Consider the following 72,089-nt stretch of genomic DNA (forward strand, 5'->3'; position numbering starts at 1 on the left):
CACTTCAGCTATCAAGTAACAGGCTCAAATCTCTCTAGCATGAAGGCTAATAGAGTCACAACAAGGTATTCTTATAGTTAGTGCTATTTCTTCCACATTTTTTATTATTTCTACAATTTATACTACTATTTCTACTATTTCTACTATTGTTAATACTATGGCAAGTGCAATGAAAGTTGGTGTTAAGCCTAAATTGAGCACTGATGTATTGAGTAAAGAAAATAAAATTGTTCCTTCCATTTAGCAAGAAAAGGGTAAAGACATACAAGCCTCAAATAAAGATATTTATTTAGGGGAGGAAATTGTGACACCGAATTGGCATCTCTCCAATCCACCTCCTAATTAGATGGATACTCTTGGCAATCTTTGGAAAAAGAGGGCCAAATAGTAGAAGCTTAGAGAAGAGAAGAAGAAGAAAAACAAGGTACTTGAAGACATCAAAATCATATTTGTGTATGTTCTAAATATTGAGGTTTATGAGAAACAACCTATTTTGGATAAATTGGTTGAAATTGTTCCCAAGTATAACAAGGACATCAATGGTAAAGATAAACTTCTACATAGGGTAGAAAGAAAATTTGAGAATAATTTTTGGAGAAGGTAGCACAGAGAACAACCATTAACCAAGTAGATTTGTCTACTATTCTTGTTACATTTGAAGTATCTATAAATAATGTTGTTGTTTTGTTTTTAAAGTTAAGTGATATATATAAATTTAGAATGAAAAGAAAAGATAAACTAGCCAAGATAGATGTTGATTTGAAGGAAAGTTTACATCAATTATCACTTGACTCTAGTTGCAATTCTACACATTTTGTAAAGATCAAGTATTTGACAAATATTCTAGCTGAATTGTTAAGGGAATAAGCCAAGATAAGGGCCACACTTACAAAAATTTAGGGCATGATCCTTCCTAATATGGATGCAATGAAAAAGCATATTGCACATGCAAAAAAATTGAACCATGACAATAATTTCTCCATAGCTAATCATATGATGGGACTTTCAGTAGAAATATAGTTAGCCTTACATGCATCAAAAGATTTACAAGAGAATTGGGATAGGTCAATGACCATTATTTTGAAGGTTCACAATGATTTCTTGTGGTATTTTGTTAATACCTTGTAGTTTTCTTTTGGCATTTGTGTCAAAAATGGAGGAATGTAAGTTTATATCATATGTAAGGAGAACTATATATACAAAGAAGATATGTATATACAAAGAATAAAATATGTTTACAAAAGAAATTTAGAAAAATAGAAAAAATAGAGTCAGAGGTTATCAAGCCACAACAATAGATAGTAAGCAAAATTGAGTTGACCAAGATTTTTGATAGGGAGAGTTTTGAATTATATTCAGACTTTTTGGATATCATAAGTATTTTTGTCACTAATGCCAAAGGGAGGGATTTTTGAGCTAAAGTTTGACACCCTTTTTCTATTAGCAACTTAACACTTATTCAGTTGGTTATATTGCTACCAAGCTCTATAATTTCTAGTAAGCTTATCATACTAGTAGTAGTGTAATCTAAGAGTTTCAATTGCTACAAAGCCAGTTAGATAGATCAAAATTCATGTCAAGCTTCAAAGTATCTACTAAGCATCTAAGATAGAGTACAGTGTTAAGTTAGCTTTGTAGTGTCTACCAAGCTTTTAGTGTTAACAAAGTGAATGAATTTAGTGTTGACCAAGTCATGTAGTGAAAACCAAGTCTACCGAGTTCTTCAATTTTTGCTAAGTCATCCAATATTGACTAAGTTCATATTACACCAAATGATCAATATGGACTGAGCATATACATCAATTGAGTGCCAAAGTTTGTTAAGTGTTGAAAAGTCTTTCTAAGTGTTAGAACACCACCTAAGTGATCTTTAGAACCAAAGTTACAATAGTGAGCCAACTTTGTAAATATTGTTTGAATTTTGTATTATAGCCAACTTTGGAAGATAATTTATTAGATTGTTATATATATCAAATGTATCAATTCATATCCAATGTAATCAATGAGAACAAGAAAATCATGTAGATGAGTGTGAACTAAAGAAGGTTACAAGTAGAATAACAAAAAGAAGAAACTTATATATCATAGCTAGGTGATCATTGTGATTCAAAAGAATCTCATCCAACAAGCTAAGTTGAAGATTAGAGATTAGCTATTGATTCATCCTAAAATGTACATCAGTCAAATCCTTCAACAAGATGGACTTAATAGTCTCATTCCAATTCTCCTAATAGAGTGCATACTTCATTATATGTTGTAAATCCTTTCACACAGTGGACCTAACAATCCTTATTGGTCCTAACAAGCTAGATTATCAAAAGTGATCACTTATAAGCTTTAATAGATTAACTTTATACCACATTAATAAATCTTGTGGGTATCATCCCCACCCAAGTTCTACTTTCTATTTGAAAGGTTTATGGGTTACTAATACTATGTCAAAGTGTTATGAATGTTTCATTATTTTTAGTCTTTCATGCATGCAATTAGATTAGGTTACATGATGAATTTCTAATTGGTGAATTAAAGTATAAGTTTTATTGTTTCCTAATTCACCCTCCCATCCCTCCTTCTTAGTCACCAAGTCTATGTTACATTTCTAATAGGTAAGAGGTGGTGGGAAATCAAAGAAAAAGAGTAGAGGGGGAAGAGATGAGGTAGAAGGAAAAAACATGGAGGGCAGGAGAGATGACGTTGAAAAAAAAGACATAATTAGTGAATCAAATTGATGGAGTTATTGATGGGGGAAGGAGAGAGTGGGAGTGGGGGCATGGAAAGATGCATGAGGTAGAGATAGAGGGTAAACATGGGAAGGAATGGTGAGAAGATCGAGAAGATAGAGTAAAAGATTCTTATTAGAATTTGGGACATGTGTGTGTGTGTGTGTGTGTGTGTGTGTGTGTGTGTGTTCGCGCACACACGAGAGAGAGAGAGAGAGAGAGAGAGAGAGAGAGAGAGAGAGAGAGAGAGAGAGAGAGAGAGAGAGAGAGAGAGAGAGAGAGAGAGAGAGATTGGCTAGAGCTTTATAGTAATTAATGGTAAGAGATGGTAAGAGTTCAAGGGATATATGAGGCATAGGGAAGGTTAGAGGGGAGTGGAAAGAGATGAGGTAAATATAATAATTAGTACATAAATGGACATTGTAATGGATGAAGGATGAGGGGATATTAGAGGGAGTGGGAAAGTTAGAAGGGTGAAATAAGGGGAAGATATATTGAGAGGAGAGTGGGCAAATCTAGGGAAAGAAAGGAATTATGGGAGAGATATGTATCTATGCCAAGATTCATCTTTCTTGAGCTACACATTTTAATTCGAATCATATGTTGTGTTTATATCATCTAATACTTTAACCATATTCCTAATGCTAAATAAAACTATAACCCTATTTCTAACCAAGCACCCTTTCACTAAACATAATTTTGAACCTTACTAATTCTTTTAACTAGGAAACCTTTCCCTAAAGTTGCATCTAACTATAACACTGACTATATTCATAATGCTAAATCTATTTCCCTTCTAATTCTAACCAAATAACCTTTCATTAAACCTAAGTCTAACTCTAACCCTAACTATATTTGTAATGATAAATCTAACACTGAGCCTAATTTGAACTAGGCACCCTTTTGCTAAACCTAATTAAGTGTAGCTATAACTCTAACCATATTGTGAATGATAAATCCAAATATAACCCTATTTCTAACTAGTCACCCTTTCACTATATCAAAGTCAAACTATAACCCTACTTGTAATCCTAAGTCAAACCTTTACCTCAAATATAAATATAACTATAATCATTATATTTAACTTATTTTATGCCCCACTATAGTCCCATTTGTAACCAAATAGCATATTGGTAAACCTAAGTCTAACTGTAACCCTAACCATATCTCCCTAATGCTAAGTCTCAATATAACCCTACTTCTAACTAGGCACCCTTTCCCTAAGTCTACTTGTGTCCCTATCCATATCCTTATTCCCAACTATAAGCATGCAAATATAAATTAATAGTTACATCATTCAAAGTTAATTAAATAGCTAGCATTATACTAAATTGAAGCAAATTAATCATGTGTTCAAATTATGCAACTAAAGCACTATATATACAATATCATTTTAAAAATAAGTAAAAGAACAATTTGCTACTAACCTTTAAAAAATAGAACTAATAATTGTAAACTAAAACCCAAGCCTAACTACAGCCATATCAATACAATAATTTTTTTAAATTAGAAATTAAAAAATAAAATATAATTATTATCAAAAAATCTTCAAAAATATCTTCCATGGTGCACGATGACTATGTTAGCATGAATGTTAGTTGCATTCCTTTGGGAGATTATCCTAAGCATTGGATAGATGGATAACATGATTGACATGTTGCATTTACGACTATGATTATCATTTACATCAACATAGCATTGTTTTAGAGAAGAATGACATAGTAGAAAAAGAGAATGAGGTCATACATACTATGTATCAATAATCAAGTCAAGTGTAGTTAAGGATGTATTCTACATTGTGTATTGAGGAAGTGGAAAAGTTTGTGAGTAGAGTGTTGAAGACATTTGAAAGTTACTCATGAATTTTAGGAGATAGTAAGAAGATCAAGTTCCTATTAAATGGTTTTTAACAATTGGATTTTATCTCTTAATAGGCATAGAATCATGATGATTGTAGTTAGACAATGACAATAGAAAAACCTAAAGATGATTTCAAATAGTACATAAAGTTGAGGTTGTATGTGTGAGAACTTGTAAATATTTTAAGCTAGAAGTGTTCTGTAATTGTAAAATAATTGTAATATCTTAATGAGGTCCTATTATAATTAATTGGGAAAGCCTCAAGGCCAAATCAAGGAATTATTTTAAGGATATGATACAAAGGAAGGTTATTTTCCTTTTTGTGATGTATATTATTCAAGTATGAAGTCAAAATTACACAAGTGATACATGAAGTTGATAAAATTGTGTAAGTAATCCAAAGGATTATTTGGATGCAAAATTGGTGATCTAGTATTGGGATCAGAAGATATTTTGGTCTGATCAAGAGGATAGAGGAGTTTGGGTTGTTTCATTTCAATTATTTTGTAAGGAATAATATAGAGATCAGTTGGATAGTGAGTTCAATGATATTACCCCTAAAGTTGTTTCAACTGATGAGGCTAATTATTTCCTTTGTTTTATGATAATTTTAATACTCTATTTTAATGCCACCAATAAATTTGTGAAATTATGTTTACTTGAACTAATGATTAAAGCCCAAAATAGAACCACCAACCTATGGGTAGATAGTATGTCATATTTTACCAATATTATGTGTGTGTGTGTGTGTGTACTATTTCATATAACCATTAGAATGTGTGTTCTAATATTTGTATTTAATTTGATTATGCTTATTTGCAAGTATCTTTTCATTACAAAAAACTTGTTAGCGAAAGAAGCTAAAGATGATCAGAAACATTCAAGGGGGAATGTTGAAGATGGAAAACAACATTCAAAGAATAAACATTAACATTCAACCATGGTGGAAGAAGTCATAATGGTACCAAGTGACACATTCGCTAACAAGGAGGAGCTATGAAGAATTTCTATATTTCTCTACATTTACTATTGCGTCAAATTGGTTGTCCAGACTTTATTACTCATACCATGAATTGCTATCTTTTTTTTTTTTTTTTTCTCTAGCAGATTTGTAGTCAATCTTTTTGCTTTCCTATTTTAGAATAAGTGTCCATCCTCTATTTTTAGGGATTAGATCAATAGTGTTAGGGGGTCAGAAGAATGTTTATGAAAAGAAATTATTGACTCTTGTAGTGAGTTGTTTTTGCAATTTTACATATCATTCTCATGTAAGGAATTTTTGGAACATAATGAAATAGCTCTTGGTTTGCATTTTGTGTTAGTAGATTAGTAGAAGCCAACCAAGGGGACCTACTTGGGAGGTAGATTAAATTAGAGTTGTGTAGATTTGTTTTTAGTATTTCTAGTATTGTAGGTAGAAGTTATAAGTTCCTTCCTATAGCATCATACTTTGTGAGTGTTCCTGTAGCATTTATAAGAATAGTTACTGTAGATGAATTGAGTTGGAATATAAGTTAGTATCTAATTGTATTTATAAATTTCATTTTAGTGAAGAGTTTAGTGTGTTAGTTTACTACAACACTAGTGTAGGTTCTTTCCTTGGATTTTACTTTCCTATAGCATAAGCATAATGACTCATTGAGAAACCTAGTGCACATACCATGCTGACCATTTCAAGTATATGTCCATAGGTTGATAAATTAAATGCATTTCATGGTGGGGAAACTAGTCCTTAGATTGAATATACTATTCCTAAGTACAACCTTGGGCATGATTATTATACACCTTATATGAAGCAAATCATTTTTGGCACCATTGCTAGGAATGGTGTCAAGCTAGGATAATTCTTGGGTCATAGATCTTAGCTAAGTTTTCTAAGCAATTAGTAGTCCTAAAACTTTCTTTACTAGTGTGAAGAATACAATTGCATACATTGAAGAGGAAGACAACAAGATGAATAATGTAGATTTCTTCCATGGGAGTCTATTAATTTGAATAAATAAATTGAAGAAGAAGAAGCTAAGTTGGCTTTTGAGGATACAAGCCCTATTTTTCCTATAGAATCATCCTCAAGAGTAGAACCTATATATATGAGTAGTCTTCAACCTTTTGCTAAAATTGTGGCCAGTTTCCTTAATAGTATTGCTTCAAATCCACTAGTTGTTAACAATTTAGTACCTTATGTTTCTTTTTAGCAGCAACCTCATAATCCAATTCCTCTAGTAATGGTACAAGCTATTTTTCTATTTCCACTTTCAAGACTCATAAATAATGCTAATCTCAAGAATATACCTACAACTTCTCTTCCAAAGTTCTATGGCATTGCAGCTAAAGACCCTGATACTTTCTTTTTTGATTTTGACATACTTTGTTTTAGTTTTGGCTACAACATTGATGCCCATAAGCTCATGTTTTTTCCAGCAACACTAAAAGAATTATCTTTATGATGGTTCATGAGCTTAGGAGCCAATGCAGTAAGAACTTGGGATGAAATGAAAACTCTATTTTTGGATAACTACAAGGAGTATTGCAAAAGCATATGGTTCAAAAGGAGATGAAATCTTCAAGATATAATAGAAGGAGAAAGAAATATTGGAAGACTATATTTCACATTTCTTGTATACACTATAGAAAAACCCTTAGCATGTGTTGTCTAAGGATTCACAAAAGCTAATCTTTTTAAGAGATATGCATGATAATTGTCTAGAATCACTAGACCTAATGGTTGGTTGTGATGTATATCAATCTTCTTGGGATGACTTCAAGAAAATATATCAAAACTAGTGAAGGTCAACTATGAAGAAAGGCTAAGGACCTCATTCTAAATTCACTAAAGGAATTAGTCAAGGTATTTCAAAGCTTGAGATATATAACCTACTAATATATTACAAGTAGGAAATCATAAATGATCTCGCTACACATTTTGACACAATGACTACAAAGAAGAAGCATGCAAAAGCTAAATCACAATTGGTTGAGTATTGTTCTTATTGATGCAAATAGAAGCAAGAATATGGATGTAAACTGGTAGCTAACTTGGAGAACCAACATTTTCAAACTAAGTACATGAAGATAGATGGGGAGAATGAACATGTGTTCTTCATTGCTCAACATTGACCAAGGGCCTCAAGAAAATGTAGGCCTCAAAGTCCTCTACAATTTTCAAATCCTTATAATAATCAATGGAAAAACTAAAGCTATCAAGATCCCTCCCAGTACTCCCAACCTTCTTGCCCAAACTAGTATAATAAATAGTGGCAAAACTAGCAAAAAAACCAATGGCAAAACAAATAGAACAACTGGTAACCACCATAGGGAAATTGGTAGCCTAATAGTCAATGAAGGGGGCCTTCACATTGGCCTAACCATAATCCTAGTAACCTAAAACTACCACCTTCAGTTCAACAACCTACAATAATGCCACCTCCTACAAAAACTAATGTTAACCCTCAGTTAAATTAGTTTCCTACTCAAGCTCAGTCAAATTCAAACAACAAGCAACCACAACAATAAATATACACTACAGATACTTGGCAATTCCCTACATATTCCTTAGAAGTATCTGATATAGATTTAAGGTTCAGTAAAACTTTTCCTACACCAGAATACCCTATTATAACAGAAGTTGTAGATACTCCTACAACACCTATTCTAGAAGTGATACTATCAAATATCAACCTACCAACTAATGTATTTAGCAAGTCTACAAACCATATCATAGTGAATGCTCCTTTTCCACATAGGCTAGATAAAGAGAAATCTATACCCCAAAAGGAATAGACATTTGACATTATTGAGTAGCTAAAAAACATGCATGTTCAAATTCTTCTATTTTAAGGTATCGGGGATGTCCCTCTTTATGGAAAGGCTATTAAGGAAGCATGTCTTAAGAAGCTAGGGTGGAAGTAGAAAGACCTTCAAATAATTTGTTCTCGGGAACCTAGTAGATATCATGTTATGGAAGGTGGTAACACCAAAGTATTTAGACCCTCATAGTCTAGTAGTTAACTTGATCATAAATGGGCAGGCTATGAAAAATGCTTTAGTTAATCTTGAAGAAGAAATCAATGTAATGAGCAAAGATACAATGCACAAGTTATGCATGGAGGGCTTAAGGAAAACTCCCATAGTTTTACAAATTCCAAATAGTTCAACTATCACTCTAGATGGTCTCATAGAAGATGTGATAGTGACTTTAAATTCATGGGAGTAAATTGCTAATTTTCTTATCCTATCACCCAAAGTCAAACTTCCTATCTATCATATCATATTAGAAAGACCCTAGTTAGCCACTACTAATGTCAAAATTAGTTGTAGATCAGGCAATATGAGAATTCAAAATGGTCAAAGCATAAGGAAGCTAGAGCTACATCCACCTGCCGAACCCCAACCAAATTTAGGAGAGCCTATTTGGCTAGATTTATGAGATGAAGAGGAAGAACTAAATTCTATAGCTCAACTAATGATGTTACATAAATAATATTTTCTAAAAATATAGGAAGAAGATGATAGAATGCAAGTCATTCTCACTAATGAGTGTATTGTAGCCAAAGATATTGATGAAAGTTCTATCTTAAAACTATGTACCTATGAAAACTATGTTTACCCAACAACCCCTAAAATAATTGACTAGCTATTTCCAAGAGAAGTATATGCAAGACCAGTACTAGAAGTGTCAATGGTAGAATTAACAACTATTGTGGAACTTTCTCCTAATCATAATCTTCATGTAAACAATAAGTTGTCCATATCCTAATTGGAACTATTAACCAAGCTCCTCAATCAGCATAAAAAATCCTTTTCTTGGGATTATAAGGGTATGGTAGGATTGAGTCCTGAACTTTGCACCCATAGGATATACATCAATGAAGAAAGCTTGCCACTCTGATAGCTCAAAGGAGAATAAACCCAATATTGTGTGAAATAATTAAGACAGAGTTATAGAAATTGTTAGATGTTGGATATATCAATCCAATCTCTGATAGTAAATGGGTATCACCGTTAGTTATTGTACCTAAAAAAGGAGGGAAGTGGTAGATCTATATAGAATATAGAGAATTAAATAATGCCATAAAGAAGGATCACTTTCCTTTACCTTTTATTGATCAGGTTTTGGATACTTTGGCTAGAAAGAAATACTATTCATTTCTAGACAACCAAATAAGCATTGCTCAAGTAGATTATGAGAAGACCACGTTTACATGTCCTTGGGGTGCTTATGCTTATTTTGTATTACCATTTTTTTTATGTAATGCACCTACTACTTTCCATAGAGTTGTAATTAGCATCTTTGCTAATATATCACATGATTACACAGAGATATACATGGATGACTTCACTATGTTTGGTGTCACATTTGAGGAAGCTTTGAAGAACTTGTAGAAGGTACTCATCTGATGTGAAGAGCACAATCGATCTCTCAACAACAAGAAATTTTTCTTGATGATGTAGGAAGGAGTAGTATTAGGACATTTTATCTTTGAAGCTAGAATCCAAGTAGACCCTAAAAAAGTAGAGGCAATTCTCATACTCCCCACTCCTACAAAATAGAAAGAAGTTAGATTTTTTTAGGAGATGTTAGTTATTATAGAGGATTCATTAAGGATTTCATTTAGATAGCTAGTCCTCCTTATACCCTACTTATGAAAGAGGCTAAATTTACCTAGACAAAGGAACGTGACAACTCCCTCCAAAAGCTTAAATCATTGTTGACCGTTGCACCAGTAGTTAGGGGTCCTAATTAGATTTTTCCTTTTCACACACATATAGATGCTTTTGACTATGCCATAGGTTTAATTCTAGGACAAAAATCCCAACATATTGAAAATGCAATCTACTATATTTGCAAGAGCCTTCATGGACTAGAGTTAAACTACACAATGAGTAAAAAAGAACTATTAGTAGTAGTTTATTCTCTACACAAATTCTAGTGTTACATAAGTGGCTATCCCATATTTGTTCATACTGATCATGTAGCAATTAAATATCTCATGAAAAAACCTACTATTACAGTTAGGTTAGCAAGATGGCTACTGTTGTTGTGGGAATTTGATATGACCATCATTGATAAGCATGGGACAGCCAATGTGGTAGCTGATTATCTATCAAGAATCCACCATGATGAGAATGACACTACTCTAATAGGTGATGCATTTCCAAATGAACATTTATTTCATATTGCTGTCCAAACTCCATGGTATGTGTACATTGCTAACTACATTGTAGCTAATAAAATGCTAGCACATTTCTCTTACAAGGATAAGAAGCTACTTGCAGTGAAAAGTTTCCATTTCTCTTGGAGTGATAATATCTTATTTTACATTGGACTTGATCAAGTTATGAGGATATGTGTGAGAGAGGATGAGACATATGAAATTACACATGCAAATAATGAACCATGTGGAGGACGTTTTGTAACAAAAAGAATAGCATTGAAGATTTTAACAATTGGTTACTATTGGCCAACACTTCACAAAGATGCAACCAGCTATACACAGAAGTGTGATAAATATTAAAGGATGGGAAAACCAACATGAATAGATGAAATGCCTCTCAATCCAAAACTATTGCTAACACCATTTGAAAAATGGGTCATGGACTCCATTGGTTCAATTGATCCTCCATCAATGGGAAATCGTATATCCTTGTATGCATTGACTACCTAAAAAAATGGGTTGAAGTCAAAGCCATGAAGCATGCTTGTGATCACAAAGTTGTAGAACTTTCATATAAAGAAATCTTTACTCGCTATGGTGTACCCAAAGAACTTGTCACTAACCAAGGTGCTCAATTCACTTCTAATCTGATCACAAAACTTATGAAATAATATATTATCAGACACTAGAAATCAAGCCCCTATCACCCTCAAACTAATGGACAGGAAGAAGTCACAAATTAGGAGATAGAGACCATCTTAACAAAAAATAGTTAATTTTCACTAAAGGGATTGGAATAGCAAACTACCAAATGCTATTTGGGCCTATAGAAAAACATGGAAGATTACTACATGGTTATCACCATTTAAGCTACTGTATGGGAAAGTATCAATGCTCCCCATTGAATTTGAACATAAAACTTTAAGAACAACACTAGAGTTGAACATTGAACTTCCTATAGCATAGAGAGAATGTCTTCTACATCTTAATTCTTTCGATTAAATGCACAAGGCTACTCTAGAATGCACCAAAATCATATAGAAGAAAAGGAAACAATGGTATGACTCCTACATTAAAAATAAAAAATTTCAAATTGGTAAATGGGCATTTTTGTATGATTCTAGATTTAAAGACATGCCAGAAAAGCTACAGATACAATGGCTAGGTCCCTATGAAGTAAACCATGTATTTGCAAATGGAGCCATCTAGTTAACTACCATTGATCCAAGGCCTTTTAAGTTATTAGTCAATGGCCATAGACTCAAGTTATATAAATGGTCCCAAAAAAAAGAGGGATTCCTACAACAATTTCAACTATTAGATTCAAATGCACACCGAGTAACCCTTCCTACAACAGAAGGTGTTAACCGTCTGCGTATAGCTCTTCAATACTAATTTCTTCATGCATGTGCATAATAAAAAATTTATGTCCACACATAAAAAAATGCTAAATTCACTTTCTATTTTTTTCTTTTCCAAATCATCTCATTTTTTTACTTACCACCCACCCACCTTCCACGTTATCATTTTACAATGCTTTCAATAAACACTCCAAGTTTGCTAACATATGTTGTCACTGTTGATGTTTTTTCCACCACCTTTTGGTGTGTGCAATGATCAACTAATAGGTATAATTTTTTCAAATGTTTTTTCATTTACAGTACATAGATTTCATTTGTTATATCTAGTACTACATTATTTATATTATTGTGGTATTATGCTAGTTCCATACCCTATGCTAAGTATGACAACTGTGGGCACTAGTCTATGTTTCGTAGGGGGTTTGGGAAACAAGCTAAGCCAAAATTGTGGTCCCCACTCACAATGCAACCTCTAATGCTCATGTGACCCCTATATGATATTAATGCTAATAGACTTGACAAGCTATAGGATGACAATAGAAGGGAAGTTTGGTAGATAACACAAGGATTCTACTGCACCTTCAAAAGTAGTAGGAGAAGGAGGACTAAATTTGGAGAATTTAGATCACTTACCAGGAAATGCCATGCTTGAGGACAAGCATTAGTTTACAAGGGGGTAGATGATGAGGCTAATCATTGCCTCTATTTTATGATAATTTTAATACTTAGTTTTAATACCACCAAGACATTTGTGAACTTATGTTTACCTGAACTAATGATTAAAGTCTAGAATATAACCATTAACCTATGGGTTGATAGCATGCCATATTTTTCCAATATTATATCTATATATATATATATATATATATATATATATATATATATATATATATATATATGTATATATATATATATATATATATGTATATATATATATATATATATATATATATATATATATATATATATAATGCATTATTTCATATAACCATCAAAAATTCTGTTCTAATATTTGGATTTAATTTGATTATGCTTATTTGCAAATATCTTTGCATTATAATGAACTTGTTAGCAAAGGAAGCTGAAGATCGTTAGAAGAATTCAAGGGGGACAATTGAAGATGGTTGGCAACATCAAAGGAGAAAATTTTAAGGTCAAACCATGGTAGAAGAATTCATGATGGTACCAAGAGACACAACCACTACAAAGGAGGAGCTATGAAGAATTGCTATATTTTCTTTGCATTTACTATTGTCTCAAATTAGTTGTCTCGACTTTATTACTTGTATTGTGAACTATTGTCTTTCCTTCTTTTTTCTCTAGTGGATTTGTAGTTAGTTAGTTTGCTTTCCTATTTTAGAATAAGTGTCAATCGTCTATTTATAAGGATCAGATCAATAATGTTAGGGGGTTAGAAGAAAGTTTATGAAAACAAACTATTTACTCTTGCAATGAGTTATTTTTATAGTTTTACTTATTGTTCTCATGTAAGGAATTTTTGGAACATAATGAAATAGATCTTGGTTTAAATTTCATGTTAGTAGATTAGTAGAAGCCAACCAACGGGACCCACTTGGGAGGTGGATTAGATTAGAGTAGTATAGATTTATTTTTTGTATTTCTAGTATTAGAGGTAGAAGTTATAAGTTCATTCCTATAGCATCATGCTTTGTGAGTGTTTCTATAGCATTTGTGAGAATAGTAATAGCAGATGAATTGAGTTGGAATATAAGTTAATATTTAATTGTATCTCCATCATTCATTTTAGTGAAGAGTTAAGTATGTTAGTTTCCTACAACACTAGTGTAGATTCTTTCCTTGCATTTTACTTTCCTACAGCATAAACATGATGACTCACTAAGAAACCTAGTGCACATACCATGCCAACCATTTCAAGTATACATGCATAGGTTGACAAATTAAATGCACCTCATGCTAGGGAAAATAGTCCTTAGATTGAATATACTATTCCTATGTATGAACACGGACATGATTATTATACACCTATTGTGAGGCAGATCATGGACAATGGGTCCAGCTACTTTCTACAACTCCTAACAAGGTTAGAGCAACTTCTTGATAGGGTTGGAATATCCTAACAAGGATTCAAAGTCTCCTATATGGGTGTGATATGCACTAAATTTATTTAATTTTCTCCTCACAAAGTCCATTCTCTTACAAGGAACTTAAATTATATTATTACATCATTTTGTGGGTACCCTCCCCACTGTGGTTTTCCCTCTGATCAAGGGTTTCCTTAGTTAACATATCTAGTGTTATTGTGTATGTGTATTTTCTTATGGTTTTTAGATGGTTACAAATTAATAAGGATGATAAATGCTTTAATAGTAGGATAACTGATTTAGCACTCACCCCGCCCTCTTTGTTTTCTTGCTAGACTTTACTTTCTAACAATTGGTACTAGAGCATTAGGTGCTTTAAGGAAAAGACCAACTCAAGGAGATCAATGGTGAGTCACTTCAGATAAGAAAGTCTAAAGATTGATGAATTTAATTTTGATATTCAGAAGATGGAGTGCCTTGGCAAGATATTAGAATTGTGTACAAAACAAAATATTAAGTTTCTAGATCTTGAATCATCTTGTTGCATACAAAATAATAGAATTACAAATGAAGAAAGATCATGATTTGAAGAAGACAAAAAGATTAAAGAAGGATTTTTCTTCTTATGAAAAGAGAGTTAGAAGGTATGCAAACATTTATTTGTTTCACATGTAAATAATTTGGTCATTTTTCATCTAGATGTCCTAAGAGAGCAAGGAAAACTAGATAGGATTCTCTTTTTGATGATGATGAAGAATTTAAATCAAGTATGGAAATATTTTTCAATAATAGTGATTTTAATTATGATGAATTTGGATTGGTTAAGGAAGATGAAGTAATATAAGAGATAGCCTTAGTAACTATTGTTGATCATAAGGCTAACCAAGAAAATATTGAAGTTTTCTTTGAGACTAACAATGATTTGTAGAATGATGTTCAAATTATTGAACAAAGAGAAGAACAAAGATATAAACCTAGAGAATAATCAAGACTTGTAACAAAAATTCCTACATCTAACAAGAATTTGACAAAGAATCACCGTAATGAGCAGATTATGAGAAGAAAAGAAAAATGATTTATGAAAATAAATAGAGTACATGAAGATTTGTGATATATTTCTCTAGTTGAGCAAAAGAGTGCAGATATGGCATCCAAGTATGACCATTGTATTTGAGAAATGAAGGAAGAACTAGATCAAATTGTGAAGAATATGACATGGTGCAAGGAGGGATCTAAACACCTAGGGTCAAAGGTACACCAAACTATCCAACCAAAATTTCGTGTTAATACAATGGAAGAAAAAAACATGGAGAAAAAACCCAACGAGATAGAAAAAACCACACTCTTTTGATTCATCAAAGTTATCAACATACATGCCTAATTATAAAGCCTTCTAGGTTACAACTAGATACAAAATATAACTTTGAGATCTATGCTCTAGCTTCAAATTTCCAATTCCAAAAATATCTACTCTGATCTCTCTAAGTCTCCTTAAACTAAACCAAAAATGTCTACTTATACTTGAAAAAATGACTTACATAAGATTCTAGAACATTACATAGAAGAAAGGTTGACCTTGAAATGATCAACACTCATGCCTAGATAGGATTCTATCATTAAATTCATGATCCAAATTAAATGCAAGAGTCTACTCCAACGAATAACCAAAAAAATAGACAACTTGGTCAAGGGAGGACTTGAGCATCATAAAAAATAGGTTCACACAATGTATGAAGGATCACTTGGTCATCCCAAAATAACTTGACTGACATTAAAGAACTTGGTCAACACGAAAATCTTGGTTATAGTAAAGTAATTTAATTGACACTACATATCTTGGCTAGCAAAGAAGAAACTCAGTGAACACAACCAGATCGGTTAACATAGAAAAAACTTGGGTAACACATGAGAGCTCATTCAACATAGTTGGAACTCAAGCAGGTTACAAGAATGAACAAAGTGTTGAATTGTCAGGAAAACTCAAGATGCTCTTGCATTAGACATCTAGGGTTGAAAGAAATTATTCTCCCAAATCTTGCAATTCTCACAACTTGAGATGAATCTAACTCAAATTGAGAAATCCATATAGCATCTTTAATTGGTCTATTCTTCCACTTCTTCAAATACTCATAGTAGTATTTTCATCTTATGCTCTTACTAATTCTCTAATCCAACACATGTTCAACTCCTTCAATCTACTTCTTAGGATAATAATTTGACACAATAAATTCATCATCTTATTCATGATACTTATAAAAATTAGAAATATTGAGCACATGAGATATATCCATGTCATCAGGTAACTCAACTTCATAAGCATTAACACTATCAAATTTCCTTAAGATCTTACAAGTTCTAGACTTCTTCATTTTAAGCTTACTATATGTTTTAGTAGGGAAACTACCTTTCTTCAATTGAACCATTGCCTCATCACCAACTTCCAAAATATGATGTCTTCTAGACTTATCAATATTCTCCTTACACTTCACCTTCATTTCCTTATGCAAAGACTCCATAATTCTTCCCTTGTAGCACTTCTTTATTCTTTGCCAATAATATCCCCCAAATCTGATATTCCTCTAGGATGCATTCTAGTAATAATCTCAAAAGGTGTTTTTTGTGTACTCCTATCCACATAATTGTTATAAGAAAACTCAACTTCTATCAATACTAGCTTCCAAATATTTGGTTTGTCTCCAACTAAGCATCTTAGTAAATTACCCAAGCTACTATTCACAACTTCTATCTGTCCATCTTTCTAGGGATGGAATATAGAACTAAATCTTAATTTAGTGCCCATCTTCTTCCACAAAGTCCTCCAAAAGTAATCAACAAAGTTTTTTTTTTGTTAGAAATATTACTTCTTTGTAATCCATGTGTAAGAATTTTCCTTAGGGAAAAATTCACCCAAGACCAAGGAACTCAAACACAAGCACAAAATAGACTAGAGTATGATCAAAATAATTGTATAGTAATCAATACAATGTACAAGTACACTAGGAGTGGCTGTGTATAAAGACCTTTGAGATGCATCTAGAATGCCTAAGAATTAGCATCACAATAAGTCATACAACTAGGCACATGTCGACCAGATATGGGTTATCCTCCATTAAGCATGGAAGTAAGTGCAATGATGAGAGGATAAGCCTACAATGGTGTAGCATGAAAAATTTTGTTGTAGAAAACATGTGCTAAATTAGGACTGCAAATAACTATGTTGTCTACATGACAAATCAATAAATGATGAAAACTCTAGTTTTATAGACACCATGTCTTGAATTAGAGTTGCATACTTCTATGTTGTCAACATGACAACTCAAAAAGGTACACAAAATCTTAAGTGTCTCATAAAAATAAATAATAAAATAATGAAAAATAATAAAATAATGCACTAACCTAAGTAAACTTAGGTAAAGTGTAAATAGTGAATATCTATAGTAAATATTTATTTATACCAAACCCCCCCTCCCCCCTTAAGTGCAACTTATGGGAATGCACTTAAGATCACAAATGCGAGATGGTTCCTTGCTACAAGGCCATGTTAGGTACCCATGTAGAAAAGTAATGCTCTACATACCATGATGCACTACAATCTCTCATAAAGCAAAGAAAGAGGGAAAACCTCATGGGAAAAACCCTCCTCGAAAAAGAAAGATAAATACAATAAAGAAGATGAGATAGAAGAAGACCTCAAATGAGGAAAAAATCCCTTCCAAAAGAAGGACAAGAGAGAAGTCATCTCACAAAGGGATATACTTGACCTTGGTGAAGGTTTGGTTAAGATATTGGTGACCTAATCTACTATAAGACAATATTGTAGTGCAATGCTCTACTCATGTATCAGCTCTCTGATATAGTGCATATGAACCTCGATGTGCTTGGTCCACTGATGCTGAACTGGCTACTTAAAGATCTCAATAGCACTCTGATTTTCACAATGAATAGTTGTAGGATTAGGTAGATCAAATCCAAACCTATCCAAGATATGCTATAACTAAAGAGCATCTATAGCATCATTGATAGCTCCTTGATACTTAGCCTTGATGGAAGAAAGAGAAACATTATTTTACTTCTTACAGTGCCAACAAATAGGGTCAAAACCAAGGTGAAATATGTACCTAAAGTAGACTTGCAAGAATCTAAGTCCCCTACATAGTCTGAGTTTGTGTATCCAACCAACTAAAGTCATATACCTACTACATAATATATCCCATGTGTATGCGTACCCTTTATGTAGTGTAAAATGTGTTTGGTAGCCTTCTAAGCTCATGTGGTTCTTGCATGAAGTGTAAAACCATGCCAACTATAAAAGCTATATCAAGGCATGTATGTGTCAAGTAGATAAGGATCACAACCAACTATTTGTAAAATGTAGCATCATCAAGTGGAGTGGTACACTTAGCCTCTAGCTAGACACTTGATAGAAAGGGAGTGGGAGAAGGCTTGTAGTCACTCATGTGAAACCTAGAGAGTAAGTCAAGAGCATACTTGGGCTATGAAAGAGTAATCCCTATTGAAGGCTGTGTGATCTCAATACCAAGGAAGTAATGTATCAAACCCAAGTCTATCACATAAAATATAGCTTGTTGAGAGGTCTTGAAACTAGCAATGATTGATGAAGTGCTCCCTGTAATGATCAAGTCATCTACATAAAGAACTAGTATTAAGTATGAGTCATCCTTCTGAAGAATGTAGAAATTTGAATTAGAATAACACCTAGTGAATCCTAGTGAGAGTAAGAAGGAATCCATTTTGGCATACCAAGCTTGAGGAGCTTGCTTAAGATGATAAATAGAATTCTTCAATCTGTAAACCATAGTAGAATCATATACAAACCCCAATGGCAACTTCATATAAATTTCCTTATGAAGATCACCATTCAAAAAGGTACTCTTAACATCCATCTGGTGTACAACCCAACCATGAGCTGAAAAAATAGCTAGTATCAGGTGAATGGAGTTCATGTTGGCAACTAGTGCAAAAGTCTTGGTATAGTCAATACCTAGAACCTATGAGAAACCTTTGGCAACTAGTCTAGCCTAATGTTTATCCACACTTCCATCAACTACAAAATTGGTTTCATAGATCCACTTACATTGAACTACTTGTCTTCCCTTAGGAAGGGGAACTAAGTCCCAAGTGTTGTTTTTCATCAAAGAATTATATTCTTCCTCCATAGCCTTGTCCCATTCTAGAATCCTTGATGCTTCCTTAAATGATTGTGGATCTGAAGAAATGGCTATATATGCATGTGGAAATGACTTATGTTGTGACCTATTCCTCCAAGGGTCTAAAGGATTTCCCACCAATGAACCTATTGCATCAAGGGTTTGTTGTGCCCAATGAGGTTTAGTGGAAGAAAAATAAGGAATGGTCTAAACTATTTGTGAACCCTACAAAGGTGGTGTTCTACAAGTCATGGTTGAAGAAATCTCATCTTCCCAGTCACTTTCATCACTATGATCACTATCCATGAAGGAGAAAGAAGGAGGAGTTGAAGAAGCCAAACTTGGATATGTTTCTTCAAAGTGATCACTCATCTCATAAAATATTTCATGAGTCTCTAGATCCATTAATTTGTATGCCATGATATGGTCAAGATATCCAACAAATATACATGGTTTTCTTTGTCATTCGAATGCTTTTCACTTTTGTGGAGGTATCCTTGCCCATGCTAGACAACCAAAATCTTTGAAGTGCATTACACTTGGTTTTCTGCCACATCAAGCCTCAAAAGGTGTTGTTCCATCTAAGGCCTTATGTAGACTTCCATTTTGGATGTAGTTGGCACAACACATGGATTTTTCCAAAACACTTGATCTAGAAACATATGTTGAAGCATAAAAGTGGTCATTTCCTTAAGGCATCTATTCTTCCTTAAAGAAACACTATTCTACTATGGCATGTATGCAACTAAATGTTGAAGATCTATAACCTCAAGTGTGTAAAATTCTATAATCCTAGAGTTGACATATTATTTATCATTATCTATTCTTAGGATCTTGATGGATTTCCCTTATTTTTTCTTAATCTAAACTTTGAAGGTGATGAAGTTGTCAAATTCTTCACTCTTATGAGTTAGGAAAAGACCCAAGTGTATCATGAAAATTCATCAATAAATGTGGGAACATACTAGGCCTTACCAAATGATGGTATTGGAAATGGGCCAGCTACATCACTATGAACCAATTCTAAAACAATAGTTTCCTTCTAAGACTTCCCCTTGTCATATTTCTCTTCGAGATGCTTTCGTACTTCACAGCCTAGACATACACCCTTTGAATACTCCACTTGTGGTAGACCAATGACCATTTAGCTATTTTTGAGTTGTTGAAGGTAGTGATAATTAAGATGTCCAAATATTTCATGCCATATTTTACTTTGTGTATTGAATGAGTGAACAAGGCAAGGGAAGTAGACTTAGGCATAAAATGTGAGAAAGAATAAAGTCTTGTCTCATGATTAGCCTTTCTAACTACCACCATTGAGTCATCTTGGAGATTTTTCACCACAACTATATTGGGGAGGAACTCTACTTTGTTTCCACATCCATAGTGAGTTATCCGATAGATGGAAAGAAGCTTGGTGCTAAGGTTAGGAACATGAAGGACATCCTTAAAGATGCCATTTTCCAACTCAACATTTTCTTTACCTTCAACTTCCTCTTGAGTATGATTTCCTACATAGATGTAAGCTATATTTGATGGTTTTAAAGAGGAAAATTTCTCCCTTGAAGCACCCATATGATGTGTTCCTCCTAAATCAAGAACCCATTCCTCAACATTGTTTGTACTTGTTACCAAAGCTTGTCCCTTACCCTTTGAAGTGGATGAAGATCCCTTACCCTTATATGCATAAGTACATCAATTTTGTGTTTCCTCATTATGTTGACCAATTCATCAATCTACTTATCCTTGCACTCATGTTCATCATGACCATTCCTCTTGCAATAGGAACAAGTTTTCTTCTTCTTTTTGTTGGAACTGTTCCCCTGTTGATTATTTTTGAAAGAAGACTTTCCTTGTTGTGAAGAAGATTTTTGAGTGGAAGAAGATTGAAATGAGGAAGATTGTTGTTTTGAGGAGAACTATTGTGTGTCATCTTATGGCTTAGCCTTCCACTTCTTCTGCTTCTTTTTGAAGTTTTTACTACTTTAATTACCTTCATTTTCTACCAAGGCTTTGGTCTTGGAAGACTTGAGAATTCCCATACCCACTAGATTTTCATGTTCTAACATCAACATTTCTAAAAATTTCTCAAATGAAGGCTTTACATAGACACTACCCATTATTAATTTGTGTGTATTAAAGCTAGAAACAAAAGGAGCATATTTAAGTGGAAGATGAGTCATGATGTTTTTTATCATCTTCCCATCCTTGATGGGTTCACCACAATTCTTAAGTTGTGCCCTATACATATCTACTTGGGTAAGATAGTCTTTGATGGTGTCAAAATTTTTAAGATCCAACTTGAGAAGTTTGTCTTTTATGGTGTAAGACATGTCTTCATGTACTATCCCATACAATGCTTCAATTTTAGCGCAAACCTCTATTGGATTGATAAGCTTCCTAATATTAAATTTGACAAGATCAAAGATATTTTAGTCTTTGATGGTGTCAAAATTTTTAAGATCCAACTTGAGAAGTTTGTCTTTTATGGTTTAAGACATGTCTTCATGTACTATCCCATACAATGCTTCAAGTTTAGCGCAAACCTCTATTGGATTGATAAGCTTCCTAATATTAAATTTAACAAGATCAAAGATATTTTTCAACAAGTTTCCTAAGGACATCTCTTGTTTGGATTCCAATTTTTTTTTTCTAAGCTTCATCAGCATGAGCAAGAGGTTTCTTTGCTACACTAGTTACATAATACAATAAACCTTTTTCTACCAATGGTTCCTTAATGTTTTATTTCCAAGTAGCATAATTATGTGGAGTTAACTTTGAAAAAAAACCCATAATGCAAGAGGAAAATATCAAGGAGACATAGTACATAGTACACACCCCCCGTTTTCACTTAATCAAAAAATCCCCCACAAAATGAATGATTTTGGAACTTTATATATAGTGCTTTTACACTAGGCCACTTTTCAAAATGGACAAAGTGGGCTTCTGATTTTGCTAATTATAGCCTCGGTATAGAGTAAAAATTTAGAATTTTTACAATGTAGCTCAAAGATACAACCATTGTAAAGCAATACAATGCAAAATAGGACCTATTCATAAAAGTGGTATTTTTGTACACTTTAAAAAAATGTAACATAGAAAAGAGGCAAGATGAGCCTATATGATGCATTTCAAGTTGTAAAACATAGGATTAAATAGGTAGAATCACCAAAAAACACATATTATGACAAATATGTGCACCAAAACTAGAAAATGCTACATCGCTGAAAAGTTGAGGAAATTTTACCCAAAATAAATAAAAATTACACCTGATTTGGGGTCCATATGACCAAGCTAAGGCCTCTCAAGGTTGGGTTTCCAAAACAAAACTACATCTGAAGAGGGGTCCAAAGAGGAAAGCACAATGTAACATTTGATAGTCAAATGGTCATCGTAGTAGTTCAAAATTGCCCTAGAATGAAGGTTAGATGACCATCAATTTTAGGCTTGCAGATTGCTAACATTAGCAAAAATCAAAAGCCTAGATGATGTCAGCATGACATCATGATGACATCATCATAAAAAATATTACAAAAGACGTACAAAAAAACATGTCTACTAACTAGATGTATAGTAGGTGACTTGGTGGCTAACATGTATGATGACTATTTCTCTGTACAGTGACTAGATCTGACAGATGGTAGATGATGATGATTTTTACTGCATTTGTGTTGAGGTGGATAAGAATGCCATGTGGGTTCTCTTTAGCCCCATGGTGATGCTAGAGGTGCTATGTGGACTACTGCCCTACTTGCCACATGGTGCTTACAATTGGAAATCTGTGCATTAGAGGATGGGCTATAGAATTTTTCTATTTGCCAAATTATGTGTTATGTGGCACCAAAGTTTAACAAATGTTCACTAAAATCCTTCTAAAAATATGATATGCATGGGAAATCTACTTGGAAAGGTTTTTAAAAACCTTAGCCTATGATATTAAATAAAAATGGTGAGGCCACTATTAAGTGAGGACTACCAGTTGGTGGGTGATGGTAGTATGTGTTTTAGTCACCACCAATGCTTTAACAAACATTTCTAGTTGGATTTGGTTGTCAGGCCTTGCTTGCCAGAATATGCAAGGTGTATACCCGTGAATTAAAAAGGAATATTTTTCTCTCCACAAGGTTGGGGTGTGACTACCTAGTGCTTGTGCAAAAAAAAAATTATGCACGCCCAATTGGGCTAAAATTTTGAAAAATACAAAGAAATTGTAGAATTTATAGATCCAAAAAAATGATTTAATAGATCAAATAAAAGACCATACCTATCTTGCAAATTGGGCCTTCAGGTTTTGATTTGCAAAAAGAATTTACCTCAGCCAAATTTATAGTTATAGTTGATCTTCATTTAATTATTGGTTTAGACACAATAGCAAGGTCCACTTTAGCTCTAGATGCTCCCAATTACTACTGATGCTCCAAATCTAAATTGAGTCCCTTTTAGATATGAAGCAACAAGTCTTTAATGGCTATATGATGAGTATCTCTCTCAGATTTGATACCATGTAAGAATTTTCCTTAGGGAAAAATTCACCCAAGACCAAGAAACTCAAACAAAAGCACAAAATAGACTAGTGTATAATTAGAATAACTATATAGTATTCAATACCATGTACACTAGGAGTGCCTATATAAAAATGCCTCTGAGATGCGTCTATAATGCCTAAGAATTAGCATGATGAAAAGTCATACAACTAGGTACATGTCCAGCAAATATGGGTTATCCTCCATTAAGCATGGAGTTAACTGTGATGATTAGAGGATAAGCATATAATGGTGTAGCATGCAAATTAGTGTTGTAGACAACATGTGCCAAATTAGGAGTGTGAATAACTATGTTGTCTACATGATAACTTAGAGAATGATGCAAACTCTAGTGTTATAGACACCATGTACTGAATTAGAGTTGTGTACTTTTTTGTTGTCAACATGACAACTCAAAAAGGTACACAAACTCCTAAGTGTCTCGTTAAAATAAATAATAAAATAATGCACTAACCTAAGTAAACTTAAGTAAAGTGTAAATAGTAAATATCTATTTACACCAACACCATGCAATCTAACAATCTCTTTGAATAAAATCTTGGCAACATGTTTAGCATTCGCTGTCTTCTTACATGATATAAAATATGTCATCTTAGAAAATCTATGCATGACAACAATTATAGAATCATACTCTTTTATTGTCTTAGTTAATCAAAGAACAAAATCCATATTGATGTCACTCCAAGGTTTCTCAAGAAAATAAATGTGTATACTAACCAATATTTTGACTTATTCTTTTTTCAAATTGACAATTTTTCACAATGCATTACAAACTTCTAAACATACTTGTACATCTACAACCAATAATACTTATCCTTCAACAAATTCAATGATGTGACAACCAACCTTTCTCTTTCCCCAATCTCTCTTAGGCTCTCCCTAGGTAATACACTTGACCAACTAGGGTTTCTACACACCCTATACTTCTTAGGATTCTAAATAATAGATCATAACCATTCAATAGGTGTACATCAATTAGTTAGAACACATAGTTGTTTACTACTATCTAGAAACATAGGTAGCAACAAGCTTACAAAGGAATCCTAGGGGGATGATTAGAATCAGATGAGTTCTATAGAATTTCATTAAGAACCACAATCAAATTGAAGACTGAAATCCTAATCAAGTTCCAACTTTCAAAAAAAAATGCACCTAACTCCTTTCAAAATAGGATACAAGGATTAGCCCTCCAAATACACTAAAACTAGGATATCTTGCAAAAATTCTTAAAAAGTTCCCAAAAAAATGACCATTCCCAATACCCTTTTTAGATTTCTTGAAGATTTTTATATTCTTGGGTTTCCAACATGTCTATACTATACAAACACAATTTTAGCCTTGAATTATGGTTTTCAAGGGTTTACATGTTGTTTATTAAAAATAAATAAAATTCATTGCTTGGGGTTGTCACCAAGACTTCTCCTTAGGATTGGGGTTATTTAAAAACATATTTAAACTCTCCACATGCTTGGGTTGATGTATCAACACTTTCAACCCTCTCTAGAGCTCTTTATGTGCTCTGTGATCCCTAACCAAGTTGAAATGACTTGCCTAGGGCATCATCTTAAAAATCATTATTTTTCTTTCCATGGGCCATCATTTACTATACATGGACTACATGAATTCTAGTTCCAAATCCCAAGAATCTATAGAATGCCAATGGTGGGAAGTGGCCTTAGGACTCCATCTTGCACTCACACCTTCGTTTTAGCCAATAAATTGGTAAATACCAAAATATTTATTTTGAAACCTAGAAACTAAATGAAAAACTTAACAAATTTTGTATAGAGATTCAAAGAAAATTAACTAAACTTTTCCAACACAAAAAGCATATTTACCAATCAATTTTCCAACAAATGCAATGCAAAATCATTAAACTCATAATACTTTGTTGTTGTATAATCCATACAATGCCCTCCCAAATTTTAACAATTGGTTAGATTTGGTACTATATAGTTTCTTCCCTTGTGATCATAAATATTGCTAATAGTTAGACTCTATCTAAGACAAGATTGCACAAAGTTGAAAAAATGAAAGAAAAAGTTGTGAATGTTGTCATTGACAACACTTGAGTAACTTTTCTCTCTAATAGAGTTAGACCCTTAAATTTGTTCCAATGAACATGTAAACATTTAAGATGAATAAAAACAACTTTAACCACCTATTTAAGGCTTCAAGAAGCTCATTGGGCTTATTTACCCTTTTAGGTCCTAAGTCACCTAGTTTGTCCCACTTGGCAACTATGAGCAACTTGACCATCTTGGGCTCTTCCTACCTACCTATGCACACCTTATGACTAATTTAGTCATATTATTCATCTAGTGATGTGGATAGAATCACTATAAGCCAAAAACACCTAAGAAGCCCTATGTCTACCACTAGCTTACCTAGGTGCTCCTGCACCATACTCCCCCCATAAAAAAACTAAGTTGTACTTGATGGCAACATGTCTAGGGGAATGCCAAACTTCTTGAACTTTGTTAGTAGAACCCAAGTATCCTTTTAAGTTGTCTTAGCCTTCTATTTGATGAGGTTATCCATATACACCTTATGCCTTGTAGACTTCTTCACTCTTAAATTTAACACCTTCTCTACCTCCAACTTTCTCACAGTAGATGTCATAGTAGGTTCAATATCATCTTGAAAAACTGGAATAATCTAAGGTAATGTTCCTTTGAATGCCACCCAGTCTTGTACATTGAAAATAGGGTATATGCCTAGATCTGATGGTAAATCCACCTTATACATATTTTCTCCATACTTTTCCAATATTTTTCAAGCTCCTACCCTCTTCATCTGTAGCTTGGTAGGCACAAATTTTTGTAGCTTTTCTCTATTCAAATGGACCATAACATAGTCACCAACAAAAAACTAAACATCATTTCTCTTTCCATCCACTTTGGATTTTAATTTTTGATTATTATCTTGGATGGCCATCTTGACTTGCTCCTAAATCTCCTTCATGCTTTGAACAAAGTTTTTAGCTTGACCACTTCTCTGATACGTGCCTCCAAGATTTCTCAATTCACATACCTTGCTTGGATGCATTCCATAAAAAATCTTAAAAGGACTCCTTTTAGTAGTCCCATTCCTTCTATCATTATAGGCATATTCTTCTTGTGAGATAATAAAATCCCAAGTTTTACCATATTCTTTAGTTACATACCTAAGAAGGTTACCCAAGATCCTATAAACCACTTTAATTTGACCATTAGTTTGGGTATGGTAAGCTAAACCAAAAGACATATTTGTACCAAAATTTCTCCACAAGGTCTTCCAAAAGTGGCTCATGAATTTTACATTCCTGTCTAACACTATGCTTAATAGAATTCCATGAATCATCACAACTTCTTTGAAAAATAGATGGGCAATATGACTTGCATCATTAGTTGTCCTAAATGGGATGAAATGCCCCATTTTATTGAATGTATCAACAACAACATAAACACTTTTATACCCTTGCTTGGTTTTGGTAAAACCTAAGATGAAATGGATACTTACACAATCCCATGGCTAGTTTGGAACTGGTAAAGGTCGATAAAGACCTGCTTACTCATTCCTCCTATGGCTTTCATGCATACTTTATACTACTTCACATACTTAGTTACATTCTTTACTAACTTGGCTAAGAATAGAACCTTTGCACTAGTTCTGTGGTTTTACTCACACCAAAGTGTCCACTTAGGTTGTCATTGTGTTTCTCCTATATTAGGTTCTCTCTCATTAAAACCCTTGGCTCACACAATTGGTCACCCTTGAATAGAAATCCACTTTGTAAAGTATACCTAAACAAATTTCTATGAAAATGATTCTCAAAATAAAGGCATACCTTGTTAGTTTAAAAAATGTCCTCATCTTCCTTCTATAGGTTCTTAAAATTCTCTATCCCAATGTTATGGAGCTGAAACACTTGAATTGTCATGACCCTTCTACATATTGCATCTATCACTTTGTTCAATTTCCCCTTCTTGTTTTTTATTTTGAAGGTGAAGGCCTAAAAGTACTCCATCCACTTCAAATGTTTGTTTCTCAACTTATCTTGAGTGTTGATGTAGCTAAGAGCTTGATTATCTATAAACACAACAAATTCTTTGGGCAACAAATAGTATCTCCAATTCTCAAGAAATTTAACTAAGGCATAGAGATCTAAGTCATAGGATAAATATTTATTCTTATCCTTATTAAGTTTCTCATTATAGAAGGCTAATAGCCTACCTTCTTGAGTCAAAACCCCACCTACTACCAAGCCACTTGCATTAAACTCTAGGGTGAATAGTTTTTCAAAACTAGGCAATTTTAGGATAGGTTATGTAGCTACTTGTTTCGTTAGCATGTCAAACAACTTCTCAATTTTTGAAGTCCACTTAATCTTAGACTTGACTACACATTTTATATGATCAAGAAAATATTCACAAATACCATTGAAATTCCTAATGAAATTGCTATAGAATTGAGATAGTCCATGAAAACTTCTTACCTTAGTAGATGTGGCAGGTATTTGCCAATTTAGCTTCAAAAACCTTCTCCTTGTCCATCTTCAAAGATCCTTTGGATACCACAAAGCCAAAATACATGAATTCTTGCTTGAAAAGGTCACACTTTTCAAGGTTGATGGTTAGCTTCTCTTCATGAAGTCTTTGCAAAATTGCCTCTACATGTTTGATATTGTCCTACTTAGTCTTACTAGAAATGATTATGTCATCTAAGTACACCACTACAAGTCTACCTATGAAGTCCTTAATTACTTCATTCATGAGCCTCATGAATGTGCTAGGAGCATTCAAAAGACCAAATGGCATCACAAGCCATTCATAATGATCACTAGTAGTCTTAAATGTTGTCTTCCATTCATCTCCCTCCTTTATCCTAATTTGGTGATAACCACTATTCAAGTCCAACTTGATGAAATACATGGCACCTGCAAGAAAATTCATAAGGTATTGAATTATTGGTATGGGAAAACTATACATAACTGTAATTCAATTGATAGCCCTTGAATTAGTGTACAACCTGCATTTTCATCCCTTTTTGGATGCCAATACCATAGGGGCTACACATGGGCTTATGCTCTTTTTGATTAGATCTTGGTCTAACAATTATTGAACTTGTCTTGCCACTTCAAAGTTTTGGTCTACAGTAAGCTTGTAAGCTACATTATTTGGAAAGGAGGCATTTGGAACAAAGTCAATTTTATGACTTGTAACTCTCCTAGGAGGTAGGGTAGATGGATTAACATCACTCAACTATGTCCTTGTACTTTTCAAGAAAAGATTGAACTTCAATAGGTAAGGGTACCTTCATTGATTTCTCTTCATATTTGGACTACAATATCACTACATATCCCTCATGTTCAAGGTCCTTCACAAACCCTTTTTCACTACATAACAACACACTAGGTACCTTAGACTATGATTCATCCCCTTCCAAAAAAAATTGAATTTTAAAGGTCTTACCTTCCATTTTAAAGGTTATGTCATTAGGACTACCATCATAGACAACATCCCTATCAAATTTATAAGGCCAACCTAGGAAAATATGGCAAGAATCCATGGACAAAATATCACAAAATAATCTATCCAACTTGCAATAGAAAAATCTACTCATGCCTACTCATTAACTAAGATGCTCTGACCTTTGTTAAGCCAAGTGACCTTGTAGGGGTTTTCATGGGGAATCTTCTTTAGTTTTAGCTTAGTAATAGCCTCCTCTAATATCATATTATCAATGAACCTTGAATCCACCACCACTTTGTACACTTTCCCTAGGATTTTGTATTTTATTCTAAATAGGGTCCTTCTATGGCTAGGTGTTGAGATAATGGGTGTTGCACACATTGCATAATATTGTTATTTTATTATTTTATTTTGTTATGTAATTTTGTGCCTAGATGGATGTGCAACATGTAAAGATTCCCATGGAATATTCTTGATGAGTTGTATTGTAACATTGTGATAATATTTCATGTAATTATTTAATATTGGGGAAAAGAATTAAATGCCCAATATTAAATGTGGGGTCAGTGGGTTAGGTAGCACATGATTTTAGCACATGGTTTATGTAATACCACTTATTGGTTTTGTGGGACTTGCTACTATATAAGCAGCCACAAGGGTAGTTGTTATAGAGAGAGTGTGACAAGGAGAAGACAAAAGGCAAGAGTCGAGCGAGACAAGGCTTGACAGATTAGCCAAGGGAGCATTTGTGAAGGTTGAAAGCATGGCATGGGATGAGTGGATTCGTGTTTGTTCACATAGTTTTCTCGGTTGTGGCTATGGCCATGAAGGCTTCCATGGTTGTATGGCAATGGTTATTTTGCTTAAAAATACATGGTGATGGATTCTTTTGGAGGCTGGGTTTTTCCCTCAATGAGGGTTTCCCAAGGTATATCTTGTTCACATTTTATGGGTATATTGTCCATTCTCTTGCATGTGGATCTTAATTCTGTGTTTATTTCAGATCTATTATGGGTTATGTGGAAACAATTATATTTTTTGTTGCCAAGTTTCCTTACAAGTGGTATCAGAGCTATGGTTGTGTTGTTGTAACCCTAGATTGAATCCATGGGAATGCATGAGAGGATAAAAGAAAAGGGCAAGATATATGAATGATTTATTGCAGATCTGAGGACTTTGGATTTGCTATTATGATGGGATGTTAAAATATTTGGGCATGTGAAATTGTTAGACAAAAATATTTTTTGGATGTTTCATTTAAATGAGGGTTTTGGGGGGTAGCATGTAGAAATGACCTCCTAGGTAAAAACAGACCTCACCATTGGATCCGGGTCGACATTTCCATAAAATTTGATATATAATATGCCCTAGTTTGACCATGTTCAGAGGAAATGAAAGAGGTTTTTGGTTTCAGCCCATGATGGCCGTCAACTTTAATCCCGTCAGAATTTTCGTCACTGAAGAAATAAAAAATAAAAAATCGTACTGAAAATGGTAAAAAGACTGTCTTAGTAAAACAGCCATAACTTTCTCTCAGAATATCAGATTTCAGAGTTCTTATAGGCATTGGAAAGCTAATTTAGAGCACTACAACATGGTGTAGGTTTGGTTTTATGATTTTTTTTTTTTTTAGGTTTTAAGAGCCCTAAATTCAGATGTTCTTTATTTTGAGCACGGATTAGGGCATAACTTGGGCATACGGAGTTGGATTTTGGACTTTGAGTAGTCAACAAAAAGCTCTTTGAGTGCTCTGCACATTGGTTCAAATTTGGTGTTGGTTTGGCATGATTTATTTGTTGATAGATTGATCTAAATAGTTTATAGGTATATTTTGACTATGGTAACATTGTGAGTTTATGGAATTGAAGATTTAAGATTTGATGTCATTGTATTGTATACTTAGTTCATATTTCATATTGGTCTCATGATGATATGGTTATCAGTGTTTGGTTTGGATATGCATGATGACTTGTTGGATCTACAAGTTGTGCAGTGTTGTAAGCAGTCTATACTTATAGGTTGCATTTATAGCTTGGTTATGGGTTGTCTTTGCCCATTGATCTTTCATTATTGATGCATATTCAGATTGGTGGCTTGGATTTGGGTTGTCTATGCCCTAAGTCACATGATTTACTATTTTCTTCATGTAGAAGGGATGAGATGTTGTTACTAGGGACAATCATGGCAGAGGATTGTGGTTGACTATGCTGACAGGTTGGACATACTTTGAGAGCCAGATGCTTGGTTTATGGATGTGATCATGGTACCATGGGTTTTGGCATGACATGATTGGTTATATAAGTACATCCTTCATGTTCATTAGCTTGGATTTTTTGATTTGGTTATGGTGGTATATCTTCTTGGTTGAGGATCATGGTTATTTGGTTTCTTTTGAGGAGCTCATGATGTGCACTTTGAGTTCTTTGATGGTTTGATGCTTTGGTTGATTCTCATGGTTAGAGGATGGTTATTTTTCATCATGATGTCATGGATAGCTTGGATACATGGTTTAGTGGGAGCTTGTGATAGTGATGGGGTGACAGTGCAGGATTAGTTCCTGGCTTGGTTTATATCTTCTTGGTTTGGAGAGGATGGTTTTTTTATGATGCCATAGGTGACTTGGTACTATGGTTGAGTGGGAGTTGTTGGCATTGATATATTTATTGAGTGTTTGCAGATGTTGGAGGTTTGTCTTAGATCCTGTTGTTGCAGAAGCGTCTTTGACATTTGCATGGTGCACTTGTTATCTTCATGGTGTTTGAAGATGGTTAGATCTTGAGGACTCATGGAGTTCTTGGTTATCTTCATGCTGTATGGAGATGGTTCTTCCTGGTATGTGGAGATTTTTTTCTTCATGGTGTGTGGAGATGGTTGCATCTTGAGGACTCACAGGGTTCTTGGCAAAGGTGTGGTTTATGCTTTTATTTGGCATGTTATCCTTGGTGTGAGGATGGTTTTATTATTATGTCATGGTATACTCTTGATACGCATTTAGAGTTGTGACATGTTATGGTGTGTTCATGTGGAGCATGTTATCTCTTTAGTTGAGTTGGTAAGATCATGTTGTCATGTTTATGTTCCTGAGGCCATGGTTGGAACTTTGACATTGATCTTGGTTTAGTTTCTTGGTATTGAGTACACTGATCATAAGCTGGATACTTCATGATATTGCTATGTTGCATTTGGAGTTGACATGGATTGATTGGTTATAGGTGCTCATGGATACTTAGAGATGTTGGTGATGCTGATTTCTCTTGGATTAGAGAAGTATTTTTTGGGATGGTTGATGGTTTTAGCAGGAAGTCCGAGGGGCAGTCACCTGATATGGACTTGAGAGGAGATCGTTCTTAGATGAGTCTCGGTTGGAGACTTGGGTATCTTGATGAGCATTCTCATTCCCCACTCTTGGTCTACTTGGCGGTTTGCTACTTGAGAGGTATAGCCCATTGCTTCTCTCAGCTGCATTATATTTATGCTTGTCTTTCATGGATATAGATCTTGAGCTATGGTACATGAGTTAGTTCTAGAGGGTTCATTTGAGAGATGTTATGCTGGTTGAATTTGGGAGATGGTTTTATATTGGGCATATTCCTTGATTTAGGAATAGTTTTATTGAGTTTGATCTTCTTGTGAGAGGCTTACATCGATGATGAGTTATATGGTATGGTTTGGGTGTTGTTGAGGCTTCTTGTTGGGGCTTTATGGAGGAGATCATACTTGTATAGTTTACATTTAGAGGTGTGTGTAGAAGGACATGATACAGGTTATGATTTGCATGGTTTCTCTGGTCTTGGTTATCTTTCTGGATGTTTAGTTTTTCTTACATTGGATTTGAGATTGGTTAGAGATTATGATCACTACTTTGTGCTCATGTATGTTCATGTGAGAGATGACATGGTTATTTCTTTATCTCTTTCCTATGTTGGTTGTGGTGAACTTGGGAGAGCATTGGAGACTTGTTATGAGAGTTGTTCTTGCAAGATATTAGTTTATGTATTGTTGATGTCCTTGATACTACATGGATTCACTTCTTTGAGATGTGTTGAGTGGATTGGTTATAGATTTGACATTATCTTTTGCAGTGGGAGCTTCTTGGTATATATGTGGTAGGTATTGCTCTTGAGGCTTGTGATTGCAGGTTGTAGATTGGATATGTCAGTGATATGAGATTCACTTGCTATACCTTTGAGGTATGGATAGTTGGATGGGTTTGGAACTTTTTTGTAGGTGCTATTTCAGCTATGGATATTTTGACAACTACGGATACATGTGATTACCTTTGGATCAGGTTTTTGTGCTTGGAATTTCAGTTGGTATAGGATTTTATGATCTTCTAATGCGACGGGTTGGGTGGTTTTCTCTTTGGATGGCTTCTATGTATGTCCAGTGGGAGTGACATAATAGGAGGTGAGATCATTCATGTTTGAGATGCTAGATACTTTGATTTTGTTGCGAGTACCAGGATGGAGCACTTGGTGTACTTTGATCCATGATGGTGGATGTGTTGGGAGGGATTGTTCCCTTGTTCATTTATGTGGCTACGGATTGACCCTATGCAATGTATACAACAAGTGGGAGATTTTTGAGATAATGGGTGTTGCAAACATTGCATAATATTGTTATTTTATTATTTTATTTTGTTATGTAATGTTGTGCCTAGATGGACATGCAACATGTAAAGATTCCCATGGAATATTCTTGATGAGTTGTATTGTAACATTGCGATAATATTTCATGTAATTATTTAATATTGGGGAAAAGAATTAAATTCCCAATATTAAATGTGGGGTCAGTGGGTTAGGTAGCACATGGTTTATGTAATACCACTTAGTGGTTTTGTGGGACTTGCTATTATATAAGCAGCCATAAGGGTAGTTGTTATAGAGAGAGTGTGACAAGGAGAAGACAAAAGGCAAGAGTCGAGTGGGACAAGGCTTGACAGGTTAGCCAAGGGAGCATTTGTGAAGGTTGAAAGCATGGCATGGGATGTGTGGATTCATGTTTGTTCACATAGTTTGCTCGGTTGTGGCTATGGCCATGAAGGGTTCCATGGTTGTATGGAAATGGTTATTTTGCTAAATAATACATGGTGATGGATGCTTTTGGAGGCTGGGTTTTTCCCTCAATGAGGGTTTCCCAGGGTATATCTTGTGTCACATTTTATGGGTATGTTGTCTATTCTCTTGCATGTGGATTTTAATTCTGTGTTTATTTTAGATCTATTATGGGTTATGTGGAAATGGTTATATTATTTGTTGCCAAGTTTCCTTACACTAGGCTCATTAGGATCTACTTTCTTGATGAATACCCTTGTATACATGAGATCATCACCTTTTTTAGACTCAATGTAGTCTATATCCATATACTTGCAACTGACCATAGTTATAATATCTATAGGTTGGATGTCCCAACTAACCATAGTTATAACATTTCATACATGAAAATTATGGGTAGGTTATATTTGATCCTCTTCCCCTACTTAATCCTTGTTTCTTTCCAATCCCTCTATTATAACAACCTCTCGAGGAGTTGTCACTAGTTTTCTCTCTAAGATTGTTCTCACCTTGATTCTTCTACTCATTACCTCTACCTTGGTAGCCTCATCTTTATTCTCTCTTATTCATACACTTTCCTATATCTTTGAAGTTGAAATCCACTTTTCTTTTCTTCTTTTTCTCCACCTTTAGAGCTAGCTAATGGCACCTTTGGATAGTGGCAGGTCCCCACAAACAAAGCTCCTCTTCTATATTCCACTTCAAACCACTCAAATATCTAGCCACCTTAAATGGGTCCTCTTCTTTCTCTTTGATCTTAGATATAGCCACTAAAATTCCTTAGTATAGGAGGTTACATCTAAGTAATTTTTCTTTGGTCCTTGTCTTCATTTGTGGAGTTGGATCTCAAAGTCTTTAGGTATGAAATTCTCATTCACTTTAATGACCATAGAATTCCAATTAGCTATAGAATTCTTGCCCATGATGACTCTCTCATCTTGTACATATTTCCACCATGTTAGAGGTGATCCTCTGAGCCTTGACTTAGTCACTTTAACCTTTTGTGCCTCTAATGCCCCTTTACACTTGAAATGGTCCTCCATGCCATCTACTGAATCAATGACTACATCTATGTCCATCCTCCCACTGAAAATGGATACACATTCCAAAGATTTTCCTCCTAGGGACTCGATAGCCTTCAAGAAGGGCTCTTTATTCAAGATAGGGTTAGGTTTAGTTACAATATCCCCTTCTGCTACTTCTTTACCCTTTTCATTGTCTTCTTCTTCTTCCTTTTTCTGCATCAACAAATTCCTCTAATTTTGTGCTTATCACTTATGAGGATACTTTAAGGAGTATATTCTTCACCCTCTTCTTATCATCTTCCTTGGCTAGTTTTGCATTAGTCACCACACTAGTCTCATCCCCTAATTCTCTACTAGCTATTTATTTGAAATATTCAAGACTATGCTAGGTTATAGATAGGGGAGAAGTGAATCAGTAACCTTAAAACCTTACCAAATTTAGATCTTAATTGCAATAATCCAATAATAATCTAATTCATTAAATTAGATGCATGAGAAATTGAAATCATTAAACATTCATGGCACTCAAACACAATAATTTGGTGACCCAGAAACCTTCCAAATAGAAAGTAAAACTGGGGTGGGGATGATGCCCACAACACTTCAATACTCTACCATAAAATTGGCTTATTAAGGCTTACAATTATTACTTCTGATGATCTAGCCTACTAGGAGCAATTATGACTACTAGGTCCACCTTGTTAGAGGTTTTACAAACATACAATGAAGTATGCACTTGGTAAAGAGATTTTACAAAAGACTCTTAAGTCCATCTTGTTAGAGGATTTGGACTAGTTCACTTGTGAGAATGAAACAATAGATCTTTGAATTACAACCTAATTTTCTAATAGAGATTCTTTGAAGTATTAATCACCTTTATGTGATGGATATGACTTTGCTGCTCCTTTTCTAATATGGCCTTAAAATATACTTTGCTACTGATTCACATTCACATCTTTCATTTTTTAATGCTTTCTTCCTTTTTCTCCCACACACTTTCATATAGTTTTCATGCATGGATATGATACAATCCATTACATATATATATGAATCCAATTTACAAAATTACAAAGTCATCCAATATACAAGTTAACACCAATATTACAAAGTTAGCTCAAATGAAGACTCTCAGGTTCTGAAGATTAACTAGGTGAAATTCTAATACATGACATCCACTGTCACTACTTAGCATCATCATGCATTTAGTAGAAGTAGAAGCTTGTTCCATAATAATCATCTCAGGGTAATCTTGAACTCAGTCTGCATTGATGACTCAGTAGATACTATGTAACTTGGTAGAAACTGAATTACTCATTCACCATGACTTCACTTGGTAAACATAAATTATCACATAGCTTGGTTAACACTAACTTCACTTCACATGAACTCCTAGCTCGGTTGAAATTGTAAAGCTTGGCAGCCATTGAACTACTCACATTGTATTGCCAGCCTTCACTCTACCTAATTTTTCTTGGTTTAAATTATTGCACTTCACACTAACTGAATTCACTTGGTAACCACTAAGATGCTCGATAGTAACTATAAAGCTTAGTGGCTATTGAATTACATAGAAAACACTATAGGTTGTTCAAAGAGCTCAATAGACATACATAATTTAAATCATTGTTGTTACTAATAAAAAACTTGACTTGATGTCAACAATCTCCCCCTTTGGCATTAGTGACAAAAAAACATAGCAACCAAATCTTTTATACATCACAATGTGATACAGGCTTGGTGTGGTAAACTATCTTTGATATTTTTCAAGTTTGTCTTTGTAAATATATACAGTATACTATATCCACAAGTTCTATACTTTCCTTTCCTTTGCACGATTCTCCCCAATACAATATACATACTAAGTGTCTCTCCCATGTATACATACTATCTCTCCCCCTTTTTGACAATAATGCAAAAGATTTATTCAAAACTTATTTACATAGAGACACCAATATAAGAGAGAAAATTAGAATGTACCTTAAGTATGAGTGTTAATCTTATCCCAAATTTCTTACAAAACATTGCACGTATGTAGAGCAATTCAAAATTTTGTAGAGAGTTCTATCATGTGATCTACAATGGAGAAGTTGTTGTCATGGATCAATGGTTTTGAGTAAAAAGTGTGCTTTTGCATTGTATCCACGATGGGAAGGATCATATTTTGAATATCTATTAGTGAAGACTAGATCCTTGCTTCTTCTCTCAACAACTCTGCCTACATATTTGACAAGAATCTAATTTTCATATGATGTTTAGAGCTTGAATTAGGGTCAAGTTGCAACTACTATGCACTATCCTTCAAATCATCATCAATCATTTTTAGTTTGTTCTTTATTTCCTTTGTGAACTCAATAACATTACATAATTTTCCAAAAAGTGATGTTACATTTGTGCAGGAGTTTTCAAGATTGGTCAAAATTGAGGAAAGCCCTACTTGCTGAATTGCAATTTGTTGAGCAATGTGCTCAAGAACTTCATTATCAAATTTCTTCTCTACTTTCTTAATCAATTTGTCTTGACCACTTGAGTCCTTATTAAACTTCTATACTACCTCTTCAAATTGAAAAAAAATGTGTTGTGAAGTATCAACTTCAACACCTATCACCTTAGTCAAAATATTCCTAGCATCTTTTATGATTTTATATTCTCTATCTCTTTCCTCTTTCAATTTCTTCTATTTTTCTTTCTTTTAGAGGAGCTTAACGGCTATTTGCATTTGATCTATAGTGACATTATCAAAATTGCATTTTGAAATCTCAATCTCTTCATCTTGGTTAATATCCTCCTCTATCTCCTTTCCACTACAAAATCTTGTACTTGGTTGAGCCTTAGAATCTGGAATGGAAATAATAGTAGAGATAGTAGGACAAGCTATGAAAATTGATATAGTACCAATAGAAGGAGTACTGACTGGTATGCTTACTGAATCAAAAATTGAAGTACTTATAGAAATATCCAAATTTGTAGAAGACAAAACTATAGAATCCAAAATTGTAGAACTGAAAATTGTACTTATTGTTGAAGAACACAAAATTGTAGAACATACCATACTCATTGTTGATGATGCTGACTTGGGAGCTAAAGAAGAGGGAGGTTGTAGCTTCTTAGATGAAGTGGTAGACACTTCTATTAGTGATGTGCTAAGTTGTAAGGGAATTAAGAGTGATTGGACATTTGATGTATCTATTTTAGTCACAATAAAACTTGTTGAAGTTGTCTCCAAAGTTGATGTAGCTACTAATTTTCTTAGAGAGTGAGGAAGTGAGGCAATGACCATGGTTGCTATCTTCATAGGATCAGTCTTCTCATTATCTTCTTTTTCTTCCTTGGTAGCTTTTTCCTTTTGATCTTCTTCAACTTCTTCATTGTCAAAATGTATTATCTCAGAGTATGTTTCTTCTTCCTCATCATCACTTTCATCATTCATGATTTCTACTAGGAAGTCACTTTGTTTATGCAAGTGATAAACATTCTTCCACATACCTATGGCATTCTTGACTACATGCTCTATATCCTTTGGCAAAATTAAACAAGCATTAAATCTAAGAGTCATATTGTCTTCATTTCTTTTCATAGACTCTTTTACCTCAACATTTGTGATGCTCGATAGAAATTGCCTCAGGGTTTTCTCATATATATCTCTTGCTATCGACGTAGTTGAGTCTCATCTTGGCTTTAATTTCTCTAATAGTTCATTAGAGATTTGAGAGGCTATCTAACCAGGGGAATACTTCCATTTTTCCATCTTGGTTAGCACCATTTCTTCAACCTATTTCTTCTAACCCTCTATCCTAGTCTCATACTTTAATGATTTGAAGTTGATTATGCTTGCACCTTCTTCCAATTGTTTCAATTTTTCCTAGAAGGTGGGAGGAGGCTTGCTAAACACAACTTTGCTACCTTTCTTCCTAGATCTCCTAGTAAACACTATAGTTGATGGCTTGGGTGTCTTGGTGATGATTACCTTGCCTTTCTTCTTCACTAGCTCTTCTTCACTTTCTGACTCTTCTTCATTCTTGACTTCATCATCATCTTCTCCCTTACCCTTGGTCAACATAAGAGGTGTGTTGGATTTGAGTTTTGTTATTCTACTCTTGCCTTTGTTAACTACCTATGGAAGCTTGATTTTAAGCTCTATTCTTGCCTTAGCCTCATCATATTTTTAGAAGTGTGGTGCCTTTGTATCAATAGGTTCATTTATCAAGGCTTCAATTGTGTCCTTCACTTCATCAATTGTTCACCTCATAGGGAAGAGGTTTTACACATACAATTTTGGGTTTCACTACCTGAATGTAGACTTTATCACTATCTACCATGAAACAAACATCATCTTTGTAATCGCCAACCAATTTTTTGGGAATCCTAAATCTATTATTCATTTTCTCCTTGAAGACATCAAAGTAATTATCCATTATGCTGACAAAATTCTCACCCATTTCTGTAATATACTTGTTGATCTAATACAAAATTGGTACACCTTTTATCCATATGACTAAACCTTTAGAAGAGAAAAAATTTTGAACATAGAAAAATAGACATGTCAACAATAAACTAAATTTCCAAGGGTTGTTCTTGGATGTCCTTATAGTTTCCATGATTTTGTTAAACTATTTCAACAATAAGTCTACAAGATCATACGACATATAACTTTTCATGACCTTGAATGCCAAGTCTACTACTTCACACAACACACTATTTAGATGACTAGAACTATAGATCTTGTGAGCTATCACATGTATGTCAGATTTTAGGTCTACATCAATTACACTATTGATCTTCATACCTTTGTTGTCCCACTCGGCTAGGGTTTTGTTCTCTAACTCCACCCAACCTAGGGTTTTAGTAGTTTTGGCTTTGGACTACCAAATTTTTTTAAAATACTTGGAAAGGATTCCCCAACTTGAGATGCATACAATATACAAATTATGCTACCAATGCAATATTTCTTAAGTTAATAATATTCTCAATCATCTTCAAGCTTTGCCTTCATGCAATAAATTATCTTCTTAGTGGTCAAAACTAGTTGCTAAAGCCATAACTGATAGTTGTGAACTTAGCTTAGGATGTATCTGATCCATTTGATTTGGAAACTTTGGGGCAAGTGGGGAATATGGGTTTAACCCTTATCTTCCAAGTGCTTATGTTCAGGTTTAAGAACACCATTCACACACAATTGCTAGCAAAAGTTTGAAATCTGGTGGTTTCCATTTGACTCCTCAGACCAACATTTTTGGCCCTTTCTTTACCTTGCTAATTCTGGTTGATGATGCCATGGCTACTTGGTAGGTTTTGGGAAACTTTGAAAAACTTTACTAGAAATTCTACTAAAAAACACTTGATAACTTTGTAATTTGATCGATGGCAATACACTGAAAAATTTTGGTAAAAAATGAATTTGATTTCCTACCTTTTGATAACACTTTTCCATTAATGCTTGGTACAAAGGTAGCTTTGATGACATAATTATGCATGACAACATATCATACACTATCTATTTAGATCACTTAGTGAATGCTTCATAACTTGATAACCAAACATGTGTGACTAGCTACTCCTGACCTTGCTTGGTAGAGTCCATGACTCAACTTTACTCAGTAGAGAAAGGAACTCAATGATAACTGATACTAATCATTTTTGATCACTTGGTATCTTGAATACTGATTTGGATCTTTTCTTCCTTTCAATTTTGGAAGTGTTTGGAAGTGATCATGATAACACAGTTCCAGTTCTTACTTAAGAACTTAGTCAGCAATGGTGGAGTCACCCTCTTCTTGAGTGACTTGACCATGATTTCTTGGACTACCTTCCTTAGTGGATTTAAGAATCCATTTTTGCCTCATTTATTTTTGATGTTTTCTACTTTTTCTTTCCTTTCATCTTCAATTCTACCTGTATTCATGCAATTCTTGGCTAGATGACCTAGTTTTATACAAGTGAAACATCTTATGGTAGTATATCTTTTCCTTGTGTGATGTTTAAAATAATTCATTCTAATATATCCATACTCTCCATAGTAGTGACATCTACACTAGGTGTTATACTCCACCAAATATTGTTTTCACAATTTTCTCTACTGGATTGAATGATTTGGCTCTACGGTTTGATGCCTTTTGACCTTGTTTCTTGCATTTGTGACACTTGCCTTCAAATTTTGGTTTTTATTTACATTTATTAGCCTTGTGACCATGGTGATTGCAATTGTAACATTTACCATTGAATTTAACTTTACCATTACTCCAACATTTGTTTGATGTATGACCTATCTTACCATAGTGATTGCAAGTAAGTCTTTGATTCCCTCGAGCACCTTTTTTGGAGGATTCTCCTTCTTCTTTCTATCCAATTCCTACTTTACCTTTTTGTCTATAGAGATTCTACTCATTTAGTTGATTCAATTGATTCATGTTTTCTTGGGATTTCATGATTCTCTCATTGATTTGGTTTTCAATGTTTAGGTCATTTTTCAATCTCTCGCTAATTTTATTTTTAGATTTCAACTCACTTATTATTCTTTCATTGATTTGACTTTCTAAATTTAGATCATTTCTTAATATTTTAGTGATCTATATTTGGCTCATGATTTCTTCTTTTGTATAGGATATTTGATGTATAAGATTTGCATGTTGAAGGGATTGGTTTTGGATCTCATTTTTTTCTTCCATTCATTTCTTCTTTCATCTTGGTCCTTTGTTCCAAGATTTCATATAGCCTTCTTGACTGAATTTCTTGTTCTCTTTTGAACTTTCATATTTTTCTCGCAGGGACCATTCTTTTCTATGAGTTCTTTAATTGCATCATTTTCTTCATCTGAACTACTTCAAGGGAAAAGGTCTTCAACCTTTTATTCAATGTACTGATGATCATTCATTCTATTTGCAAGTTCCTTCCTTCATTTTAGGGATTTGGAAAGTTTTTTCTTAGCTTTCTTGAGTTATGCAACAACCATTTCTAGATCTAGTTTTTCATTGTCAATTGCCTTATCAAGTTTGAATAGCTCCATTATCCTTGGTCTTTACTCAAGTTGTCAAGCTTTATTAAAAACCACAATGCTCTGATACCAATTGTTGGAAATATTTAAGACTATGCTAGGTTACTAATAGGGGAGAGGTGAATTAGTAACTTCAAAACTTTACCAAATTCAAATTTTAATTGCAATAATCCAATAATCATTTAATTAATTAAATTAGATGCAAGAGAAATTGAAAACATAAAACATTCATGGCACTTATACACAATAACTTGGTGACCCAGAAACCTTCCAAATAGAAAGTAAAATTGTGGTGGGGATGATACCCAAAAAACTTCAATACTATAGCATAAAGTTAGCCTATTAAGGCTTATAATGATCACTTTTGATGATCTAACCTATTAGGAGCAATTGGGACTACTAGGTCCATCTTGTTAGAGGATTTTGACTAGTTCAACTATTAGAATGAAATAGTAGATCTCTGACTTACAACTTGATTTGCTGATAGAGATTCTTTGAAGTACTAATCACCTTTATGTGATGGATATGACTCTACTCCTCCTTTATTGATATGGCCTTACAATATACTTTTCTATTGATTCACATTCATATCCTTCATCATTTCATGCTTTCTTCCTTTTTCTCACACACACTTTCATATATTTTCCATGCATGGATATGATACTATATATATATATATATATATATATATATATATATATATATATATATATATATATATATATATATATATATATATATATATCAATCCAATTTACAAAATTACAAAGTCGGCCAATATATAAGTTAACACCAATATTACAAAGTTAGTTGAAATGAAGACACTTAGGTTCTGAAGGCTAACTTGGTGAAGTTCTAATACACAACATCCACTATCACTACTTGGCATTGTCATCCATTTGGTAGAAGTATAAGCTTGGAATTTACTAATCATCTTAGATTAGTTTCAGACTTAGTCTACACTAGTGACTCAATAGATACTATGTAACTTGGTAGAAACTAAATTACTTTTTCACGATGACTTCACTCGGCAAACACAAATTATCACATAGCTTCGTTAACACAAAATTTGCTTCACATGTACTGCTAGCTCAATTGAAACTATAAATCTGGGTAACCACTGAATTATTTGAGTTGTACTACTAGACTTCACTCTACCTATTTCTGCTTGGTTTAAAATATTGTGCTTCACACTAACTGAATTAACTTGGTAACTAGTGGGATGCTTGGTAGGAACTATAAAGCTTAGTGGCTACTGAATTACATGGAAAAGACTATAGACTATTCAATGAGCTTAGTAGCCATACAAAATTTGAATAAGTGTTGTCACTAATAACAAACTAGGCTTAATCTCAACATTGTTGACATCCACCACTTTTCCCAAGTCTTTAACTTGCACTAATAACATTATGATGTGACAACCAACCCTGTTCTTTCCCCAAGCTCTTTCCAAAGGTATACTTAGGTCATACACTTGACCAACTATGGTTTCTACACACCCTATTCTTCTTAGGATTCTAACCAAAAAATCATAACCATTCAATAGGTAACCATGAATTAGGTAGAACGTGCACTTGTTTACTACTCTCTAGCAACATAAGTAAACCCAATCCTACAAAGGAATCCAAGGGGGATGATTGGACTCCTAGGAGTTCTTTAGACTTCCTTTAAGAACCACAATTAAAATCAATACTAATCTCCTAATCAAGTTCTAACTTTCAAGCAAAAATGCACCTAAGTGATTGTGAAAAAGGCTACAAGGATTATCCCTCCAAATACACTAGAACTAGGATATATTACAAATCTCCTTAAAAAGTTCTCAAAAAAACTACCAGTCCCAATACCCTTTTTAGAGTTCTTAAAGATTTTTATAGTCTTGGGTTACCAACTTGTCTTTGTAGTATGGGCACAATTTTAGTCTCAAATTAAGTATTTCAAGGGTTTACATGTTGTTTGTTACAAAAACTTGTTTTGCATTCCTTGGGGATGTCACCAAAAATTTTCCTTAGGATTTGGGTTAGTCCACAACACCTTTTAACTTCCAATTTCTTGGATTGATGTATCAACACTTTCAACCCTCTCATAGCTCTTTCTTTGCTCTATGATCCCTAACCAAGTTGAAATGACTTGCCTAGGGCAATAGCTTAAAAATCATTGTTTCATTATTGTGATTTTTATGAGCTCTCCTTTACTATACAATACCAATGGAGTCTAGTTCCAAATCCCAAGAAAATATACAATGCCAATTGTGGGAAGTGGACCTAGGAATCTTGCACTCACACCTTTGTTTAGACTAGTAAATTGGTAAATACCAAAATATTGATTTTCAAACCTATAAAATGAATTAAAGATCAAAAAAACATGGTATATAGATACAAAAAAAATTAAGTAAAATTTTCCAACACAAAAAGAAGAGATACTAATCAATTTTACCAAAAATGCAACGTAAAATCATTAAACTGGTAATACTTTGTTGTTGCACACTCTGTATAATGGCTTCCCAAATTTCAACAACAAATTAAAATGGTTGGATTTGGTGGTTTATAGTTTCTTCCCTTATGATTTTAAATATTGAAAATAGTTAGAGTCTTCCTAAGAGAAGATTGCAAAAATTTGCAAAAATGCAAGAAATCAACTTTTCACACTAATAGAGTTTAACATAGGGAGAATGAATAACTAGGGCCAATGACACTCCCAACTATTCAACCCACCTATAGAGAGTCAACATAGTGGAAATAAAAAACAATATGAGAGATAGAGGAAGAAAATGCCTTCTTTCATATATGCATTCAAAGATCTATATTACATACCCAACTATAAGGCCTTTTGGGTTATGATGATGTATCAATAAGAATTACAATCTTCAATGATCCAACTTTTCATTATGCTCCTCTCTCTCTCTAAGTTTTTTTTGTTCCCATTTAGATTCTGGCCAAGGTCTCTTAAATACATACATGGCCACAAGTTAGCCTATTGCAAAATACAACTAGATAAATCTCATATTAATGCTAGGGCAAGCCACAAGTCATCTCGCAATAGATATCTAATATTAAATTAAATGCAAATGTTGGGCTTGATAGGAAATCACACATATAAAACTTAGAAAATGAAGCCTCCATGAAACTCTAACACTTGGCATCCAAACAAACACTTGGCAACCACATGAGCTCGGTAACCAAAGGGTGACTTAGAAATCACATGAACTCGATAACCAAATCTCACTTGACAATCACATGAACTTGGAAACCAAAGGATGTCTTGGCAACCAGAGAACACTCAACAACAACTATGAACTTACCACCAACTAGAAAGCTCAACATCCACTAAATGCTTGGCTCTCACTAAGAACTTGGTAATGCAAGATATTAAAACTTGGAAAAAACTCAAAAAATATAAAACATGCACATAGAAATGCAACCAAGGATGCTCCTACATCAGACATCTAGGGTAGAAAGAAATGATTCTCTTGAATCATGCAAGTGTTACAACTAGAGTTGAATAAAAATCAAATTGAGAAATCCATGTAGCATATTTACTAGGTCTATTTTTCCATTTTGCCAAATACTCATAGTAGTCTTTTCCTCTTGATCTCTTATCAACTCTCTACTCTAGAATCTATTCAACTTCTTCAACCTTCTTATGATAATCATATAATACATCCACTTCCTCTTCCGACTCATGATATTTGTATAAATCAAAAATATTGAATATAGAAGATATATCCATGTCATTAGGTAACTCCACTTCATATGCATTACCACTATCAAACTTCTTCAAAATCTTACAAGGTCCAAACTTCTTCATTTTTATCTTATTGTATATTCCAATAAGAAATATTCCTTTCTTCAAAAGAACCATCACCTCATCACCAATGTGAAAAACATGATGTCTTCTAGACTTGTCAACATTCTTTTTATACTTTTGATTAATTTATTTTAACCTTAACTTCACTTCCCTCTGCAAAGACTCCATAAAATCAAAAAATTCTTCTCCTGCAACACTTCTCTTCTCTTCTCCAACAATATCCCTCAAATCTAATACTCCTCTAGGTTGCATTCCTATAACAATCTCAAAAGGTGTCTTTCTTGTACTCCTATTTGATAGCCCATATTTTCATAGAGCTTATATTTCAAAATTTTAGGGTGAAAATATTTTTAGAAAAATAAATATTGTGATGTTAGGGTTAAATTTTACTTTTTTTCATCTATAGAACAAAACCCTAACATGTTTTTTTCCCTAATCCAATTATTATGCATTTTGGCCCCAACTGTGACATTTGCTACTGTAGGGTTTTGATTCCATCCTACATTGAAAAATGTTGTCATCAAAATTAGAATCTAAGACATAACCCTAGGTTTTATAATTGAGTGGAATTTAAACTTTTTTACATTGTCTTCTATGAGGTTATGACAAAGGAATTAGCAAAGGATCATGGTGAAATGTTTTGACTTTCCTAATTTTATGATATGCAATGTGTCGTAGTATCATGGCTAATAAATTTTAATGTTCTTTATATTACAATTACCTTTGTATCATATGATTGTATATAAGCTTGAGTAGTTTTTATTTCATCTTCTACAAAATTATGACGAGGGAAATCATGGCATCAGGGATAGTGAATGAAGGTGTTACAATGTTAAAAAGTTGAGTGCATCATAAGATCGTGAAGGTAATATTTGGTTGATGTGATATTACAAGATACCTATGATCATATGATCATAACATAATAGAAAATAGGGAAAAATAATAGTACACTATCAAATAGGCAACAACCATTAATTTTTTATTAACCAAGTTATGAGGCATACACTAGGTAGATGCTTAGTTGGACTAGTGGGACTAGAAAAGAATTTTATTTTAAGTTTTGAGTTGCATATGGTGATCTCCAATCTTATGATAGATAGTTTATTGCAAGATCTTAGGCTAATGGTTAATGTTCTTTAATTTCATGAATAAGCCATGATCATGAGATCATAAATGAAAAATGCAAGGCCCATGATGGTATGATAGAGAAGGTTAGCAGTTTCCCATAGCATCATAAGAGTTTGAAGGGTAACTAGAGATGTTATGAAGTAAAAAAGATGACTATGATTGTGAGATTGTAAAGTGAAATAGATTAAGGTAAGATGCTATTCCATTTCAACATAAACCATCTATCACAAGAATATAGAGGAAGAAAAATTCAGCATGGACACTATGCCCACTAAGGAGTCATAAGAACATAAAGGGTTTTTCCATGGCTTCCAACCATTTGATAAGTTTTTTAAAAGGATTTCATAAAATCAGGGAATTCTTTCTTCAATCATAAGATAATATGAAGAGTCTTTTCATCAGTAATGATCCTAATATTGTAGATCCTATTATGACATGAAAAGTGCTAGTCACTTTTCTGAGTTGGAAATGATAATAAGCTTCTTGACCAATCAGATTTAAATGTGGTATAGAATGGCATTAATAAATAGTAATGGTGACACTCCCCTTAGGTGATAAAATGAGTAGATATTATGTTTCAAGCATGTTGAAAATCAATGTAAAGATGAACATTGATTTGTATACATTGAGTTATAAATACTTTCCTATTTGACAATTATAGTTCACCGTTTTCAAAGAAAGAGAATTTGAGTAATTGTAGATGTTAGAATTGCCTTAGAATAACTTTGAGGGAGGGGGGGGGGGTGAATCAGTTATTCAAGGTCCAAATTTCCTATTCAAACTTTTCACTAAGTATAGTGAACTCATTCATTCATCCAAGCTTTAAATTATCTAGTTAGCAAGTTACTGTAAATCAACATGCAAGCATAACACATAAGAAATGAACACATGACACAGTGATTTACATGGAAACCCAATTTGGGAAAAACCATCAGTAACAGGCTACTCAGTTTTCACCCTTTTGAAGTGATACCCTTTGAAAGGCCTACCCTATTAAAGGCTTACAACACACTATTAAATGTGACCTTGTTAAGGATTTAACCACCCTGTTAGAAGTGGGCCTAGTTCAAGGTCTTTAGAACATTCACTTGGAATGTCACCCTATTAAAGGATTTACAAATGCCTGTTGGACCAACCTAAGTAAATAGGATTTTTAGATCTAATACAATTTCTAGAGAGTATTATAAATTCTTGACCTGACTACAACATACAATATACCTTGCAGATCTCAGATCACTTCTCAGTTCATACTCTTGCTTGGCCTTCAATCTGTGCAACTCTTGATAGCTTGCCCTCCTTTAAAGCTTTGTCTCATTAAGTCTCCATACTCAATGTACCAGTTTAATCATCTCTTCATGACCACTCATAGAAGTAGAGCCTCTATGCTCTTCCTTCTCCCAAATGTCTCCTCCTTTACACCCTTCTAAACACTTCATAGATTTTAGCACTTCATCAACAATAGTATCACTAGCTCTCTACTTCTTGGTATATGAATTCTTAAATAGAAGTCTTAGAGTACCTTTTCCTACTCAATTCTTTCATTTTTCAATTTTAATTCACATGTATTAGGTAGGATTCATTGCATCAAACCAATATTTTGTTTCCTCTAGAAACTTCTTGAATAATCCTTTAGAATTCACCTAAAAATGGTTGACATAGGATTCTGTGCCAACAACTCATCATCCTTATCTTCCAACTCATTTACAAAATTCAATGTAACCACTATGTCACCTTAGATTTGAGAAATCTTCATCATTTGAACTAATGTTGTAGCTCGGCATTATTGAAATATTGGTGCTCACCCCATATTGTGTTACTCGGCATCAACTATGTTTTTCCTGATGCTTGACACCTGAAGATCACTCAACACCAACTAAATTTTTTTTGAATGCTTGGCACCTAATCTTCACTCAGCACATGAAGATCACTCAACACACTAGAAATTTCTGTTACTTGGCTTCTACTAAAAAAATTCTCAGCTTCAACTAACTTGCTCACCACCCACTTGTGATCTTAGTTTAAGCTTCACAGTCAACCTTTTTACAACTTCTTCCTCCAATAATTCTAAGTGTGAACAACCTCTCTATCTTTGAGTATGTCATCAATGTGTTACTTAACCATTATCTTAATTTATCCTTGTGCTTCATTACAACATCATAACTCAAGCTTTCCTCTAGGTGCTCTTGTTACATCTTGTTGATCAAATCCTCTTCATCAATCAACTAAGTGATAGTACTTGGATCTTATAAGAAAATATCATCTCTACAAATAGAAAGATTGATATCAATAAAAAAATAATGATTGAAAACATTCTTTTACAATAATCTCCCTCTTTTGCATTGATGGCAATCAAAAATGATCAACCATCCGACTAAACTATTCAACCACAAGCTAGCTAGGTTAGAACAGTGAGTCAAATGCTAAAAAGTAAATTGTAACATCACATCTCCTTCTACTATTCTGATTCTTAGAGTAAATTTTAACATCAAATCTCCTTTTACTATTTTTATTTCTTCATTTCAGCTTCTCCATCTTTTTTTTTGTATCCTCCTTATTCTTTTTCTTTTTACATCAGTATTGCTCATCTTCTATGTTTTGATCAACATCTTAAAAATCTTCTCCCTCTTTTCTGATTCTTTATCTTCAATAGTTGGTGATTAGTTGTTTACTTAAATCTCCCTCTTTGACAACAATTCCCTAGACATATTAGCATCTTAATATGTAGATGTAGCTTTTGCAGGTTCATTTAATTTCTCCCTTAGTTACCTTGCTTGTGACTAATTTGGAATTTTAGTGCTTCTACTACTTTAGTCATGGATGCCAAAGTAAACATCTTCAGCTCAATGTATAAAATCTTCAACATTTAGCTTATTTGATGTAGGGCATACTTGCTTTTTGGTTCAAGTTGCCTTTGCTAGGGGTATCACCCCTAACTTACCTCTAAGATAGTCAAAAGCATCTTTTGGTAGTGCTTTTGTGAAGATATCAGCAATCTATTCTTTTTAGCTAACATATTCCATCTTCATGTGTTTGTCTTCCACTAGCCATCTTACATAATGATACTTGACTGCAATATTCTTAGTTTTAGCATCCATTACTAGATTCTTTGATACATTGATGGAACTTGTATTATCACAATAAAGTATCATAAGCTCATTTACTTATTCCTTCCTTCATACTATGAGGTGCATCTTTCCTTTTTTCTTGCCCATGTAATCAACCTCTTTCCTATGAAAAGTGCTCATCCACTAGTGCTTTTTCTATCATCAATGTTGTAGTGCCTACCCTCGTTCACATCTTTTTTGGACATTTTTGTTATTAATAGACTTTAATAGACTAGTTTTATGTTGATGGATTAGTGGTATTGTTTTGACACTATCAAACATTATGTTATGGATTCAGTGGTTATATGATGCAATCACTTAGACTTTACGTTTCGTGCATATATGATGATCATTATATTGTTTTCAGTTATTATTGACGATTAGATGGATGGTTTATTAGTTTATGTGTTTTATTATGGATACTTACCGCATACTTACATGTGTATGGTGTGCGTGTTTTCTATTTGTATGGCATTTTAGATGTGGTTAAGGAAGGGAGTTGTAGTCACCTACTTAGTCGGGATCTACACGATGCACCATTTCTTGCCATTATTTGTTTAGCTTCACATTATATATATTGTATGTACATGCATGGTTTTTCTGCAAGTTGCAGTTACCAGGTATCGACTTCCCTGAATTGCCAGGATGAGCGTACCTTATTATACTATCTTAATGATAAGAGAAGGGAGATAAATTCTCAAGTCCAAATCCCAAACCTTTAAATCAATTGTCCTAGTGAGGTAGGACAAGTATCTGGATATTTTACCCACCGAATGTGTTAGATGACACGATTCATGGCTTTTAACCCTTTAGACTAATTTTGAGTGATTTTCTCTATGATGGGTTTTCATATTTTATCTTGGACGTCTATGGTGAATTTTCTATTAATTAAGTCTTAATAAATGGATTTAATTAATAAATTATTTTTTTGAGAAAATTAATATAAAATATCATGTTATTTGATATTTCGATTGTAATTAATTAAATTTGAATTATTGAGGAAAATGAATTAAATAAAAGAAAATTAGAAAATTAAAATTAATAATAATAATAATAATAAAATAATAATAAAGTAATAAATAAATAATAATAATAAAAGTTATAATAATTAAAATGAAAGTTATAAATATTTAAATGGAAATTATATAAAAAGTGAATTGGAGTTATAAGCTTGCATGAGAATTAATGCACTTTTCTATTTCTCATGTGTCAACAACACGGAGGTTAGTGCATCAATTAAGCACATGGTGTCTACAACCCTATGGCTCATCAAAAAGGTTGGAAAAGACCCATGCTTAGTTGGTGACACCTTCTAGCTATTTCTAGAAGCATTCTAGATGTTTCCTGAAAGCTCTTTATATTCAGGCATTCCTAGAAGCTTAGTCATAGCGTTTGGAGTGCAATTGGAGCATTGGAGGATTCGACAATTCTGAAGAAGGGAGCTTGCTCTGCGGGTTTTCTGAGGAAGAGCGAATTAGCATTAGAATCTGAGTAGATTCTTGTTTTTTTACTTATGTTATTTCTGCATCATCCATTTCTTGTCTTCTTCGTGTATTCCATATGTCTTCTGAAGAATTTCATAATTTATTGTGCATTCTCAATATGGGTAGATTAATTTATTTGAGTGTTTTTATATGCACGGATCTAAAAAAAAAACATGGGGCTAGGGTTGAAATTTATAGTCAAACCCATTAGATTAATTATTGGAAATTTTTGGAGATTAAAGGTCTATGGAGGAATTCTGAAAATTGAAGTTTGTATTCATATATTGTCAATTTATTTATACATATATATATGCAATTATATATATATATGTGTGTGTGTGTGTGTGTGTGTGTGTGTGTGTGTGTGTGTGTGTATATGCTCATATGCTATGATATTTTAATTCTGTATATATTTATATATATATACATACATATGTATATAATATGTTTGTTAAAAATAAATCAGATAACATACCCGTGGGTGAAAATGTTTTAATAAACATTTTTCGCAAATGAAAATCGTGTAGCGATTGTTAAAAGAATAGACATTTTTAAGCATTGAGTCAGGGTTGGATGAGACCTGCACCCCACTATGGACGTAGCGTACCTCATTGCAGGTAATGCGATAGTAGTGGTACGCAATACCACTGACGCCGCAGGCCCTGCAATCGCAGGGTCTTGCATACCAGTGGTTATATTAATAATGTGTGTGTTATTTTTAAAAAAAAATGTTTTCCATATTTGATTTGGCATTAGTCGAATTTGATTAAATCAATTTTGTTAAATGATATATAATTTATATATTCATATATGTATTTATATGTATATATATATATATATAAGTATGTATATAATATGTAAATATAATTATATGTTTTATAATTATGAATTTGTTAATTGGTATATATAAAAGGCTCATGATTAAAATTAGTTGTTTTATTAAAAATGGATTTGAAAGGGGAACGTTTGGATTAAAATTATAATTAAAGAATGGATTTGTATTCATATATAAATGCTCCTTCAAATTCTTTCTCTTAACTTGGAAGCATAAATTGAGATCTCTACATTTAAATTCAAGTTGTAAACTTAGCAAAACCAAAACATGTGTTTACATTGTGTATTCTTAATGCTACTATTTTGGGTTTTGGGTTGACTAGTGTTGACTAGTATAGGACGTTTACCAGAGGCTTGGGGGTTATGTGATTGTGGTGATATGATGATGTTTTAATCTCGATCTTTAAAAACCCAACTATGGTTATGTGATGGAATGCTCTATGTATTGGTTGTGATTACTGATTGTTATAGTTGAGATTCTTATGTATGAGACACTTGATTTAACCATTATTTTGGTCATCGATCAGTTATCCTTGGTTATTTTCTAGTCACCATGATGGGACTATAATGTGGATTTTTTTTATGATGTCATGATGTGACATGTTTGGCTCAACCATTTTTTGGAATCTTCGATCAGTATGATTGAGATATATTTTTTTCGTTATTGAGAACCATTGGATATTTGATTATCAGTGATACTTCAGTTGCCAATAGAGAGCTGTTGTGCTCATGATTTTTTGTGGATGTTACCTCATGGAGATTTGATGCTTTTATGCATATTTGATGATTTTATGGATTATCTTTTGTAATTTTGAGATTTATGAGTCCATGAGCATTAGGGTAGGATATATGCATGTAGTGATAGAAAGTGGCTTGCAATGGGGGCCGGGGCCCTAAGAGGCTGCCAGGGTAACTCATTGTAAGTTGGATTAATAAGTGATAACATTCAAACGTAATACTAACTGAATGAACTTAAAAAGATAAGTGTTTTTTTCTCGTCCATGCCTTGAGTGCTTGTATAGGCTAGGATGGGAGTAGTGAGACGCATGGTTGCGACCGTGCATTCCGTAGTATGCCTCATCAGTATGAGAGGATACTATTCACCGCATGAAATCAATATGGACCCATGGAGTTTAGCTAACTGCTAGGGTAACTTGTACGTGATAATTGTGATGACACTTTCTTTCTTGCATAGTAGGTTCCTACATGTCATTTTGTGCCTTTGGGATTAGATGTCAGATTTTGTGTTTGGAACCTTTGAGTTAGTATACTTTTAGGATTCCTGGACTTATAGAGATATGTGTTATGTGATTTTGATATCCTATTTGGGACTTGAGATTATCTCCTTAGCATGGTGGGAGTGGACCACTTAGGTACCACACGGTCGGGTGGTAGTGTATTTTCCACTCTTATCATTTGAGATTCATTGAGACATCGTGGCTAATGCATCCTTCATGATCGTGGATATGTATCCTTTTTCATTGATGATTAGCATATGTTAGATAATGTTATCTTATGATTTTATTTGCATGTTAGATTACTTCTACATATGATGTTGTGACATTCCTACTATGTAATATCGATGATCTCTTTAGTGATTTGGAATGTTACGCATGGAGGGATGGCTAAGATCCATGATGGTCTAATGATGCTATTGGCGGTTGGGAGGAACCATGCACTTAGTTTATTATGTTTGATCTTTATGATGGATCTATATGTTCTCTATGATGTTGTATCATGTGATTATCTCTACTTTGATGTATCATGGATTAGAATAGGATGATGTAGCTTATTCTATGTATGTATATTTTTGAGCTTGTCATACCTTGTGACATGTACAGTGGATGAATGAGCATTTGAAATGTAATGTATAAACATTGGACTTACCATTTGATGAGGATGTTGTACTAGATGGATTCATGTATGTAATTCAACGTTAAGGGATCTTAAAGAGTGTAATCTATTATTTATGTTATGTTTACTTTTAGATGGACAATGCTATTGCTTCCGTTATTGTGCATAAGTTATATGTGATGTTTACTATCATGAAAAAAAAAATTTGTTTCTAAACTTAGTGAAAATTCTAGGTTAATTCTTTGGATCCCTTGGCGAGGCATTACATTTGGTATCAAAGCCCGAGTTTCTACATTGGGAGCTCTAGGTATTCTAGAACAACTAGGACTATGAACTATTAAGTGAAACTTTCCAAACTTGATCTAGGTGAATTGAAATAGGAATCAAACTGTTACTTGAATATTTTTCATACTTCAACACTTAGTTTCAAAATTGGAAATTTTCCTTAAACCTAGACATAGAACTAAACTTAGTACCTTGTACTATTGTAGGATGGTATCTGGGACTAGGTCTTCTGTTAGGGGTCATGGTAGAGGCCATGGTCATGGCAGAACTATCAGTGTCCATGAGTCTGCCCTTGAGGGATCAGCTCATGTAGAGAGCAGGGAAGAGCATTCTAGTAGGCAGTAGAAAGAGAGCCATAGAGAGGACCAAGCTGAGTCTGAGGAGGTCATTTTGAGACAAATGATGCAGACTATTCTAGAACTTCTACCTCCTGTTCAAGAACAACCTAAAGTGCATCAAACAAAACAAGAGCATAGACCCAGATCTAGAAGTCCTTGGAAGGAACGCCAGAGGTCCATTGTGTCCACTTAGATGAAGGATCTTTCAAGATCCAAGGTTAAGCCTTTCAATGGGCAATGTTCTAGTTATGTGGCCGAGTAGTGGCTTATTTCTCTTGACAGGATTTTTTCCATGCAGGAGTTTGACAACAATGTTAAGGCAAGGTTTGTGATCACTAATCTAGAGAATTTTGGGGCCACTTGGTGGACAATTGAGGAGAAGAAGTTGGGAATTGATATGAGCAGTGTTACATGGGAATTGTTCCTAGAGAGTTTTCATGAATGATTCCTACTAGAGGAATGGAAAAAGAAAAGGGCTAATGAATTTCATAATCTGAGATAGTACAGTTTGTCAGTGACCAAGTATGAGCGTAAGTTTTATGAGCTTATGCCTTTTTCACGGTTCAGTGAAAATTCAGCTCAGTTGACACAACATTTTATTAGGGGTTTGAATAACTGTATTATTGGGGGAGTTAAGGTATTTGAACCAAAAACCCTCAAGGATGTGGTGCATCAAGCTATCCTTGTTGAGTAAAGTTTCAACCTTGGTCAAGGTGGTTTTGTAGGAGTGCTAGCAGCATCAGGATCTAAAAGCAACTACAATTCAGGTGGTAACAAGAAATTCTCTTTCTCTAAGGGGAAACAGTATCAGCAGTAGTATCAATAGACACAACAATAGAAGGGCTCAAATTCTCAAGCTCAAGGCGGTGGCAAAGGTTCTAACACCAAGAACAACCACAATGCTCAATGCAATAAATAGAATCAGTCCAATAAGCCAGCTCAGAGTAGCCAGTCTTTTGTAAGTAGGAACAGTCGTCAGTAATCAAATGTACCACCTATGGGAAGAGGTTCTGGAAAAAATACAAAATGCTTTTCATGTGGTTAGATTGGACATTATGCAGCTCAGTGTCCTCAGCGAGCACCTTAGTTTTCAAGACCTAGACCTATAGTTTCAGAGCCTACAGTTGGTGATGTAGGTAGAGCTCATAGAGTCTTTGCAGCAATTGATCAGTGTTAGTCAGATCATCAAGGAACAATGGTTGAGACCACATGTGCTATTAGAGGTATATCTCTTGCAGTATTATTTGATTCAGGAGCTACAGATTCATTTTTTTTACCATCTATAGTTTCTAAGTGTAAGTTGGATGCGGTGAAGCAAGATCGTGGTTGGCAAGTGGAATTAGCCTCAGGCAATAAGGTTTCCACAGATTCTATAGTTCATAAGTGCAAGCTTAGTTTAGGAAGCTTGGATATGGCAGTGGATCTTTGAGTCATAAGCCTTGGTTCCTATGATGTGGTTTTAGGCATGGACTGGCTTGGATCTCATAGAGCCAGTATAGATTGCAAGAAGAAGATTATTATGCACCAGGATGACCAATGGAATGATGTGCAGATAGTTGGGATACCGAGGCCTATATCTCTGCGGATGATTTCTACTATGAAATTGAAGCAAAGTTTTTGTAAGGGATGTCATATATTTGCTATTATGGTAAATGATCTTGATGAGGAAGATTCCATGAGGAAGACTTTGGATCACCCAATTTTGTAGGAGTACGTAGATGTTTTTCCAAGTGAGATTCTAGGCATGACTCCAAAGAGGGACATTGACTTTAGTATTGATCTGATTCCTGGAGTGGAGCCTATTTCTAAAGCTCCTTATTGCATGACTACTTAGGAATTGGGTGAGCTATGTCTTCAACTAAGAGGAACTTCTAGCCAAAAGGGAGCATTTGACCTAGTGTATCACCATGGGGAGCTCTAGTGCTCTTTGTGAAGAAGAAAGATAGTTCTTTGCACCTTTGTATTGACTATAGACAGTTGAATAAGGTGCCTATTAAGAATAGGCATCCTTTAGCTAGGATTGATGACTTATTTGATCAGATGAAGGGAGCTACAGTATTCTCCAAGATTGATCTTAAGTCAGGATACCACTAGCTTCACATTAAGGAAGCAGATATTCAAGAGACTACTTTTCAAACTCATTACGGGCATTATGAGTTCACAGTGGTACCTTTTGGATTGACTAATGCTCCATCAATTTTCATGAGTTTGATGAATGGTGTGTTCCAATCTTATCTGGACAGGTTTGTACTCGTGTTTCTTGATGACATATTGATATATTCTAAGACTTAGAAGGAGCATGAGCAACACCTACGGTTGGTTTTGTTGTGTTTAAGGGACAATCATATTTATTCTAATGCAGCTAATTGTGAATTCTTCAAAATGGAGATTCAATATTTAGGGCATGTTATTTCAGGTGATGGTATTTTAGTGGATCCTACAAAGATTCAGGCGATAATAGATTGGCCAACACTGAATAATGTGTCAGAGATTCATAGTTTCATGGGTTTAGCTGGTTATTATCGCAGATTTGTCCAAAACTTATCTAGGTTAGCACATCCTATCACTTCTCTTCAAAGAAAAGGAAAGAAGTTTTTATGGATAGAGAAATGGGACGAAGCTTTTTAGAAGCTCAAGGAGCTTTTGACCAGTGCACTGATTCTAGCTGTACCTGATCCAAAAGGTGATTTCATGGTATGTACAGATGCTTCTCTTGAAGGGATTGGGGCAGTATTGATACAGAATGGACGGGTGATTGCGTATGAATCACGCAAGCTCAAGGATCATGAGTTAAATTATCCTACACATGATCTTGAGTTAATAGCAGTAGTTCATGCTTTGACAAGGTGGAGACATTTCTTGTTGGGGCAGAGATTTGAGCTACATAGCAATCATCATAGTCTTTAGTACATTTTTACTCAGCCTAATTTGAATGCTCACCAGAGGCGATGTATGGAGTTTCTATGCGAGTATGATTTTGAGGTTAAAGTACATTCAGGGTAAGAAGAATGTGGTGGTGGTTGCTTTGAGTCGCAGGAGACATGTGTTATCATCGATGACTCTTAGTGTGGATTTGAGGAGTCAGATTCTTTAGGTGCTTACTACGGATTCCTGGTATCAGGAAGTGTACAGAGAGATTGATTCAAGAAGATCTTTGGGAAGTAAGTTTGCAAGTTACGTTAAAGAGTTAGATGGTCTTTTGAGACATTTGGAGAGGATTTATGTGCCATTTTTGGATGAGCTTCACACCTTGATACTGGTAGAAGCCCATCGTACACCTTACTCAACACATCCAAGTGTCAAGAAGACGCATGCTGATTTGAGATGTTTGTTCTTTTGGTCTAGGATGAAGCGAGATATTGCCGATTTTGTGGCTAGGTGCCTTGAGTGTCAGAGAGTTTAAGCAAAACATCAGCACCCGGCTGGACTTTTGTAGCCTAATCTCATTCCTTCTTGGAAGTGGGATATCATCTCCATGGATTTCATTATGAGATTACCTATGACAGTTCAACGTCATGATGCTATCATGGTCACCATTGATCGGTTGACTAAGGTGGCACATTTTTCACTGATTAGGTCTTCCTACACAGCAGCTTCTGTAGCTAATGTCTTTATATGTGATATTGTGAGATTACATGGTATTCCTAGAAAGATCATTTCTGATAGGGATCCTATATTCACATCTACATTCTGGACATCGCTGCAGCATGAGATTGGAGCGCAGTTAAACTTCAGTTCGGCATATCATCTAGAGACTGATGGTTAGACAGAGAGTGTGAATCAGGTTTTGGAGGATATGTTACAGATGTATGTGATGGATAGACAAACACATTGGGAGGATTATCTCTACCTAGTGGAGTTTTCTTACAACAACGGGTATCATAGTTCTATTGGTATGGCACCATTTTAGGCATTATATGGACGTCCTTGTCATACACCATTAAGTTGGGATAGTCTTGAGGATCACATCCAGTTGGGTCCTAAGATGTTTCGTGATATGGAGCAACAGGTGGTGCATATCCATGAGCATTTGACTACAGCACAGGATAGGTAGAAGAAGTATGCGGATGCTCATCAGATTGATAAGAAGTTTGCTATGGGTGATAAGGTTTTCTTGAGAATGCAACCGTGAAAGAGTCTGATATGATACGGAAAGGGTTCTAAGCTAGCACCTCGCTTTGTGGGACCATTTGAGATTCTAGAGAGGATTGGCCTAGTTTCTTACCATCTTTCTCTATCGCCCAGCCTAGCTCGCATTCATGATGTTTTCCATGTTTCAGTGCTTTGACAATATATTCTTGATATTGTACATGTTCTTGATTGGAATGTGTTGCAGGTAGAGGATGGGCAGCTAGCTTTGGAGCCAGTTCTTATTTTGGAGCAGCGAGAGTTGACCCTCAAGGGTCGAACCATCGAGCAGGTAAGGGTCCAATGGGACCTTACTGATGATTCTTCAGCTACTTGGGAGAATGCAGCTATATTGAGGGAGTTATATCCCTACTTTTTTATAGGCTTCTAGGAGTAAGCCTAACCCAAGGGGGGGTGGATGTAGTGCCTACCCTCATTCACATCTTTTTTGGACATTGTTGTTATTATTAGACTTTAATAGACTAGTTTTATGTTGATGGATTAGTGGTATTGTTTTGACACTATTAGACATTATGTTATGAATTCAGTGGTTATATGATGTGATCACTTAGACTTTACGTTTCATGCATATATGATGATCATTATATTGTTTTCAGTTATTATTGATGATTAGATGGATGGTTTATTGTCTTATGTGTTTTATTATGGATACTTACCCCATACTTGCATGTGTATGGTGTGTGTGTTTTCTTATTGTATGGCATTTCTGATGTGGTTAAGGAAGGGATTTGTAGTCACCTGCTTAGTCAGGATCTACATGATGCACCATTTCCTGCCATTGTCTATTTAGCTTAGCATTATATATGTTGTATGTACATGCATGGTTTTTTTGCAGGTTGTAGGTATCGGGTATTGACTTCCCTGAATTGCCAGGATGAGCGTACCCTATTATACTATCTCAATGATAAGAGAAGGGAGGTAAATTCTCAAGTCCAAATCCCAAACCTTTAAACCAATTGTCCTAGTGAGGTAGGACAAGTATCTGGATATTTTACCCACCAAATGTGTCGGATGACATGATTCGTGATTTTTAACCCATTAGACTAATTTTGATTGATTTTCTCTATGATGGGTTTTCATATTTTATCTTGGAGGTCTATGGTGAATTTTCTATTAATTAAGTCTTAATAAATGGATTGAATTAATAAATTAATTATTTGAGAAAATTAATATAAAATATCATGTTATTTGATATTTTGATTGCAATTAATTAAATGTGAATTATTGAGGAAAATGAATTAAATAAAAGAAAATTAAAAAATTAAAATTAATACTAATAATAAAATAATCATAAAGTAATAGATAAATAATAATAATAAAAGTTATAAAAATTAAAACGAAAGTTATAAATATTTAAATGGAAATTATATAAAAAGTGAATTGGAGTTATAAGGTTGCATGAGAATTAACGCACTTTTCTATTTCTCTTGTGTCAACAACACGGAGGTTAGTGCATCAATTAAGCACATGGTGTCTACAACCCTATGGCTCATCAAAAAGGTTGGAAAAGACCCATGCTTAGTTGGTGACACCTTCTAGCTATTTCTAGAAGCATTCTAGATGTTTCTTGAAAGCTCTTTATATTTAGGCATTCCTAGAAGCTTAGTCATAGCGTTTGGAGTGCAATTGGAGCATTGGAGGATTCGACAATTCTGAAGAAGGGAGCTTGCTTTGTGGGTTTTTTGAGGAAGATCGAATTAGCATCAAAATTCGGGTAGATTCTTGTGTTTTTACTTATGCTATTTCTGCATCATGCATTTCCTGTCTTCTTCGTGTCTTCCATATGTCTTCTGAAGAATTTCATAATTTACTGTGCATTCTCAATATGGGTAGATTAATTTATTTGAGAGTTTTTATATGTATGGATCTAAAAAAGAACACGGGGCTAGGGTTGAAATTTATAGTCAAACCCATTAGATTAATTATTGGAAATTTTTGGAGATTAAAGGTCTATTGAGGAATTCTGAAAATTGAAGTTTGTATTCATATATTGTCAATTTGTTTATACATACATACATACATACATATATATATATGTGTGTGTGTGTGTATATATGCTCATATGCTTTGATATTTTAATTCTGTATATATATATATATATATATATATATATATATATATATATATATATATATATATATATATATATATATATATACATACATATATATATATATACATATACCTTTATATATATATATATATATATATATATATATATACACATATATATATATATATACATATGTATATAATATATATATGTTTGTTAACAAAACCGGATAACATACCCGTGGGCGGAAATGTTTTAATAAACATTTTTTGCAAATGAAAATCGCGTAGCGATTGTTAAAAGAATAAATATTTTTAAGCATTGAGTTGGGGTGGGATGAGACCCACACCCCATTGCGGACACAACGTACCTCATTGTAGGTACTGCAACGACAGTGGTATGCAGTACCACTAACCCTGCAGGCCCTGCAACCGCAGGGTCCTGCGTACTGGTGGTTATATTAATAATGTGTGTGTTTTTTTTTTTTTTTTAAATGTTTGCCATATTCTATTTGGCATTAATCAAATTTTATTAAATTGATTTTGTTAAATGATATATAATTTATATATTCATATATGTATTTATATGTATATATTTATATATATATATATAAGTATGTATATAATATGTAAATATAATTATATGTTTTATAATTATGAATTTGTTAATTGGTATATATCAAAGGCTCATGATTAAAATTAATTGTTTTATTAAAAATGGATTTGGAATGGGAACGTTTGGATTAAAATTATAATTAAAGAATTGATTTGTATTCATATATAAATGTTCCTTCAAATTCTTTCTCTTAACTTGGAAACATAAATCGAGATCTCTACATTTAAATTCAAGTTGTAAATTTAGCAAAACCAAAACATGTGTTTACATTGTGTATTCTTAATGCTACTGTTTTGGGTTTTGGGTTGACTACTGATGACCAGTATAGGACGTTTACCAGAGGCTTGGGGGTTATGTGATTGTGGTGACATGATGATATTTTAATCTCGATCTTTATAAACCCAACCATGGTTATGTGATGGAATGATCTATGTATTGGTTGTGATTACTGATTGTTATAGTTGAGATTCTTATGTATGAGACACTTGACTTAACCATTATTTTTGTCATCGATCAGTTATCCTTGGTTATTTTCTAGTCACCATGATGGGACTATAATGTGGATTTATTTTGATGATATCATGATGTGACATGTTTGACTCAACCATTTTTTGGAGTCTTCGATTAGTATGATTGAGATATATATATTTTGGTTATTGAGAACCATTGGATATTTGATTATCAATGATACTTCAGTTGCTAATAGAGAGTTGTTTTTTTCATGATTTTCTATCGATGTTAGCACATGGATATTTGATGCATTTATGCATATTTGATGATTTTATGGATTATCTTTTGTAATTTCGAGATTTATGAGTCCATGAGCATTAGGGTAGGATATCTTCATGTAGTGATGGGAGGTGGCTTGCAATGCGGGCCAGGGCCCTAAGAGGCTGCCAGGGTAACTCATTGTAAGTTGGATTAATAAGTAATAACATTCACACCTAATACTAACTGAATGAACCTAAAAAGATAAGTGTTTTGTTCTCACCCATGCCTTGAGTGCTTGTACAGGCTAGGATGGGAGTAGTGAGACGCATGGTTACGACCTTGCATTTTGTAGTATGCCTCGTCAGTATGAGAGGATACTAGTGGCCGCATGAAATCCGTATGGACTCATGGAGTTTAGCTAACTGCCAGGGTAACTTGTGCGTGATAATTGCGATGACACTTTCCCACTTGCATAGTAGGTTCCTACATGTCATTGTGTGCCTCTGTGATTAGATGTCAGATTTTGTGTTTGGAACCTTTGAGTTATTATACTTTTAAGATTCCTAGACTTATAGAGATATGTGTTATGTGATTTTGATATCCTATTTGGGACTTGAGATTATCTCCTTAGCATGGTGGGAGTGGACCAATTAGGTACCATGCGGTCAGGTGGTAGTGCATTTTCCACTCTTATCATTTGAGATTCATTAAGACATCGTGGCTGATGCATCCTTAATGATGGTGGATATGTATCCTTTTTCATTGATGATTAGCATATGTTAGATGATGTTATCTTATGCTTTTATTTGCATGTTAGATTACTTCTACATATGATGTTGTATTTATTAGTAGTGACATTCCTACTATGTAATACTGATGATCTCTTCGGTGATTTGGAATGTTACGCACGGAGAGATGGCTAGCTTCCATGATGATCTAATGATGTTATTGACAGTTGGGAGGAACCGTGCACTTAGTTTATTATGTTTGATCTTTATGATGGATGTATATGTTCTCTATGATGTTGTATCATGTAGTTATCTCTACTTTGATGTATCATTGATTAGAATAGGATGATGTAGCTTATTCTATGTATGTATATTTTTGAGCTTGTCATACCCTGTGACATGTACAGTGGATGAATGAGCATTTGAAATGTAATGTATAAACATTGGACTTATCATTTCATGAGGATGTTTTACTAGATGGATTCATGTATCTAATTCAACGTTAAGGGATCTTAAAGAATGTAATCTATTATTTATGTTATGTTTACTTTCAGATGGACAATGCTACTGCTTCTGTTATTGTACATAAGCTATATGTGATGTTTACTATCATGAAAAAAAAAATTGTTTCTAAACTTAGTGAAAATTCTAGGTTAATTCTTTGGATCCCTTGGTGGGGCATTACAGATGTTACCTCCCCAATCTACATCTATGTAAGCTTTTAGTTCAAAATTTTCATTCGTCTTATAGCATAAACCAAAGTCATTAGTTCCTTTTAGGTATCTCAGTATACTCTTCACTACCATTAAGTTATTTTCTCTTAGATTTGCAAAAAATTCTACTACTATTCCAATGGCTAAAGCCATGCCTGGTGTACTATCTACAACATATTGTAGTTTACCAATCATTGACCTGTACAATGTCTAATTTAATTCATTAGACTCATCACACTTAGATAGCTTATGGCCTATTCCCATTGGTGTGCTAACTGGTTTTGAGTCTTTTAGCCCAAATGTTTTGAGTACTTTTTTGATGTATTTGAATTGGGTTACAAATATGCCATGTTTCAATTGGTGTAGTTTTAATCCAACAAAGAATTTGATTTCTCCAAACATTGACATCTCAAATTCATGTTTCATTTGATTAGTAAAATCTTTTCATAAAACATCTTTTCCTTCAACTATTGTATCATCAACAAATATTTCTAATATCAAAATGTCTTTACCTTCCTCAGCTTTGATGTACATGTTTCTATTGTCATCTATTCTTTCAAATCCTATTTTCACAAGATATTTGTGCAACCTCTCATACCATGCTCTAGGTGCTTGTTTCAATTCATAAAGTTCTTTGTGTAGCTTGCATACCATGTCCTTATTCTTCTTATCCATAAATCCTTTTAGATTTTCTATGTAAACTTCCTCTTCTAGTATACCATTTAGAAAAGTAGACTTCACATCCCTTTGGTAGACTTTGAAATCTTTGTATGTAGCATATGCAAGTAATGTTCTTACTCCTTCCATTCTTGCAATAGGGGCAAATGTCTCTAGATAAACTAGTCCATCTTCTTGTGCATAGCCTTTGCAAACCAATCTAGCTTTGTTTCTTGTTATCTCACCATTCTAATCAAGTTTATTTCTAAGCACCCATTTTGTACCAATCAAATTCTTGTTTGCTAGTCTAGGAACTAAAGACCATATTTTTTCCTTCTCAATCTAATCTATCTCTTCTTTCATGGCTTTATAATAGTTATCATCTTGTAGTGCATCTTTTACTGTTTTTGGTTCAACCTTGCTCAGTAGACATGATTCACTTTTTAGCCTATTCCTTGTCAATTTTTGGGCATCCTTGTCAAAAATGATTTGATCTGTAGGGTGATGTCTTCTTACATACTTAGTCAATTTGGGTTTAGTTTTTCTTTCCATGTCTGATCCTTTAGCTTCAAAGTCATTTCATTTTTCTTCATTTGGCATTCCATCATTCCTTTCTTGGATAATATTTTTAGAATCAGAATGTGGGTTTTCTACATTCTGCAACTCAGCTTCTAAATGCAACTCAGCATTCATAGGCTAAGACTCGGTAGATACTAAAATTTGTTGCTGATTTCAACTTGATTTTTAGCATTGTCTTCAATTGTCATTCCTTCATAGAAGCATACAAAGGATCTATAATCCTCTATTTTCTTTGACTCATCAACTTGAACTTCTGAATGCTTATAAAAATTTACATTTGCATTCTCCACAACTTTGTTAGTGTTAACATTCAAATACTTATATGCCTTACTTCTAGTGGAGTATCCAAGGAACATGCCTTCATCACCTTTTGCATCAAATTTTCCATTTCTAGTATCTTTTAGAATATAGCATTTACAACCAAATACTTTGAAATTTTTAACATTTGGTGAATGATCATACCATAATTCAGAAAGTGTTGCAGAGTCAATCACTAACCTATTCCTCCTTTTAGCAATACCACTCTAGGTGTAGTTCTTGGTGCTAATGTTTTCCTTTTGATACCCTTTTCATTGCAGAATATATCAAACTCTCTTGATGTGAACTCATCAACTCTATTTGACCTTAGGCATTTTAGGTTCTTTCCTACTTTCTTCTCAACTCTAGCCAAATACCACTTGAACATTTGGAATGCATCAGATTTTTGCTTTAAGAACATAGCAGTGATCATCCTAGAATAGTCATCTACAAATAGCATTATGTATCAATCTCCTAGGTAGTTTTGTACTTCTATTGGGCCACATAAGTTTGTATGGACTAACTTTAATACTTCTTTTGAAGTGTATGTTTTTCTTTTGAAACTAGACTTAGTCATCTTTCCTAGTTGACATTGTTTGTACATTGTGTTTTTAGGTTTCTTCAACTTTGGCAATCCTCTGAATTTTTTTTTCTTGCTAGTGCTAATTAGATTATCAAAGTTAACATGACACAACCTTTTATGCCACAACCACACATCATCAAGTCTAACAACAAGAAATGTTACATCTTCCATATCTATATAAAATAGATTACTCCTACTGTGTTCACCCTTTCCTATGAGATTTCCATTAGTATCATAGATCTTGGTAGTTTTGTTTCCAAATTCAACTTTGCAACCTACATTACCTAACTGCTATACACTCAACAAGTTGTAGTTCAATCCTTCAATATAGTATGCATTATCACATGAAATTTTCTTTGTAAGTTTGATAGAGTCTTTTCTTTTGATTTGGCATGGGGCATCATTACCAAATCTAACACTATTTTTATCATATTGAGTAAAGGTAATGAACTTACTTTTATCTCTTGTCATGTGATGTGAGCATCCATTGTCTATGATCTACTTGTTATTCTTATTCACATAGGTAACCAATGTTGCTGCTTCATCTTCATCTTTGTCTGATTCATCCTTTATGGTTACATAGACTACTTCATCATCATTTTCATTAGAATCTTATTCAACAATGTAGCATCTCTTGCTTTTCTCTTTGTAGTCTTTGATGTCATCTTCTCTTTTGATCTTGAACCTGTTTCCTTCTTTATAGTTCATTTTCTATGGACATATTGTAGCTATATGAACTACTTCATTGCAATTGAAACATATGATAGGGAGCTTACCATTAAATTTGCCTTTACCTCTATGGAATCTCCTAGCCAGTAGTGCTTCTAACTATTCCACATCTTCCTCATCTATGAAACTATCATTGGATGCATGTTTTCCTTTTCTTATTTTCCTACTTGATGTGCCCTTATTAGTATTTTTTTATTGTCATCTTCACCTTGAAAGTAGATTCAATGTTTTTAGGTCCATAGTTGTCAAAATTGGATAACTCAAATGTAGTAAGTCTTCCAACTATTCCTTCAAAGGTTAGTGTATTCCCTTGTACACACCTCAGCTCTTAGACGGCTGAAAATCTAATAGCATAGATAGGGAGTAGAGTTCTTAAGTATTTGATGATAGTTGTTTCTTCTTCCAATTGTCCACCTAGAATAATTATTGCACTCACCACTTCTTTCATTCTTGCAATGTACCAAACAACATTTTCAACTTCTTCCATCTTCATGTCATCAAAATTTCCTCTTAGACTTTCTCTCTTTCCTCTCTAGACATTTTGATCTCCTCCATAGATTTTTGATAAGGTTTTCCACATTTTGAATATTGTGTCACAATCTTTGATGTCATCATATTCTGCATAGCTAAGTGTAGAGGCAATCTCCAACATTGCTTTGTTATGCTCCTTCTTTTTGTTTAAATCATCTATAGTGAGAGGTTGTACTAGACTTACATTTTTTGTTTCAATTGAGGTTTGTGCATAGTCGCCTATTGATCCAAGGTGTAGTTTCATTATACTCTATAATGCAACAAAGTTGTCTTTGTTGAGCTTGAGAACTTCTCTCTTGAACATCCTGATATTTCTGCTTCTAGTACCTTAAAACTAAATCAATAGATGTCTCTGATACCAATTGTTAGAATTTCTTTAGAATAACTAAGAGGGGGGGTGAATTAGTTATTCAATGTCCAAATGTCTTAGTCAAACTTTTTTACTAAGTATAGTGAACTCATTCATTCATCCAAGCTTTAACTTATCTAATCAACAAGTTACTATAAATCAACATGCAAGCATAACACATAAGAAATCAACACATCACATGGTGAATTATGTGGAAATCCAATTTGAGAAAAACCACCAATAACATGCTACTCAATTTTCACCCTTCTAAAATGATGCCCTGTGAAAGGCCTACCCTGTTAAAGGCTTAAAACACACTGTTAAATGTGACCTTGTTAAAGGATTTAACCACCTTGTTAGAAGTGGGTCTGGTTAAAGGACTTTAGAACATTCACTTGGAATGTCACCCTATTAAAAGATTTACAAATGGCTGTTAGGCCAACCTAAGTCTATAGGATTTTTAGATCTAATACAATTGCTAGAGTGTTTTAAAAAATCTTGACTTGACTACAACATATAATGTATCTTGTAGATCTCAGATCACTTCTCAACTCATACCCTTGCTTGGCCTTCAATCTCTGCAACTCTTGACAACTTGCCCTCCTTTCAAGCATTTTCTCCTCAAGTCTCCATACTCAATGTACAAATGCAATCATCTCTTCATGACCACTCATCGAAGTAGAGCCTCTATGCTCTTCCTTCTCTTACATGTCTCCTCCTTGACACCCTTCTAATGACTTCATAGATTTTGGCACTTCATCAGCAATTGTACTAGCAACTCTCTACTTGTTGGTCTATGACTTCTTAAATAGAAGTCTTGGAGTACCTTTTCTTGCTTGATTCTTTCATTTTTGAATTTCAATTCACATGGATTAGGTAGGATTCATTGCATCTAATCCATATAATGTTTCCTCTAGAAACTTCTTGAATAATCCTTTAGAATTCACCAAAAAATGGTTTACATAGGATTCTTTGCCAACAACTCATTATCCTTATCTTCCAACTCATATTCAAAAAATTAAATGTAACCACTATGTTAGCTTAGATTTGATGAATCTTCACCATTTGAAATAATGCAATAGCTCAACACTATTGAAATATTGGTGTTGAGCATATACTATGTTACTCAGCATCAACTGTGTTTTTCCTGATGCTTGGCACCTAAAGATCACTTGGCACCAACTAATTTTTTTTTTTATGGTGGGCACCTAATCTTTACTCAGTACATGAAGATCACTTGGCACACACTAGAAATGCTTGTTACTCGACTTCTACAAAAAAAATTCTCGGCTTCAAATAACTTGCTCGACACCCACTAATGATCTTAGTTTACGCTTTGTAGTCAACCTTTTTACAACTTCTTTTTCCAATAATTCTAAGTGTGACCTATTGGTGTTTGAAAATGTTACCCATTTCCAATTACCCTGATAAGAACAAGATGCATCTAGGGTCAGCTAACTCACATTATCAACACATCCATTCAGACACCAGGCCAACTATAAGGCTATACTCCTTCTACACTTCAAGCTCTGCAAAACCTAGGCGGGTGAACCTATAGATTCCTTATATGGTACCACTTATCAAAGCATACACTGAATCTAATACAAAGTAGATAGAAACCCTTATTTCTCCTAATAACTTATGAAATAACGTATATCTGCAGTAGCTGGATGCAAAACAATGAAATTCATAAGCTGGGTGAGGGCATTCTGTTTAGAGCTCTTCAACATGAAAGGAAAATTCATTTGATTAAAGATGTTGATTCAACAAAAACCTCAAAAATGCAACAGTATAACCAGTGATCCTATAAAAGATCAGTTCCTACTCCATTGGGCAATTCCATGAATTCAAAAAATACATATGTGACATCAGGGCATATCTCATATACCCAGACATCAGATCTATCCAACCACCTTGTGATTCAGACATCAGTGTTCATTCAGGTCTCATTCTCACAAAATATCCTTCTCAAACAACTAGTAACCTTGTTTAAACATATTGAGCATTTACTTGGCCCTTTGGTCCAATAGCAAAATACATCAAACATACAACCTGAAAGGGATGCAAATGAGTCTCAAATCTTTGTTCCAAAACTACATAAGACTTACAGATTGCTGAGACAAGAGACAAGAACCAGAACAAAACTAGTGAAATTGTTGCTCATATGTATTCCTTTCCTTGAAACTATACATTCAGATGCATAAAATTAAAACATGAAACAACCTAATATCTCACAACTATCTATATTATCTCTACAATTCTGTTCACATGAGAGTTCTGCTGAAGAAAATGGTGTCACAGTCATGGAAACATGTCAAAATACTAGAACCAATGGTCTCACAGTGCAAAAACTGGAATCCCCAATGGTATCACAGCAATCAACTTTTTCTTCCCAGAAACTGGCCTCTTACAAATGAAGAAAGAAAGAAAGATATAGCAAGAAATGAATTCTCGGATATGATATGCAATTGCCAGGTGTCCACTTGAAAAACCTTCGTAACAGGTTAAAACAAACTTTTTAATCTTCCCCCTCAACTGCCAGCAATTGATGAACATAAATGGTCACCAAATATCTGATATATTTCCACTTTTAATATGCAAATATCTCTTTGAAAGATATCAGAATCATCATAAATTTGTATTGGAGCCACAAAATCTGATTTTAAAATGCCTCAACTTGCTTTACCGTGAAAATCAAACTTACTCTGTTACAAAAAAAAAACATAACTGCTCCAACTAGCATTAAAAACAATCAAATCACTTCAAAATTCACTAGAGAAGTTAATAGATGATGGAAAATCTTCAAACCAAGTTGCAATTTCATCTACAACATTCAAAGTCTACTTTTCACCATGGAAGTGCAGAAGTTGGAAAACTGCCTGTAGCTTGAACCAATTGCATTCTGTGCAAAAACTGACCTTGGAATTAGAAAATTTAGACTTTGCCGATTCTGATGATATATAACACTTCATATTTTGGTTACCGGAAGCACCTAAAATTGCCATTTGAAAATGTCCCCTCTGGCTATAAAAAGCTTAGGTCTGCAACTCATATTTAAAATTTAAAAAAAATTAAAATACTCTAAAGTCCAAACTTTAGAATATATCCTTTATTTGATTTCAAAAGCTTGAACGTGACTTCAAAAAATGGGAAATAATAAAAATTATTATTTTTATTTGCCTTCATATTTCCCTCTCCTTCCATTTGGGTCAACCAATTTCTGCCACATGGTGCCCTTTGATTCGCTCATGCTATGTCACTATGGTAACTAGTGAGCAACTTTTGATAGCGACATAGCGCCTAGCATCAGATCTGTGCCACGTGGCGTGATCTGGTGCGATCTTGAGACCTGCTCGCCGCATGACCTTCTATTCTCTGCCATGTGTCTAGATTTGATTGGTCTGTACTGCCACCTCAGCATGCTGACAGAGTCACCATGTCATCACCTGACCCAGGCCTACTGGCACGTGTCGCAAGGTCGCTATCTCACTATGGTAACCGGTGTGCATCTTCACATGGCGAGATAGCGCCTGCCGCAAGATCAAGACACGTGTCAAAATTTGGTGCTCATCGCCACATCAGCAACTTTTTATATCTGTTTAAAATTTATTCTAGATGACCCACCTGCTGATGTCATCCTACAACTGGCATGGACCCACGCACTTTACATGGCTTTCAAAAAGCCGCTTTCCTTAAGACATCATGTTATAGTCTTAAAATGGTATTTAAAGATTTCAAAAATTATTATTCCCACCAATGTGAGATATAAGCCTAGTGAAGAGCTGGGCTCTTTCAATGTGTGGGCATTTTTCTTTTTAATCTACTGCACACTAGATCAAAATCTAAATGGGATGGGATGCCCATTTTAATCTCTGTCGTTTCCTTCATGATAGTGTGGTCTTCTTTGGCACAATCCATATCTATGATTTAACCCACGTTCACGACTAGGGTTTCCAAGTTTAGTTCTCCTGAATTGAATGTACGTGCATCTTTTGCAGAGGTTTTTCCCATCAGAATTTGGGATTGACGTGGACAGACACCACGCAATGGAGCCAATGAAGAGTATGTTTGACTTGAAGTTAAACTACGCCAGACTATTGAAGCAGAGGGCATTCCATATACATACGTTGTTCCCAACAATTTTGCAGGTTACTTTCTTTCTACTTTCTGCCA

The sequence above is a fragment of the Cupressus sempervirens genome, chromosome 8 (assembly GCF_028749045.1).
Source record: "Cupressus sempervirens isolate cs-2001-9-10 chromosome 8, ASM2874904v1, whole genome shotgun sequence".
NCBI classification, from domain to species: Eukaryota; Viridiplantae; Streptophyta; class Pinopsida; order Cupressales; family Cupressaceae; genus Cupressus; species Cupressus sempervirens.